The sequence below is a fragment of the Pseudoliparis swirei genome, chromosome 14, assembly GCF_029220125.1.
Source record: "Pseudoliparis swirei isolate HS2019 ecotype Mariana Trench chromosome 14, NWPU_hadal_v1, whole genome shotgun sequence".
Lineage (NCBI taxonomy): Eukaryota > Metazoa > Chordata > Actinopteri > Perciformes > Liparidae > Pseudoliparis > Pseudoliparis swirei.
Genome location: NC_079401.1, coordinates 768047 through 839592, shown reverse-complemented (window position 1 = coordinate 839592; position 71546 = coordinate 768047). Strand labels below are relative to the sequence as shown.

The following is a 71546-nucleotide window of genomic DNA, read 5'->3' as shown; positions in this document are numbered from 1 at the left end:
GTAGACCTCCACCATGTAGACCTCCTCCATGTAGACCTCCCCATGTAGACCTCCACCATGTAGACCTCCTCCATGTAGACCTCCCCATGTAGACCTCCTCCATGTAGACCTCCTCCATGTAGACCTCCATGTAGACCTCCTCCATGTAGACCTCCCCATGTAGACCTCCACCATGTAGACCTCCTCCATGTAGACCTCCCCATGTAGACCTCCTCCATGTAGACCTCCCCATGTAGACCTCCCCATGTAGACCTCCTCCATGTAGACCTCCCATGTAGACCTCCCATGTAGACCTCCTCCATGTAGACCTCCCCATGTAGACCTCCTCCATGTAGACCTCCTCCATGTAGACCTCCTCCATGTAGACCTCCACCATGTAGACCTCCTCCATGTAGACCTCCCCATGTAGACCTCCCCATGTAGACCTCCTCCATGTAGACCTCCTCCATGTAGACCTCCTCCATGTAGACCTCCACCATGTAGACCTCCTCCATGTAGACCTCCTCCATGTAGACCTCCCCATGTAGACCTCCTCCATGTAGACCTCCTCCATGTAGACCTCCCCATGTAGACCTCCTCCATGTAGACCTCCCCATGTAGACCTCCCCATGTAGACCTCCTCCATGTAGACCTCCATGTAGACCTCCCCCATGTAGACCTCCTCCATGTAGACCTCCTCCATGTAGACCTCCCCATGTAGACCTCCATGTAGACCTCCTCCATGTAGACCTCCTCCATGTAGACCTCCACCATGTAGACCTCCCCATGTAGACCTCTCCATGTAGACCTCCACCATGTAGACCTCCCCATGTAGACCTCCACCATGTAGACCTCCTCCATGTAGACCTCCCCATGTAGACCTCCATGTAGACCTCCTCCATGTAGACCTCCCCATGTAGACCTCCCATGTAGACCTCCTCCATGTAGACCTCCTCCATGTAGACCTCCCCATGTAGACCTCACCATGTAGACCTCCTCCATGTAGACCTCCATGTAGACCTCCATGTAGACCTCCTCCATGTAGACCTCCTCCATGTAGACCTCCTCCATGTAGACCTCCCCATGTAGACCTCCCCATGTAGACCTCCTCCATGTAGACCTCCCCATGTAGACCTCCCTCCCCATGTAGACCTCCTCCATGTAGACCTCCCCATGTAGACCTCCCCATGTAGACCTCCTCCATGTAGATCTCCCCATGTAGACATCCTCCATGTAGACCTCCTCCATGTAGACCTCCACCATGTAGACCTCCTCCATGTAGACCTCCCCATGTAGACCTCCATGTAGACCTCCTCCATGTAGACCTCCCCATGTAGACCTCCTCCATGTAGACCTCCCCATGTAGACCTCCTCCATGTAGACCTCCTCCATGTAGACCTCCCCATGTAGACCTCCCCATGTAGACCTCCTCCATGTAGACCTCCACCATGTAGACCTCCTCCATGTAGACCTCCTCCATGTAGACCTCCCCATGTAGACCTCCTCCATGTAGACCTCCCCATGTAGACCTCCCCATGTAGACCTCCTCCATGTAGACCTCCTCCATGTAGACCTCCCCCATGTAGACCTCCTCCATGTAGACCTCCTCCATGTAGACCTCCCCATGTAGACCTCCACCATGTAGACCTCCTCCATGTAGACCTCCCCATGTAGACCTCCTCCATGTAGACCTCCCCATGTAGACCTCCATGTAGACCTCCCCATGTAGACCTCCCCATGTAGACCTCCTCCATGTAGACCTCCTCCATGTAGACCTCCCCATGTAGACCTCCCCATGTAGACCTCCTCCATGTAGACCTCCATGTAGACCTCCACCATGTAGACCTCCCCATGTAGACCTCCTCCATGTAGACCTCCCCCATGTAGACCTCCTCCATGTAGACCTCCACCATGTAGACCTCCTCCATGTAGACCTCCTCCATGTAGACCTCCCATGTAGACCTCCCCATGTAGACCTCCTCCATGTAGACCTCCTCCATGTAGACCTCCCCATGTAGACCTCCTCCATGTAGACCTCCCCATGTAGACCTCCTCCATGTAGACCTCCTCCATGTAGACCTCCCCATGTAGACCTCCTCCATGTAGACCTCCCCATGTAGACCTCCTCCATGTAGACCTCCACCATGTAGACCTCCCATGTAGACCTCCTCCATGTAGACCTCCTCCATGTAGACCTCCACCATGTAGACCTCCATGTAGACCTCCTCCATGTAGACCTCCAGGAGGACCTCCATGTAGACCTCCTCCATGAGCCTCCCCATGTAGACCTCCCCATGTAGACCTCCTCCATGTAGACCTCCCCATGTAGACCTCCTCCATGTAGACCTCCCCATGTAGACCTCCCCCATGTAGACCTCCTCCATGTAGACCTCCTCCATGTAGACCTCCCCATGTAGACCTCCTCCATGTAGACCTCCCCATGTAGACCTCCACCATGTAGACCTCCATGTAGACCTCCTCCATGTAGACCTCCCCATGTAGACCTCCTCCATGTAGACCTCCACCATGTAGACCTCCTCCATGTAGACCTCCCCATGTAGACCTCCTCCATGTAGACCTCCTCCATGTAGACCTCCCCATGTAGACCTCCACCATGTAGACCTCCTCCATGTAGACCTCCCCATGTAGACCTCCTCCATGTAGACCTCCTCCATGTAGACCTCCCCATGTAGACCTCCCCATGTAGACCTCCTCCATGTAGACCTCCTCCATGTAGACCTCCACCATGTAGCCTCCCATGTAGACCTCCCATGTAGACCTCCATGTAGACCTCCCCCATGTAGATCTCCCCATGTAGACCTCCTCCATGTAGACCTCACCATGTAGACCTCCTCCATGTAGACCTCCTCCATGTAGACCTCCCCCATGTAGACCTCCTCCATGTAGACCTCCTCCATGTATACCTCCCCATGTAGACCTCCCCATGTAGACCTCCTCCATGTAGACCTCCACCATGTAGACCTCCTCCATGTAGACCTCCACCATGTAGACCTCCTCCATGTAAACCTCCCCATGTAGACCTCCACCATGTAGACCTCCCCATGTAGACCTCCACCATGTAGACCTCCATGTAGACCTCCCCATGTAGACCTCCTCCATGTAGACCTCCTCCATGTAGACCTCCCCATGTAGACCTCCACCATGTAGACCTCCTCCATGTAGACCTCCTCCATGTAGACCTCCTCCATGTAGACCTCCCATGTCCATGTAGACCTCCTCCATGTAGACCTCCCCATGTAGACCTCCACCATGTAGACCTCCCCATGTAGACCTCCTCCATGTAGACCTCCTCCATGTAGACCTCCCCATGTAGACCTCCACCATGTAGACCTCCATGTAGACCTCCCCATGTAGACCTCCCATGTAGACCTCCACCATGTAGACCTCCACCATGTAGACCTCACCATGTAGACCTCCTCCATGTAGACCTCCTCCATGTAGACCTCCATGTAGACCTCCCCATGTAGACCTCCCCATGTAGACCTCCTCCATGTAGACCTCCTCCATGTAGACCTCCTCCATGTAGACCTCCCCATGTAGACCTCCTCCATGTAGACCTCCCCATGTAGACCTCCCCATGTAGACCTCCTCCATGTAGACCTCCACCATGTAGACCTCCCCATGTAGACCTCCACCATGTAGACCTCCTCCATGTAGACCTCCTCCATGTAGACCTCCCCATGTAGACCTCCACCATGTAGACCTCCTCCATGTAGACCTCCTCCATGTAGACCTCCTCCATGTAGACCTCCTCCATGTAGACCTCCACCATGTAGACCTCCTCCATGTAGACCTCCCCATGTAGACCTCCCCATGTAGACCTCCTCCATGTAGACCTCCCCATGTAGACCTCCCCATGTAGACCTCCCCATGTAGACCTCCTCCATGTAGACCTCCCCATGTAGACCTCCACCATGTAGACCTCCTCCATGTAGACCTCCCCATGTAGACCTCCTCCATGTAGACCTCCCCATGTAGACCTCCCCCATGTAGACCTCCTCCATGTAGACCTCCCCATGTAGACCTCCTCCATGTAGACCTCCACCATGTAGACCTCCCCATGTAGACCTCCACCATGTAGACCTCCTCCATGTAGACCTCCTCCATGTAGACCTCCCCATGTAGACCTCCTCCATGTAGACCTCCTCCATGTAGACCTCCCATGTAGACCTCCTCCATGTAGACCTCCTCCATGTAGACCTCCCCATGTAGACCTCCCCATGTAGACCTCCCCATGTAGACCTCCCCATGTAGACCTCCATGTAGACCTCCCCATGTAGACCTCCTCCATGTAGACCTCCCCATGTAGACCTCCTCCATGTAGACCTCCTCCATGTAGACCTCCCATGTAGACCTCCTCCATGTAGACCTCCTCCATGTAGACCTCCCCATGTAGACCTCCCCATGTAGACCTCCTCCATGTAGACCTCCTCCATGTAGACCTCCCCATGTAGACCTCCCCATGTAGACCTCCTCCATGTAGACCTCCCATGTAGACCTCCTCCATGTAGACCTCCCATGTAGACCTCCCATGTAGACCTCCCCATGTAGACCTCCACCATGTAGACCTCCTCCATGTAGACCTCCATGTAGACCTCCTCCATGTAGACCTCCTCCATGTAGACCTCCTCCATGTAGACCTCCCCATGTAGACCTCCTCCATGTAGACCTCCTCCATGTAGACCTCCTCCATGTAGACCTCCCCATGTAGACCTCCCCATGTAGACCTCCCCATGTAGACCTCCATGTAGACCTCCTCCATGTAGACCTCCCCATGTAGACCTCCCATGTAGACCTCCCATGTAGACCTCCACCATGTAGACCTCACCATGTAGACCTCCTCCATGTAGACCTCCCCATGTAGACCTCCCCATGTAGACCTCCTCCATGTAGACCTCCTCCATGTAGACCTCCACCATGTAGACCTCCCCATGTAGACCTCCCCATGTAGACCTCCTCCATGTAGACCTCCACCATGTAGACCTCCCCATGTAGACCTCCTCCATGTAGACCTCCCCATGTAGACCTCCCCATGTAGACCTCCTCCATGTAGACCTCCCCATGTAGACCTCCTCCATGTAGACCTCCTCCATGTAGACCTCCTCCATGTAGACCTCCTCCATGTAGACCTCCCCATGTAGACCTCCTCCATGTAGACCTCCTCCATGTAGACCTCCCCATGTAGACCTCCATGTAGACCTCCCCCATGTAGACCTCCTCCATGTAGACCTCCTCCATGTAGACCTCCTCCATGTAGACCTCCTGGACCTCCCATGTAGACCTCCCCATGTAGACCTCCCCCATGTAGACCTCCTCCATGTAGACCTCCCCATGTAGACCTCCACCATGTAGACCTCCTCCATGTAGACCTCCTCCATGTAGACCTCCCCATGTAGACCTCCTCCATGTAGACCTCCTCCATGTAGACCTCCATGTAGACCTCCTCCATGTAGACCTCCTCCATGTAGACCTCCCCATGTAGACCTCCCCATGTAGACCTCCTCCATGTAGACCTCCTCCATGTAGACCTCCTCCATGTAGACCTCCACCATGTAGACCTCCTCCATGTAGACCTCCTCCATGTAGACCTCCCCATGTAGACCTCCTCCATGTAGACCTCCATGTAGACCTCCATGTAGACCTCCTCCATGTAGACCTCCTCCATGTAGACCTCCATGTAGACCTCCCCATGTAGACCTCCTCCATGTCCATGTAGACCTCCCCATGTAGACCTCCTCCATGTAGACCTCCTCCATGTAGACCTCCTCCATGTAGACCTCCTCCATGTAGACCTCCACCATGTAGACCTCCTCCATGTAGACCTCCTCCATGTAGACCTCCTCCATGTAGACCTCCTCCATGTAGACCTCCCCATGTAGACCTCCTCCATGTAGACCTCCCCCATGTAGACCTCCTCCATGTAGACCTCCCCCATGTAGACCTCCTCCATGTAGACCTCCTCCATGTAGACCTCCCCATGTAGACCTCCCCATGTAGACCTCCTCCATGTAGACCTCCACCATGTAGACCTCCCCATGTAGACCTCCACCATGTAGACCTCCTCCATGTAGACCTCCACCATGTAGACCTCCCCATGTAGACCTCCTCCATGTAGACCTCCTCCATGTAGACCTCCATGTAGACCTCCCCATGTAGACCTCCTCCATGTAGACCTCCCCATGTAGACCTCCTCCATGTAGACCTCCTCCATGTAGACCTCCCCATGTAGACCTCCTCCATGTAGACCTCCTCCATGTAGACCTCCATGTAGACCTCCTCCATGTAGACCTCCCCATGTAGACCTCCCATGTAGACCTCCCATGTAGACCTCCCATGTAGACCTCCACCATGTAGACCTCCTCCATGTAGACCTCCTCCCCATGTAGACCTCCTCCATGTAGACCTCCTCCATGTAGACCTCCCCATGTAGACCTCCTCCATGTAGACCTCCTCCATGTAGACCTCCCCATGTAGACCTCCTCCATGTAGACCTCCCCATGTAGACCTCCACCATGTAGACCTCCTCCATGTAGACCTCCTCCATGTAGACCTCCTCCATGTAGACCTCCCCATGTAGACCTCCCCATGTAGACCTCCACCATGTAGACCTCCCCATGTAGACCTCCTCCATGTAGACCTCCTCCATGTAGACCTCCATGTAGACCTCCCCATGTAGACCTCCTCCATGTAGACCTCCTCCATGTAGACCTCCCATGTAGACCTCCACCATGTAGACCTCCTCCATGTAGACCTCCTCCATGTAGACCTCCTCCATGTAGACCTCCACCATGTAGACCTCCTCCATGTAGACCTCCCCATGTAGACCTCCTCCATGTAGACCTCCCCATGTAGACCTCCTCCATGTAGACCTCCTCCATGTAGACCTCCCCATGTAGACCTCCTCCATGTAGACCTCCCCATGTAGACCTCCACCATGTAGACCTCCTCCATGTAGACCTCCACCATGTAGACCTCCTCCATGTAGACCTCCCCATGTAGACCTCCCATGTAGACCTCCACCATGTAGACCTCCTCCACCATGTAGACCTCCCCATGTAGACCTCCTCCATGTAGACCTCCTCCATGTAGACCTCCTCCATGTAGACCTCCCCATGTAGACCTCCTCCATGTAGACCTCCTCCATGTAGACCTCCATGTAGACCTCCCCATGTAGACCTCCTCCATGTAGACCTCCCCATGTAGACCTCCTCCATGTAGACCTCCCCATGTAGACCTCCTCCATGTAGACCTCCCCATGTAGACCTCCATGTAGACCTCCCCATGTAGACCTCCTCCATGTAGACCTCCATGTAGACCTCCCCATGTAGACCTCCTCCATGTAGACCTCCCCATGTAGACCTCCCCATGTAGACCTCCTCCATGTAGACCTCCTCCATGTAGACCTCCCCATGTAGACCTCCCATGTAGACCTCCACCATGTAGACCTCACCATGTAGACCTCCTCCATGTAGACCTCCTCCATGTAGACCTCCCCATGTAGACCTCCTCCATGTAGACCTCCTCCATGTAGACCTCCATGTAGACCTCCACCATGTAGACCTCCTCCATGTAGACCTCCTCCATGTAGACCTCCCCATGTAGACCTCCCCATGTAGACCTCCACCATGTAGACCTCACCATGTAGACCTCCCCATGTAGACCTCCTCCATGTAGACCTCCTCCATGTAGACCTCCTCCATGTAGACCTCCACCATGTAGACCTCCCCATGTAGACCTCCTCCATGTAGACCTCCTCCATGTAGACCTCCCCATGTAGACCTCCCCATGTAGACCTCCCCCATGTAGACCTCCTCCATGTAGACCTCCCCATGTAGACCTCCATGTAGACCTCCTCCATGTAGACCTCCCCATGTAGACCTCCTCCATGTAGACCTCCACCATGTAGACCTCCATGTAGACCTCCTCCATGTAGACCTCCCATGTAGACCTCCTCCATGTAGACCTCCCCATGTAGACCTCCTCCATGTAGACCTCCCCATGTAGACCTCCATGTAGACCTCCCCATGTAGACCTCCTCCATGTAGACCTCCTCCATGTAGACCTCCCCATGTAGACCTCCCCATGTAGACCTCCACCATGTAGACCTCCTCCATGTAGACCTCCTCCATGTAGACCTCCCCATGTAGACCTCCTCCATGTAGACCTCCATGTAGACCTCCACCGTGTAGACCTCCTCCATGTAGACCTCCCCATGTAGACCTCCTCCATGTAGACCTCCTCCATGTAGACCTCCTCCATGTAGACCTCCCCATGTAGACCTCCTCCTCCATGTAGACCTCCACCATGTAGACCTCCATGTAGACCTCCTCCATGTAGACCTCCCCATGTAGACCTCCCATGTAGACCTCCACCATGTAGACCTCACCATGTAGACCTCCTCCATGTAGACCTCCCCATGTAGACCTCCCCATGTAGACCTCCTCCATGTAGACCTCCCATGTAGACCTCCTCCATGTAGACCTCCCATGACCTCCTCCATGTAGACCTCCCCATGTAGACCTCTCCATGTAGACCTCCTCCATGTAGACCTCCACCATGTAGACCTCCCCATGTAGACCTCCCCATGTAGACCTCCATGTAGACCTCCCCATGTAGACCTCCTCCATGTAGACCTCCTCCATGTAGACCTCCCCATGTAGACCTCCTCCATGTAGACCTCCCCATGTAGACCTCCTCCATGTAGACCTCCACCATGTAGACCTCCTCCATGTAGACCTCCTCCATGTAGACCTCACCATGTAGACCTCCTCCATGTAGACCTCCTCCATGTAGACCTCCATGTAGACCTCCCCATGTAGACCTCCCCATGTAGACCTCCTCCATGTAGACCTCCTCCATGTAGACCTCCACCATGTAGACCTCCTCCATGTAGACCTCCCCATGTAGACCTCCTCCATGTAGACCTCCTCCATGTAGACCTCCCCATGTAGACCTCCCCATGTAGACCTCCTCCATGTAGACCTCCTCCATGTAGACCTCCCCATGTAGACCTCCTCCATGTAGACCTCCTCCATGTAGACCTCCCCATGTAGACCTCACCATGTAGACCTCCTCCATGTAGACCTCCTCCATGTAGACCTCCTCCATGTAGACCTCCACCATGTAGACCTCCACCATGTAGACCTCCCCATGTAGACCTCCACCATGTAGACCTCCTCCATGTAGACCTCCTCCATGTAGACCTCCACCATGTAGACCTCCCCATGTAGACCTCCACCATGTAGACCTCCTCCATGTAGACCTCCTCCATGTAGACCTCCCCATGTAGACCTCCACCATGTAGACCTCCCCATGTAGACCTCCTCCATGTAGACCTCCTCCATGTAGACCTCCCCATGTAGACCTCCTCCATGTAGACCTCCCCATGTAGACCTCCCCATGTAGACCTCCTCCATGTAGACCTCCCCATGTAGACCTCCTCCATGTAGACCTCCCCATGTAGACCTCCTCCATGTAGACCTCCTCCATGTAGACCTCCTCCATGTAGACCTCCCCATGTAGACCTCCTCCATGTAGACCTCCTCCATGTAGACCTCCCCATGTAGACCTCCCCATGTAGACCTCCCCATGTAGACCTCCTCCATGTAGACCTCCCCATGTAGACCTCCTCCATGTAGACCTCCTCCATGTAGACCTCCCCATGTAGACCTCCCCATGTAGACCTCCATGTAGACCTCCACCATGTAGACCTCCTCCATGTAGACCTCCCCATGTAGACCTCCTCCATGTAGACCTCCTCCATGTAGACCTCCTCCATGTAGACCTCCCCCATGTAGACCTCCTCCATGTAGACCTCCCCATGTAGACCTCCTCCATGTAGACCTCCCCATGTAGACCTCCCCATGTAGACCTCCTCCATGTAGACCTCCATGTAGACCTCCCCCATGTAGACCTCCTCCATGTAGACCTCCTCCATGTATACCTCCCCATGTAGACCTCCCCATGTAGACCTCCCATGTAGACCTCCACCATGTAGACCTCCACCATGTAGACCTCCTCCATGTAGACCTCCTCCATGTAGACCTCCACCATGTAGACCTCCTCCATGTAGACCTCCCCATGTAGACCTCCCCATGTAGACCTCCTCCATGTAGACCTCCCCATGTAGACCTCCTCCATGTAGACCTCCTCCATGTAGACCTCCACCATGTAGACCTCCTCCATGTAGACCTCCCCATGTAGACCTCCTCCATGTAGACCTCCTCCATGTAGACCTCCATGTAGACCTCCACCATGTAGACCTCCTCCATGTAGACCTCCTCCATGTAGACCTCCCCATGTAGACCTCCACCATGTAGACCTCCTCCATGTAGACCTCCCCATGTAGACCTCCTCCATGTAGACCTCCCCATGTAGACCTCCCCATGTAGACCTCCCCATGTAGACCTCCTCCATGTAGACCTCCTCCATGTAGACCTCCCCATGTAGACCTCCCCATGTAGACCTCCTCCATGTAGACCTCCCCATGTAGACCTCCTCCATGTAGACCTCCCCATGTAGACCTCCTCCATGTAGACCTCCTCCATGTAGACCTCCATGTAGACCTCCACCGTGTAGACCTCCACCGTGTAGACCTCCCCGTGTAGACCTCCACCATGTAGACCTCCTCCATGTAGACCTCCTCCATGTAGACCTCCCCATGTAGACCTCCTCCATGTAGACCTCCCCATGTAGACCTCCTCCATGTAGACCTCCTCCATGTAGACCTCCCCATGTAGACCTCCTCCATGTAGACCTCCTCCATGTAGACCTCCCCATGTAGACCTCCCCATGTAGACCTCCTCCATGTAGACCTCCTCCATGTAGACCTCCCCATGTAGACCTCCCCATGTAGACCTCCTCCATGTAGACCTCCCCATGTAGACCTCCTCCATGTAGACCTCCTCCATGTAGACCTCCCCATGTAGACCTCCACCATGTAGACCTCCTCCATGTAAACCTCCCCATGTAGACCTCCACCATGTAGACCTCCACCATGTCGACCTCCACCATGTAGACCTCCTCCATGTAGACCTCCTCCATGTAGACCTCCCCATGTAGACCTCCTCCATGTAGACCTCCCCATGTAGACCTCCCCCATGTAGACCTCCTCCATGTATACCTCCCCATGTAGACCTCCCCATGTAGACCTCCTCCATGTAGACCTCCACCATGTAGACCTCCACCATGTAGACCTCCACCATGTAGACCTCCATGTAGACCTCCATCATGTAGACCTCCCCATGTAGACCTCCTCCATGTAGACCTCCCCATGTAGACCTCCCCATGTAGACCTCCTCCATGTAGACCTCCCCATGTAGACCTCCCCATGTAGACCTCCTCCATGTAGACCTCCCCATGTAGACCTCCCCATGTAGACCTCCTCCATGTAGACCTCCCCATGTAGACCTCCTCCATGTAGACCTCCCAGACCTCCCCATGTAGACCTCCTCCATGTAGACCTCCCCATGTAGACCTCCATGTAGACCTCCCCATGTAGACCTCCTCCATGTAGACCTCCATGTAGACCTCCCCATGTAGACCTCCTCCATGTAGACCTCCCCATGTAGACCTCCCCATGTAGACCTCCTCCATGTAGACCTCCATGTAGACCTCCACCGTGTAGACCTCCACCGTGTAGACCTCCACCATGTAGACCTCCTCCATGTAGACCTCCACCATGTAGACCTCCTCCATGTAGACCTCCCCATGTAGACCTCCTCCATGTAGACCTCCTCCATGTAGACCTCCCCATGTAGACCTCCACCATGTAGACCTCCCCATGTAGACCTCCTCCATGTAGACCTCCCCATGTAGACCTCCCCATGTAGACCTCCTCCATGTAGACCTCCCCATGTAGACCTCCCATGTAGACCTCCTCCATGTAGACCTCCTCCATGTAGACCTCCCCATGTAGACCTCCTCCATGTAGACCTCCCCATGTAGACCTCCCCATGTAGACCTCCATGTAGACCTCCATGTAGACCTCCTCCATGTAGACCTCCTCCATGTAGACCTCCACCATGTAGACCTCCTCCATGTAGACCTCCACCATGTAGACCTCCTCCATGTAGACCTCCCCATGTAGACCTCCTCCATGTAGACCTCCTCCATGTAGACCTCCATGTAGACCTCCCCATGTAGACCTCCTCCATGTAGACCTCCACCATGTAGACCTCCTCCATGTAGACCTCCACCATGTAGACCTCCTCCATGTAGACCTCCCCATGTAGACCTCCACCATGTAGACCTCCTCCATGTAGACCTCCTCCATGTAGACCTCCTCCATGTAGACCTCCATGTAGACCTCCCCATGTAGACCTCCCATGTAGACCTCCTCCATGTAGACCTCCACCATGTAGACCTCCTCCATGTAGACCTCCTCCATGTAGACCTCCTCCATGTAGACCTCCCCATGTAGACCTCCTCCATGTAGACCTCCTCCATGTAGACCTCCCCATGTAGACCTCCCCATGTAGACCTCCTCCATGTAGACCTCCTCCATGTAGACCTCCACCATGTAGACCTCCCCATGTAGACCTCCACCATGTAGACCTCCCCATGTAGACCTCCTCCATGTAGACCTCCATGTAGACCTCCACCATGTAGACCTCCCCATGTAGACCTCCTCCATGTAGACCTCCTCCATGTAGACCTCCCCATGTAGACCTCCACCATGTAGACCTCCCTGTGTAGACCTCCATGTAGACCTCCCATGTAGACCTCCCATGTAGACCTCCTCCATGTAGACCTCCTCCATGTAGACCTCCCCATGTAGACCTCCTCCATGTAGACCTCCATGTAGACCTCCACCATGTAGACCTCCTCCATGTAGACCTCCTCCATGTAGACCTCCCCATGTAGACCTCCCATGTAGACCTCCTCCATGTAGACCTCCCCATGTAGACCTCCCATGTAGACCTCCTCCATGTAGACCTCCCCATGTAGACCTCCATGTAGACCTCCACCATGTAGACCTCCCCATGTAGACCTCCACCATGTAGACCTCCTCCATGTAGACCTCCCCATGTAGACCTCCCCATGTAGACCTCCCCATGTAGACCTCCCCATGTAGACCTCCCCATGTAGACCTCCTCCATGTAGACCTCCATGTAGACCTCCACCGTGTAGACCTCCACCATGTAGACCTCCCCATGTAGACCTCCTCCATGTAGACCTCCTCCATGTAGACCTCCTCCATGTAGACCTCCTCCATGTAGACCTCCTCCATGTAGACCTCCTCCATGTAGACCTCCACCATGTAGACCTCCTCCATGTAGACCTCCCCATGTAGACCTCCCCATGTAGACCTCCTCCATGTAGACCTCACCATGTAGACCTCCTCCATGTAGACCTCCTCCATGTAGACCTCCATGTAGACCTCCCCATGTAGACCTCCTCCATGTAGACCTCCTCCATGTAGACCTCCACCATGTAGACCTCCCCATGTAGACCTCCATGTAGACCTCCTCCATGTAGACCTCCCCATGTAGACCTCCCCATGTAGACCTCCTCCATGTAGACCTCCCCATGTAGACCTCCCCATGTAGACCTCCTCCATGTAGACCTCCCCATGTAGACCTCTCCATGTAGACCTCCACCATGTAGACCTCCCCATGTAGACCTCCCCATGTAGACCTCTCCATGTAGACCTCCACCATGTAGACCTCCACCATATAGACCTCCTCCATGTAGACCTCCCATGTAGACCCTCCATGTAGACCTCCTCCATGTAGACCTCCCCATGTAGACCTCCTCCATGTAGACCTCCCATGTAGACCTCCTCCATGTAGACCTCCTCCATGTAGACCTCCCATGTAGACCTCCTCCATGTAGACCTCCCAATGTAGACCTCCTCCATGTAGACCTCCCCATGTAGACCTCCCATGTAGACCTCCCATGTAGACCTCCACCATGTAGACCTCCCCATGTAGACCTCCCCATGTAGACCTCCTCCATGTAGACCTCCTCCATGTAGACCTCCCCATGACCTCCTCCACGTAGACCTCACCATGTAGACCTCCTCCATGTAGACCTCCCCCATGTGAGCCTCCCCATGTAGACCTCCTCCATGTAGACCTCCTCCATGTAGACCTCCATGTAGACCTCCCCATGTAGACCTCCTCCATGTAGACCTCCATGTAGACCTCCATGTAGACCTCCACCATGTAGACCTCCCCATGTAGACCTCCTCCATGTAGACCTCCTCCATGTAGACCTCCCCATGTAGACCTCCCCATGTAGACCTCCACCATGTAGACCTCCTCCATGTAGACCTCCCCATGTAGACCTCCTCCATGTAGACCTCCTCCATGTAGACCTCCCCATGTAGACCTCCCATGTAGACCTCCCATGTAGACCTCCACCATGTAGACCTCACCATGTAGACCTCCTCCATGTAGACCTCCTCCATGTAGACCTCCCCATGTAGACCTCCATGTAGACCTCCTCCATGTAGACCTCCACCATGTAGACCTCCATGTAGACCTCCTCCATGTAGACCTCCTCCATGTAGACCTCCTCCATGTAGACCTCCCCATGTAGACCTCCTCCATGTAGACCTCCCCATGTAGACCTCCCCATGTAGACCTCCTCCATGTAGACCTCCTCCATGTAGACCTCCCCATGTAGACCTCCCCCATGTAGACCTCCTCCATGTAGACCTCCTCCATGTAGACCTCCCCATGTAGACCTCCTCCATGTAGACCTCCCCATGTAGACCTCCTCCATGTAGACCTCCCATGTAGACCTCCACCATGTAGACCTCCTCCATGTAGACCTCCCCATGTAGACCTCCCCATGTAGACCTCCTCCATGTAGACCTCCCCATGTAGACCTCCACCATGTAGACCTCCTCCATGTAGACCTCCTCCATGTAGACCTCCCCATGTAGACCTCCCCATGTAGACCTCCTCCATGTAGACCTCCTCCATGTAGACCTCCCCATGTCCATGTAGACCTCCTCCATGTAGACCTCCACCATGTAGACCTCCACCATGTAGACCTCCCCATGTAGACCTCCCCATGTAGACCTCCTCCATGTAGACCTCCCCATGTAGACCTCCCCATGTAGACCTCCCATGTAGACCTCCCCATGTAGACCTCCCCATGTAGACCTCCTCCATGTAGACCTCCTCCATGTAGACCTCCCCATGTAGACCTCCACCATGTAGACCTCCTCCATGTAGACCTCCCCATGTAGACCTCCTCCATGTAGACCTCCCCATGTAGACCTCCCCATGTAGACCTCCCCATGTAGACCTCCACCATGTAGACCTCCTCCATGTAGACCTCCTCCATGTAGACCTCCTCCATGTAGACCTCCCCATGTAGACCTCCTCCATGTAGACCTCCCCATGTAGACCTCCCCATGTAGACCTCCTCCATGTAGACCTCCACCATGTAGACCTCCCCATGTAGACCTCCACCATGTAGACCTCCTCCATGTAGACCTCCCCATGTAGACCTCCTCCATGTAGACCTCCATGTAGACCTCCACCATGTAGACCTCCACCATGTAGACCTCCCCATGTAGACCTCCACCATGTAGACCTCCTCCATGTAGACCTCCACCATGTAGACCTCCACCATGTAGACCTCCCCATGTAGACCTCCCCATGTAGACCTCCTCCATGTAGACCTCCCCATGTAGACCTCCCCATGTAGACCTCCTCCATGTAGACCTCCCCCATGTAGACCTCCTCCATGTAGACCTCCTCCATGTAGACCTCCACCATGTAGACCTCCTCCATGTAGACCTCCCATGTAGACCTCCACCATGTAGACCTCCCATGTAGACCTCCACCATGTAGACCTCCTCCATGTAGACCTCCTCCCCATGTAGACCTCCTCCATGTAGACCTCCTCCATGTAGACCTCCCATGTAGACCTCCTCCATGTAGACCTCCCCATGTAGACCTCCTCCATGTAGACCTCCCCATGTAGACCTCCTCCATGTAGACCTCCCCATGTAGACCTCCATGTAGACCTCCTCCATGTAGACCTCCCCATGTAGACCTCCACCATGTAGACCTCCACCATGTAGACCTCCATGTAGACCTCCTCCATGTAGACCTCCCCATGTAGACCTCCTCCATGTAGACCTCCCCATGTAGACCTCCTCCATGTAGACCTCCTCCATGTAGACCTCCCCATGTAGACCTCCCCATGTAGACCTCCCCATGTAGACCTCCTCCATGTAGACCTCCACCATGTAGACCTCCTCCATGTAGACCTCCCCATGTAGACCTCCTCCATGTAGACCTCCCCATGTAGACCTCCAGGAGGACCTCCATGTAGACCTCCTCCATGTAGACCTCCCCATGTAGACCTCCCCATGTAGACCTCCCCATGTAGACCTCCCCATGTAGACCTCCTCCATGTAGACCTCCTCCATGTAGACCTCCCCATGTAGACCTCCCCATGTAGACCTCCATGTAGACCTCCCCATGTAGACCTCCCCATGTAGACCTCCTCCATGTAGACCTCCCCATGTAGACCTCCCATGTAGACCTCCTCCATGTAGACCTCCCCATGTAGACCTCCCCATGTAGACCTCCTCCAGACCTCCCCATGTAGACCTCACCATGTAGACCTCCTCCATGTAGACCTCCTCCATGTAGACCTCCTCCATGTAGACCTCCACCATGTAGACCTCCCCATGTAGACCTCCTCCATGTAGACCTCCTCCATGTAGACCTCCCCATGTAGACCTCCCCATGTAGACCTCCTCCATGTAGACCTCCCATGTAGACCTCCTCCATGTAGACCTCCCCATGTAGACCTCCCCATGTAGACCTCCTCCATGTAGACCTCCTCCATGTAGACCTCCCCATGTAGACCTCCCCATGTAGACCTCCTCCATGTAGACCTCCCCATGTAGACCTCCTCCATGTAGACCTCCCCATGTAGACCTCCCCATGTAGACCTCCTCCATGTAGACCTCCTCCATGTAGACCTCCCCATGTAGACCTCCTCCATGTAGACCTCCATGTAGACCTCCCCATGTAGACCTCCCCATGTAGACCTCCACCATGTAGACCTCCTCCATGTAGACCTCCATGTAGACCTCCTCCATGTAGACCTCCACCATGTAGACCTCCCCATGTAGACCTCCCCATGTAGACCTCCTCCATGTAGACCTCCCCATGTAGACCTCCACCATGTAGACCTCCCCATGTAGACCTCCACCATGTAGACCTCCACCATGTAGACCTCCATGTAGACCTCCTCCATGTAGACCTCCACCATGTAGACCTCCTCCATGTAGACCTCCACCATGTAGACCTCCCCATGTAGACCTCCTCTGGGGCTCCGGTAGAGGACCCGGTGTCTCTGGTCCCTCGTGGTTCTCGTGAGGCTGGAGAATGTGGCGTGAAAGTCTGCGTTGATCACGACTCGGTCACACGGGCGGCGCAACAGAGACGCTGTGTTCCTGAACACTACATCTCCCATCAGCCGGGGCACTCAGACACAGGCCTCCTGTTGCCCCAGTCTGAGTGCGCCACTTCCTCTGGGCGTGTTCTCCTGATTCTCAGAAACGATGGCGACAACGTCCTGTTGTTGCCTATCCTGGCACCACTTCCTGTTGTTGCTATCCTGGCACCACTTCCTGTGTCTGTGGTCCCTCAGGGGCCTGAAGACGAGGATCCAGCAGGAGGACAGGAAGCAGCTGGGCGCCCGCTGCCTGCTGCCCTTCAGGTTCCTGCTGACCAGCAGGCGCTCGTGTCTGGACTGCCACCTGTTCACCTGCAAGAGCTGCAGCCGCGACAAGAGGGAGCACGGCTGGGTGTGTGACACCTGCCACATGACCAGGTGAGGGGGGCAGGACTCATGAGGTACTGTGTACTACCTAGTACACAGGAGCTCATGTACTCATGAGCTACTGTGTACTACCTAGTACACAGGAGCTCATGTACTCATGAGGTACTGTGTGTACTCTGCAGGGTGCTGAAGATCGGGACCGTGGGTTGGTACCACGACGACGTCAGGAACCGCTTCCGGCAGCCAGCGCCAAGGTCATGGTCGCTGTACAGAGGCTGAGCGAGCGGTGGCGGTCACAGAGATGAGGTCATGAGGGTGATGTCGCAGGGTGAGATGAGGTCTGATGCCAAGATGAGGTCTGAGGCGATGTCGCGAGATGAGGTCATGAGGTGTGTCATAGAGATGAGGCGATGTCGCAGAGATGAGGTCATGGGGTGATGTCATGAGATGAGGTCTGAGGCAATGCCATAGAGATGAGGTCATGAGGGTGATGTCACAGAGATGAGGTCATGAGGGTGATGTCATGAGATGAGGTCATGAGGCGATGTCACCAGAGATGAGGTCATGAGGTGATGTCATGAGAGAGATGAGGTCATGAGGGTCTCCAGATGAGGTCATGAGGGTGATGTCATGAGAGATGAGGTCATGAGGGCGATGTCACAGAGATGAGGTCATGAGGGTGATGTCATAGAGATGAGGTCATGAGGGCGATGTCATAGAGATGATGTCATAGAGAGGTGATGTCATAGAGATGAGGTCATGAGGGTGATGTCATAGAGATGAGGTCATGAGGTGATGTCATGAGATGAGGTCATGAGGCGATGTCATAGAGATGAGGTCATGAGGGTGATGTCATAGAGATGAGGTCACGAGGGTGATGCCACAGAGATGAGGTCATGAGGGTGATGTCATAGAGATGAGGTCATGAGGGCGATGTCATAGAGATGAGGTCATGAGGGCGATGTCATAGAGATGAGGTCATGAGGTGATGTCATAGAGATGAGGTCATGAGGGCGTTGTCATGGTGATGAGGTCATGAGGGTGATGTCATAGAGATGAGGTCATGAGGGTGATGGCATAGAGATGAGGTCGCAGGGTTGATGCCAGAGATGAGGTCATGAGGGCGATGTCACAGAGATGAGGTCATGAGGCGATGTCACAGAGATGAGGTCATGAGGGTGATGTCACAGAGATGAGGTCATGAGGCGATGCCATAGAGATGAGGTCATGAGGCGATGTCATGGAGATGAGGTCATGAGGCGATGTCATAGAGATGAGGTCATGAGGGGCGTGCCATAGAGATGAGGTCATGAGCGTGATGTCATAGAGATGAGATCATGAGGCTCATGCCATAGAGATGAGGTCATGAGGGCGATGTCATGAGATGAGGTCATGAGGCGATGTCATAGAGATGAGGGCGATGCCAGAGAGATGAGGTCATGAGGGTGATGTCATAGAGATGAGGTCATGAGGGTGATGTCATAGAGATGAGGTCATGAGGGCGATGCCATAGAGATGAGGTCATGAGGGCGATGTCATGGAGATGAGGTCATGAGGGTGATGTCATAGAGATGAGGTCATGAGGGTGATGCCATAGAGATGAGGTCATGAGGGTGATGTCATAGAGATGAGATCATGAGGGTGATGCCATAGAGATGAGGTCATGAGGGCGATGTCATAGAGATGAGGTCATGAGGCGTCATGAGATGAGGTCATGAGGGTGATGCCATAGAGATGAGGTCATGAGGCGATGTCATAGAGATGAGGTCATGAGGCGATGTCATAGAGATGAGGTCATGAGGCGATGTCATAGAGACGAGGTCATGAGGGTGGTGTCAGCTGAGCCTCTGTGTAACTGATCAGTGTTTCATGATTCAGACTCAACAAAGAGTATTTAATATATAAATGCTTTGTGTTTCGTGTATTAATATATAAATACTTTGTGTTCACGTGAATTAATATATAAATACTTTGTGTTTACCTGTATTAATATACGAATACTTTGTGTTCGTGTATTAATATATAAATACTTTGTGTTGGCCGTGAATTAATATATGAATACTTTGTGTTTACCTGTATTAATATATGAATACTTTGTGTTTCAGCGGTCGTGACGGCGACACTCAGAGTATGCCAGGCGTCCGCAGCAGTGAGTCAGAAACTAACTTTACAAATGAACATAAAGTCTTTACTTTACCTAGTACATAAGTCGTACTTGTACCTGTAGGTGTGTATACATTGTGTGCTTGTACCTGTAGGTGTGTATAAGTCATGTACTTGTACCTGTAGGTGTGTATACATTGTACTTGTACCTGTAGGTGTGTATAAGTTGTGTACTTGTACCTGTAGGTGTGTATACATTGTGTACTTGTACCTGTAGGTGTGTATAAGTTGTGTACTTGTACCTGCAGGTGTGTATAAGTCGTGTACTTGCACCTGTGGGTGTGTATAAGTCGTATGCGTGTACCTGTAGGTGTGTATAAGTCGTGTAATAAGTCGTGTACGTGTACCTGTAGGTGTGTATAAGTCGTGTACTTGTACCTGTAGGTGTGTATAAGTCGTGTACTTGTACCTGTAGGTGTGTATAAGTCGTGTACTTGTACCTGTAGGTGTGTACAGCAGGATGGAGGAGACGACCATGTAGAAAAAGTCCAGCGCTACAAAGTGGTAGAGACAGGAAACTACAAGCTCCTCCTCCTCCTGCTCCTCCTCCTCCATCTCCTTCACCATCTCCTCCTCCTTCTTCTCCTCCTCCTCCTTCTTCTCCTCCATCTCCTTCACCATCTCCTCCTCCTTCTTCTACTCCTCCTTCTCCCTCCTCCTCCTCTCCTCCTCCTGCTTCTGCTTCAGCTCCTCCATCTCCTTCTCCTCCTGCTTCTTCTCCTCCATCTCCTTCACCATCTCCTCCTCCTTCTCCTCCTCCTTCTTCTCCTCCATCTCCTTCACCATCTCCTCCTCCTTCTTCTCCTCCATCTCCTTCACCATCTCCTCCTTCTTCTCCTCCTCCTCCTTCTTCTCCTCCATCTCCTTCACCATCTCCTCCTCCTTCTTCTCCTCCTGCTCCTCCTCCTCCATCTCCTCCTCCTTCTTCTCCTCCATCTCCTTCACCATCTCCTCCTCCTTCTTCTCCTCCATCTCCTTCACCATCTCCTCCTCCTTCTTCTCCTCCTTCTCCTTCTTCTTCTCCTCCTCCTCCTTCTCCTCTTTCTCCTTCTCCTCCTTCTCCTTCTTCACCTTCTACTTCTCCTCCTTCTCTTTCAGATGAGGAAGAACAAACGTCTTCTCTCTGTTCATCCGCTGGACTTCGACCCTGAGGAATATTTCCCGTATTCTCGCCGGCCGTCTGTACAAGTACTACGACCACTAAACACATTATATACAATATATACATACAATATAACCTAAACATGTTATATCATGTAATATAAACATGTTATATTACATAAATATATAGCATGTTATATAACATATAACATAACATGCTATATAACATGTAATCTACGTGGGTCCCCAGAATTTATGTGGGTCTCCATGTGGCCTATGTCTCCATGTGGGTCTCCATGTGGAGTGTGAGTCTCCATGTGGGTCTCAGCCGGGTCTCCATGTGGGTCCCCATGTGGGTCTCCATGGCATGTTATATCCCATGGGTCCCATGTGGGTCCCCATGTGGGTCCCCGTGTGGGTCTCCATGTGGGTCTCCATGTGGGTCTCCATGGGTCCCCATGGGTCCCCATGTGGGTCCCATGTGGGTCTGGCCATGTGGGTCCCATGTGGGTCCCATGTGGGTCTCCATGTGGGTCCCCATGTGGGTCTCCATGTGGGTCCCCATGTGGGTTATGTGGGTCTCCATGTGGGTCCCCATGGTCCCATGTGGGTCCCATCTGGGTCCCATGTGGTCTCCATGTGGGTCTCCATGTGGGTCCCATGGTCTCCATGTGGGTCCCAAGTGGTGTCTCCATGTGTCTCTCATGTGGTCCCCATGTGGGTCCGTGGGTCTCCATGTGGGTCCCCATGTGGGTCCCCATGTGGGTCTCCAGCATGTGGGTCCCATGTGGGTCTCCATGTGGGTCCCATGTGGGTCCCATGTGGGTCTCCATGTGGGTCCCATGTCCAGGTCCCCATGTGGTCCCCATGTGGGTCCCATGTAGGTCCCCCATGTGGGTCTCCATGTGGGTCCCATGTGGGTCTCCATGTGTCCATGGGTCCTGGTCTGTGTGGGTCCCCAACCCTTGGTCTCCATGTGGGTCCCATGTAGATGCTCATGTGGGTCCCCATGTGGGTCCCATGTGGGTCTCCATGTGGGTCTCCATGTGGGTCCCCATGTGGGTCCCATGGGTCTCCCATGGGTCTAAACCCATGTGGGTCCCATGGGTCCCATGTGGTCCCATGTGGGTCCCATGGGTCCCATGTGGGTCCCATGTGTCCCCATGTGGGTCTCCATGTGGGTCATGTGGGTCCCATGTGGTCTCCATGTGGGTCCCATGGGTCTCCATGGCAGGTTCCCATGTCTCTCATGTGGGTCTGTGGGTCCCATGTGGGTCCCATGTGGGTCTCCATGTGGGTCCCATGTGGGTCTCCATGTGGGTCTCCATGTGGGTCCCATGTGGTCCCATGGTCCCCATGTGGGTCCCACTGTGGGTCCCATGTGGGTCTCCATGTGGGTCCATGTCCCCATGGGTCTCCATGGGTCCCATGGTCTCCATGTGGGTCTCCATGTGGGTCCCATGTGGGTCTGTGGGTCCCATGTGGGTCCCATGTGGGTCTCCATGTGGGTCTCCATGTGGGTCCATGTGTAGGTCCCATGTGTCCCATGTGCAGGTCTCATGTGGGTCCCATGGTCTCATGTGGGTCCCCATGTGGGTCCCATGTGGGTCCCCATGGATCTCCCCCATGTGGGTCTCCATGTGGTCCCCAGGTCCATGTGGGTCTCCATGTGGGTCCCCATGTGGGTCTCCATGTGGGTCCCATGTGGGTCCCCATGTGGGTCCCATGTGGGTCTCCATGTGGGTCTCCATGTGGGTCCCATGTGGGTCCCATGTGGGTCCCATGGGTCCATGTGGGTCTCCATGGGTCCATGTGGGTCCCCATGTGGGTCTCCATGTGGGTCCCCATGTGGGTCCCATGTGGGTCTCCATGTGGGTCTCCATGTGGGTCCCCATGTGGGTCCCCATGTGGGTCTCCATGTGGGTCCCCATGTGGGTCTCCATGTGGGTCTCCATGTGGGTCCCATGTGGGTCCCATGTGGTCTCCATCGAGTCTCCATGTGGGTCCCCATGAGTCCCATGTAATCATGTCTCCCATGGGTCTCCATGTGGGTCTCCATGTGGGTCTCCATGTGGGTCCCCATGGGTCTCCCATGTGGTCCCCATGTGGGTCCCATGTGGGTCCCATGTGGGTCTCCATGTGGGTCCCCATGTGGGTCCCATGTGGGTCCCATGCAGGTCTCCATGTGTCTCCATGTGGGTCCCATGTGGTCCATGTGGGTCTCCATGTGGGTCCCATGTGGTCCTCATGGGACCTCCCCATGTAGACCTCCCATGTAGACCTCCACCATGTAGACCTCACCATGTAGACCTCCTCCATGTAGACCTCCCCATGTAGACCTCCCCATGTAGACCTCCTCCATGTAGACCTCCCCATGTAGACCTCCCCATGTAGACCTCCATGTAGACCTCCACCATGTAGACCTCACCATGTAGACCTCCTCCATGTAGACCTCCTCCATGTAGACCTCCATGTAGACCTCCCCATGTAGACCTCCTCCATGTAGACCTCCACCATGTAGACCTCCTCCATGTAGACCTCCTCCATGTAGACCTCCTCCATGTAGACCTCCACCATGTAGACCTCCCCATGTAGACCTCCCCATGTAGACCTCCTCCATGTAGACCTCCATGTAGACCTCCCCATGTAGACCTCCTCCATGTAGACCTCCTCCATGTAGACCTCCATGTAGACCTCCCCATGTAGACCTCCTCCATGTAGACCTCCACCATGTAGACCTCCACCATGTAGACCTCCTCCATGTAGACCTCCACCATGTAGACCTCCACCATGTAGACCTCCCATGTAGACCTGCCCATGTAGACCTCGCCATGTAGACCTCCACCATGTAGACCTCCCCATGTAGACCTCCACCATGTAGACCTCCTCCATGTAGACCTCCTCCATGTAGACCTCCCCATGTAGACCTCCCCATGTAGACCTCCTCCATGTAGACCTCCCCATGTAGACCTCCTCCATGTAGACCTCCCCATGTAGACCTCCTCCATGTAGACCTCCTCCATGTAGACCTCCCAGACCATTCTCCCCCATGTAGACCTCCTCCATGTAGACCTCCCCATGTAGACCTCCCCATGTAGACCTCCTCCATGTAGACCTCCCCATGTAGACCTCCCCATGTAGACCTCCTCCATGTAGACCTCCACCATGTAGACCTCCCCATGTAGACCTCTCCATGTAGACCTCCTCCATGTAGACCTCCATGTAGACCTCCCCATGTAGACCTCCTCCATGTAGACCTCCTCCATGTAGACCTCCTCCATGTAGACCTCCCCATGTAGACCTCCTCCATGTAGACCTCCACCATGTAGACCTCCCCATGTAGACCTCCTCCATGTAGACCTCCCCATGTAGACCTCCTCCATGTAGACCTCCCCATGTAGACCTCCACCATGTAGACCTCCCCATGTAGACCTCCACCATGTAGACCTCCTCCATGTAGACCTCCCCATGTAGACCTCCCATGTAGACCTCCAGACTCCCATGTAGACCTCCCATGTAGACCTCCCCATGTAGACCTCCCCATGTAGACCTCCATGTAGACCTCCTCCATGTAGACCTCCCCATGTAGACCTCCACCATGTAGACCTCCCCATGTAGACCTCCCCATGTAGACCTCCTCCATGTAGACCTCCATGTAGACCTCCACCGTGTAGACCTCCACCATGTAGACCTCCCCATGTAGACCTCCCCATGTAGACCTCCACCATGTAGACCTCCCCATGTAGACCTCCATGTAGACCTCCATGTAGACCTCCACCGTGTAGACCTCCCCATATGAACCTCCCATGTAGACCTCCCCATGTAGACCTCCTCCATGTAGACCTCAATGTAGACCTCCACCATGTAGACCTCTCCATGTAGACCTCCACCATGTAGACCTCCCCATGTAGACCTCCACCATGTAGACCTCCTCCATGTAGACCTCCACCATGTAGACCTCCCCATGTAGACCTCCCCCATGTAGACCTCCCCATGTAGACCTCCTCCATGTAGACCTCCACCATGTAGACCTCCTCCATGTAGACCTCCCCATGTAGACCTCCTCCATGTAGACCTCCCCATGTAGACCTCCCCATGTAGACCTCCTCCATGTAGACCTCCACCATGTAGACCTCCATGTAGACCTCCTCCATGTAGACCTCCTCCATGTAGACCTCCCCATGTAGACCTCCTCCATGTAGACCTCCCCATGTAGACCTCCATGTAGACCTCCCCATGTAGACCTCCCCATGTAGACCTCCCCATGTAGACCTCCTCCATGTAGACCTCCCCATGTAGACCTCCTCCATGTAGACCTCCCCATGTAGACCTCCATGTAGACCTCCCCATGTAGACCTCCACCATGTAGACCTCCTCCATGTAGACCTCCCCATGTAGACCTCCATGTAGACCTCCTCCCATGTAGACCTCCCATGTATACCTCCACCATGTAGACCTCCCCATGTAGACCTCCTCCATGTAGACCTCCCCATGTAGACCTCCCATGTAGACCTCCCCATGTAGACCTCCTCCATGTAGACCTCCCCATGTAGACCTCCACCATGTAGACCTCCCCATGTAGACCTCCATGTAGACCTCCATGTAGACCTCCACCGTGTAGACCTCCACCGTGTAGACCTCCCTGTGTAGACCTCCCCATGTAGACCTCCCATGTAGACCTCCTCCATGTAGACCTCCTCCATGTAGACCTCCCCATGTAGACCTCCACCATGTAGACCTCCCCATGTAGACCTCCTCCATGTAGACCTCCTCCACCATGTAGACCTCCCCATGTAGACCTCCACCATGTAGACCTCCATGTAGACCTCCTCCATGTAGACCTCCCCATGTAGACCTCCCATGTAGACCTCCACCATGTAGACCTCACCATGTAGACCTCCTCCATGTAGACCTCCACCATGTAGACCTCCACCATGTAGACCTCCTCCATGTAGACCTCCCCATGTAGACCTCCTCCATGTAGACCTCCCCATGTAGACCTCCTCCATGTAGACCTCCTCCATGTAGACCTCTCCATGTAGACCTCCTCCATGTAGACCTCCCCATGTAGACCTCCCCATGTAGACCTCCCCATGTAGACCTCCATGTAGACCTCCCCATGTAGACCTCCCCATGTAGACCTCCTCCATGTAGACCTCCCCATGTAGACCTCCCCATGTAGACCTCCTCCATGTAGACCTCCTCCATGTAGACCTCCATGTAGACCTCCTCCATGTAGACCTCCTCCATGTAGACCTCCCCATGTAGACCTCCTCCATGTAGACCTCCTCCATGTAGACCTCCATGTAGACCTCCCCATGTAGACCTCCCATGTAGACCTCCACCATGTAGACCTCACCATGTAGACCTCCCCATGTAGACCTCCCCATGTAGACCTCCCCATGTAGACCTCCCCATGTAGACCTCCTCCATGTAGACCTCCACCATGTAGACCTCACCATGTAGACCTCCACCATGTAGACCTCACCATGTAGACCTCCTCCATGTAGACCTCCCCATGTAGACCTCCTCCATGTAGACCTCCCCATGTAGACCTCCCATGTAGACCTCCCCATGTAGACCTCACCATGTAGACCTCCTCCATGTAGACCTCCACCATGTAGACCTCCCCATGTAGACCTCCCCATGTAGACCTCTCCATGTAGACCTCCTCCATGTAGACCTCCCCATGTAGACCTCCTCCATGTAGACCTCCCCATGTAGACCTCCTCCATGTAGACCTCCCCATGTAGACCTCCCCATGTAGACCTCCCATGTAGACCTCCACCATGTAGACCTCACCATGTAGACCTCCTCCATGTAGACCTCCCCATGTAGACCTCCCCATGTAGACCTCCTCCATGTAGACCTCCCCATGTAGACCTCCCCATGTAGACCTCCTCCATGTAGACCTCCACCATGTAGACCTCCTCCATGTAGACCTCCCCATGTAGACCTCCCCATGTAGACCTCCTCCATGTAGACCTCCACCATGTAGACCTCCCCATGTAGACCTCCTCCATGTAGACCTCCTCCATGTAGACCTCCCCATGTAGACCTCCCCATGTAGACCTCCCCATGTAGACCTCCTCCATGTAGACCTCCCCATGTAGACCTCCTCCATGTAGACCTCCACCATGTAGACCTCCCCATGTAGACCTCCACCATGTAGACCTCCATGTAGACCTCCTCCATGTAGACCTCCCCATGTAGACCTCCTCCATGTAGACCTCCTCCATGTAGACCTCCTCCATGTAGACCTCCTCCATGTAGACCTCCTCCATGTAGACCTCCACCATGTAGACCTGCCCATGTAGACCTCCCCATGTAGACCTCCTCCATGTAGACCTCCACCATGTAGACCTCCTCCATGTAGACCTCCACCATCTAGACCTCCACCATGTAGACCTCCTCCATGTAGACCTCCTCCATGTAGACCTCCCCATGTAAACCTCCCCATGTAGACCTCCACCATGTAGACCTCCACCATGTCGACCTCCACCATGTAGACCTCCTCCATGTAGACCTCCTCCATGTAGACCTCCTCCATGTAGACCTCCCCATGTAGACCTCCCCATGTAGACCTCCTCCATGTAGACCTCCACCATGTAGACCTCCTCCATGTAGACCTCCCCATGTAGACCTCCACCATGTAGACCTCCCCATGTAGACCTCCCCATGTAGACCTCCATGTAGACCTCCTCCATGTAGACCTCCCCATGTAGACCTCCTCCATGTAGACCTCCCCATGTAGACCTCCTCCATGTAGACCTCCCCATGTAGACCTCCACCATGTAGACCTCCTCCATGTAGACCTCCTCCATGTAGACCTCCTCCATGTAGACCTCCCCATGTAGACCTCCCCATGTAGACCTCCTCCATGTAGACCTCCTCCATGTAGACCTCCTCCATGTAGACCTCCCCATGTAGACCTCCCCATGTAGACCTCCACCATGTAGACCTCCTCCATGTAGACCTCCACCATGTAGACCTCCCCATGTAGACCTCCTCCATGTAGACCTCCTCCATGTAGACCTCCCCATGTAGACCTCCATGTAGACCTCCTCCATGTAGACCTCCCCATGTAGACCTCCACCATGTAGACCTCCCCATGTAGACCTCCTCCATGTAGACCTCCTCCATGTAGACCTCCTCCATGTAGACCTCCCCATGTAGACCTCCTCCATGTAGACCTCCATGTAGACCTCCCCATGTAGACCTCCTCCATGTAGACCTCCTCCATGTAGACCTCCCCATGTAGACCTCCCCATGTAGACCTCCTCCATGTAGACCTCCTCCATGTAGACCTCCCCATGTAGACCTCCCCATGTAGACCTCCTCCATGTAGACCTCCACCATGTAGACCTCCACCATGTAGACCTCCTCCATGTAGACCTCCCCATGTAGACCTCCACCATGTAGACCTCCTCCATGTAAACCTCCCCATGTAGACCTCCTCCATGTAGACCTCCCCATGTAGACCTCCACCATGTAGACCTCCTCCATGTAGACCTCCTCCATGTAGACCTCCCCATGTAGACCTCCTCCATGTAGACCTCCATGTAGACCTCCCCATGTAGACCTCCTCCATGTAGACCTCCATGTAGACCTCCACCATGTAGACCTCCTCCATGTAGACCTCCCCATGTAGACCTCCACCATGTAGACCTCCTCCATGTAGACCTCCATGTAGACCTCCCCCATGTAGACCTCCTCCATGTAGACCTCCTCCATGTAGACCTCCTCCATGTAGACCTCCCCATGTAGACCTCCTCCATGTAGACCTCCCCATGTAGACCTCCTCCATGTAGACCTCCTCCATGTAGACCTCCCCATGTAGACCTCCCCATGTAGACCTCCTCCATGTAGACCTCCTCCATGTAGACCTCCACCATGTAGACCTCCTCCATGTAGACCTCCTCCATGTAGACCTCCCCATGTAGACCTCCATGTAGACCTCCCCATGTAGACCTCCCCATGTAGACCTCCACCATGTAGACCTCCCCATGTAGACCTCCTCCATGTAGACCTCCTCCATGTAGACCTCCCCATGTAGACCTCCTCCATGTAGACCTCCCATGTAGACCTCCCCATGTAGACCTCCTCCATGTAGACCTCCCCATGTAGACCTCCTCCATGTAGACCTCCTCCATGTAGACCTCCCCATGTAGACCTCCCCCTCCATGTAGACCTCCTCCATGTAGACCTCCTCCATGTAGACCTCCCCATGTAGACCTCCTCCATGTAGACCTCCCCATGTAGACCTCCTCCATGTAGACCTCCCCATGTAGACCTCCCCATGTAGACCTCCACCATGTAGACCTCCCCATGTAGACCTCCATGTAGACCTCCTCCATGTAGACCTCCTCCATGTAGACCTCCCCATGTAGACCTCCCCATGTAGACCTCCTCCATGTAGACCTCCCCATGTAGACCTCCTCCATGTAGACCTCCTCCATGTAGACCTCCTCCATGTAGACCTCCCCATGTAGACCTCCTCCATGTAGACCTCCACCATGTAGACCTCCTCCATGTAGACCTCCCCATGTAGACCTCCCCATGTAGACCTCCTCCATGTAGACCTCCACCATGTAGACCTCCCATGTAGACCTCCACCATGTAGACCTCCACCATGTAGACCTCCTCCATGTAGACCTCCTCCATGTAGACCTCCCCATGTAGACCTCCCCATGTAGACCTCCACCATGTAGACCTCCTCCATGTAGACCTCCTCCATGTAGACCTCCCCATGTAGACCTCCCCATGTAGACCTCCCCATGTAGACCTCACCATGTAGACCTCCTCCATGTAGACCTCCTCCATGTAGACCTCCTCCATGTAGACCTCCTCCATGTAGACCTCCTCCATGTAGACCTCCCCATGTAGACCTCCTCCATGTAGACCTCCACCATGTAGACCTCCCCATGTAGACCTCCCCATGTAGACCTCCTCCATGTAGACCTCCCCATGTAGACCTCCACCATGTAGACCTCCTCCATGTAGACCTCCCCATGTAGACCTCCATGTAGACCTCCACCATGTAGACCTCCATGTAGACCTCCTCCATGTAGACCTCCCCATGTAGACCTCCCATGTAGACCTCCACCATGTAGACCTCCCCATGTAGACCTCCACCATGTAGACCTCCATGTAGACCTCCCAGACCTCCCCATGTAGACCTCCCATGTAGACCTCCCCATGTAGACCTCCTCCATGTAGACCTCCCCATGTAGACCTCCTCCATGTAGACCTCCATGTAGACCTCCACCATGTAGACCTCCCCATGTAGACCTCCTCCATGTAGACCTCCACCATGTAGACCTCCCCATGTAGACCTCCCCATGTAGACCTCCCCATGTAGACCTCCCCATGTAGACCTCCTCCATGTAGACCTCCATGTAGACCTCCATGTAGACCTCCACCATGTAGACCTCCTCCATGTAGACCTCCCCATGTAGACCTCCTCCATGTAGACCTCCCCATGTAGACCTCCACCATGTAGACCTCCCCATGTAGACCTCCTCCATGTAGACCTCCCCATGTAGACCTCCTCCATGTAGACCTCCCCATGTAGACCTCCTCCATGTAGACCTCCTCCATGTAGACCTCCCCATGTAGACCTCACCATGTAGACCTCCCCCATGTAGACCTCCTCCATGTAGACCTCCTCCATGTAGACCTCCCCATGTAGACCTCCCCATGTAGACCTCCACCATGTAGACCTCCCCATGTAGACCTCCCCATGTAGACCTCCTCCATGTAGACCTCCTCCTCCAGACCTCCCATGTAGACCTCCTCCATGTAGACCTCCTCCATGTAGACCTCCATGTAGACCTCCACCATGTAGACCTCCCCCATGTAGACCTCCCCCATGTAGACCTCCCCATGTAGACCTCCCCATGTAGACCTCCATGTAGACCTCCTCCATGTAGACCTCCCCATGTAGACCTCCCCATGTAGACCTCCTCCATGTAGACCTCCCCATGTAGACCTCCATGTAGACCTCCACCATGTAGACCTCCCCATGTAGACCTCCTCCATGTAGACCTCCTCCATGTAGACCTCCATGTAGACCTCCACCGTGTAGACCTCCCTGTGTAGACCTCCACCATGTAGACCTCCACCATGTAGACCTCCTCCATGTAGACCTCCCCATGTAGACCTCCTCCATGTAGACCTCCTCCATGTAGACCTCCCCATGTAGACCTCCTCCATGTAGACCTCAATGTAGACCTCCACCATGTAGACCTCCCCATGTAGACCTCCTCCATGTAGACCTCCTCCATGTAGACCTCCCCATGTAGACCTCCCCATGTAGACCTCCCCATGTAGACCTCCACCATGTAGACCTCCTCCATGTAGACCTCCTCCATGTAGACCTCCCCATGTAGACCTCCTCCATGTAGACCTCCCCCATGTAGACCTCCTCCATGTAGACCTCCCCATGTAGACCTCCTCCATGTAGACCTCCCCATGTAGACCTCCTCCATGTAGACCTCCTCCATGTAGCCTCCCCATGTAGACCTCCCATGTAGACCTCCTCCATGTAGACCTCCATGTAGACCTCTCCATGTAGACCTCCTCCATGTAGACCTCCATGTAGACCTCCCCATGTAGACCTCCTCCATGTAGACCTCCTCCATGTAGACCTCCCCATGACCTCCTCCATGTAGACCTCCCCATGTAGACCTCCCCATGTAGACCTCCTCCATGTAGACCTCCCCATGTAGACCTCCCATGTAGACCTCCTCCATGTAGACCTCCTCCATGTAGACCTCCCCATGTAGACCTCCACCATGTAGACCTCCATGTAGACCTCCTCCATGTAGACCTCCCCATGTAGACCTCCTCCATGTAGACCTCCTCCATGTAGACCTCCCCATGTAGACCTCCCCATGTAGACCTCCTCCATGTAGACCTCCCCATGTAGACCTCCATGTAGACCTCCTCCATGTAGACCTCCTCCATGTAGACCTCCTCCATGTAGACCTCCCCATGTAGACCTCCCCATGTAGACCTCCTCCATGTAGACCTCCCCATGTAGACCTCCCCATGTAGACCTCCTCCATGTAGACCTCCCCATGTAGACCTCCTCCATGTAGACCTCCTCCATGTAGACCTCCTCCATGTAGACCTCCCCATGTAGACCTCCATGTAGACCTCCTCCATGTAGACCTCCCCATGTAGACCTCCATGTAGACCTCCCCATGTAGACCTCCACCATGTAGACCTCCCCATGTAGACCTCCACCATGTAGACCTCCTCCATGTAGACCTCCCCATGTAGACCTCCCATGTAGACCTCCCCATGTAGACCTCCTCCATGTAGACCTCCTCCATGTAGACCTCCCCATGTAGACCTCCTCCATGTAGACCTCCCCATGTAGACCTCCCCATGTCCATGTAGACCTCCTCCATGTAGACCTCCCCATGTAGACCTCCACCATGTAGACCTCCCCATGTAGACCTCCCCATGTAGACCTCCTCCATGTAGACCTCCACCATGTAGACCTCCCCATGTAGACCTCCCATGTAGACCTCCCCATGTAGACCTCCTCCATGTAGACCTCCTCCATGTAGACCTCCTCCATGTAGACCTCCATGTAGACCTCCCCATGTAGACCTCCTCCATGTAGACCTCCCCATGTAGACCTCCTCCATGTAGACCTCCCCATGTAGACCTCCTCCATGTAGACCTCCTCCATGTAGACCTCCCCATGTAGACCTCCCCATGTAGACCTCCCCGTGTAGACCTCCACCATGTAGACCTCCTCCATGTAGACCTCCCCATGTAGACCTCCTCCATGTAGACCTCCCCATGTAGACCTCCTCCATGTAGACCTCCACCATGTAGACCTCCACCATGTAGACCTCCCCATGTAGACCTCCTCCATGTAGACCTCCTCCATGTAGACCTCCCCATGTAGACCTCCTCCATGTAGACCTCCATGTAGACCTCCACCGTGTAGACCTCCACCATGTAGACCTCCCCATGTAGACCTCCTCCATGTAGACCTCCTCCATGTAGACCTCCCCATGTAGACCTCCACCATGTAGACCTCCCCATGTAGACCTCCCCATGTAGACCTCCTCCATGTAGACCTCCCCATGTAGACCTCACCATGTAGACCTCCTCCATGTAGACCTCCCCCATGTAGACCTCCTCCATGTAGACCTCCTCCATGTAGACCTCCCCATGTAGACCTCCTCCATGTAGACCTCCATGTAGACCTCCACCATGTAGACCTCCCATGTAGACCTCCACCATGTAGACCTCCTCCATGTAGACCTCCTCCATGTAGACCTCCACCATGTAGACCTCCCCATGTAGACCTCCCCATGTAGACCTCCTCCATGTAGACCTCCTCCATGTAGACCTCCTCCATGTAGACCTCCCCATGTAGACCTCCACCATGTAGACCTCCCCATGTAGACCTCCATGTAGACCTCCCCATGTAGACCTCCTCCATGTAGACCTCCACCATGTAGACCTCCTCCATGTAGACCTCCATGTAGACCTCCTCCATGTAGACCTCCCCATGTAGACCTCCTCCATGTAGACCTCCCCATGTAGACCTCCTCCATGTAGACCTCCCCATGTAGACCTCCACCATGTAGACCTCCCCATGTAGACCTCCTCCATGTAGACCTCCTCCATGTAGACCTCCACCATGTAGACCTCCTCCATGTAGACCTCCCCATGTAGACCTCCCCATGTAGACCTCCATGTAGACCTCCCCCATGTAGACCTCCTCCATGTAGACCTCCCCATGTAGACCTCCCCATGTAGACCTCCCCATGTAGACCTCCCATGTAGACCTCCTCCATGTAGACCTCCTCCATGTAGACCTCCCCATGTAGACCTCCTCCATGTAGACCTCCCATGTAGACCTCCACCATGTAGACCTCCTCCATGTAGACCTCCCATGTAGACCTCCACCATGACCTCCCCATGTAGACCTCCACCATGTAGACCTCCCCATGTAGACCTCCCCATGTAGACCTCCCAGACCTCCTCCATGTAGACCTCCATGTAGACCTCCCCATGTAGACCTCCTCCATGTAGACCTCCTCCATGTAGACCTCCACCATGTAGACCTCCCCATGTAGACCTCCCCATGTAGACCTCTCCATGTAGACCTCCACCATGTAGACCTCCCCATGTAGACCTCCACCATGTAGACCTCCCATGTAGACCTCCTCCATGTAGACCTCCCCATGTAGACCTCCTCCATGTAGACCTCCTCCATGTAGACCTCCTCCATGTAGACCTCCCCATGTAGACCTCCCCATGTAGACCTCCTCCATGTAGACCTCCCCATGTAGACCTCCTCCATGTAGACCTCCCCATGTAGACCTCCCCATGTAGACCTCCTCCATGTAGACCTCCTCCATGTAGACCTCCACCATGTAGACCTCCTCCATGTAGACCTCCATGTAGACCTCCCCATGTAGACCTCCACCATGTAGACCTCCCCATGTAGACCTCCTCCATGTAGACCTCCCCATGTAGACCTCCTCCATGTAGACCTCCTCCATGTAGACCTCCCCATGTAGACCTCCCCATGTAGACCTCCACCATGTAGACCTCCCCATGTAGACCTCCACCATGTAGACCTCCCCATGTAGACCTCCACCATGTAGACCTCCCCATGTAGACCTCTATGTAGACCTCCTCCATGTAGACCTCCACCATGTAGACCTCCTCCATGTAGACCTCCACCATGTAGACCTCCCCATGTAGACCTCCTCTGGGGCTCCGGTAGAGGACCCGGTGTCTCTGGTCCCTCGTGGTTCTCGTGAGGCTGGAGGAATGTGAGCGTGAAAGTCTGCGTTGATCACGACTCGGTCACACGGAGCGGCGCAACAGAGACGCTGTGTTCCCTGAACACTACATCTCCCATCAGCCCCGGGGGCACTCAGACACAGGCCTCCTGTTGCCCCCAGTCTGAGGCCACTTCCCTCTGGAAGCGTGTTCTCCTGATTCTCAGAAACGATGACGACAACGTCCTGTTGTTGCCTATCCTGGCACCACTTCCTGTTGTTGCCTATCCTGGCACCACTTCCTGTGTCTGTGGTCCCTCAGGGGCCTGAAGACGAGGATCCAGCAGGAGGACAGGAAGCAGCTGGGCGCCCGCTGCCTGCTGCCCTTCAGGTTCCTGCTGACCAGCAGGCGCTCGTGTCTGGACTGCCACCTGTTCACCTGCAAGAGCTGCAGCCGCGACAAGAGGGAGCACGGCTGGGTGTGTGACACCTGCCACATGACCAGGTGAGGGGGGCAGGACTCATGAGCTCCTGTGTACTACTGTGTACTACCTAGTACACAGGAGCTCATGTACTCATGAGGTACTGTGTGTACTCTGCAGGGTGCTGAAGATCGGGACCGTGGGTTGGTACCACGACGACGTCAGGAACCGCTTCAAGCGCTTCGGCAGCGCCAAGGTCATGAGGTCGCTGTACAAGAGGCTGAACGGAGACGGTGAGGCGAGGTCACAGAGATGAGGTCATGAGGGTGATGTCATAGAGATGAGGTCATGAGGGCGATGCCATAGAGATGAGGTCATGAGGGCGATGTCATAGAGATGAGGTCATGAGGGTGATGTCATAGAGATGAGGGCGATGTCATAGAGATGAGGTCATGAGGGTGATGTCATAGAGATGAGGTCATGAGGGCAATGCCATAGAGATGAGGTCATGAGGGTGATGTCATAGAGATGAGGTCATGAGGGTGATGTCATAGAGATGAGGTCATGAGGGCGATGTCATAGAGATGAGGTCATGAGGGTGATGTCATAGAGATGAGGTCATGAGGGCGATGTCATGGAGATGAGGTCATGAGGGTGATGTCATAGAGATGAGGTCATGAGGGCGATGTCATAGAGATGAGGTCATGAGGGTGATGTCATAGAGATGAGGTCATGAGGGCGATGTCATAGAGATGAGGTCATGAGGGTGATGTCATAGAGATGAGGTCATGAGGGTGATGTCATAGAGATGAGGTCATGAGGGTGATGTCATAGAGATGAGGTCATGAGGGCGATGTCATAGAGATGAGGTCATGAGGGTGATGTCATAGAGATGAGGTCATGAGGGTGATGTCATAGAGATGAGGTCATGAGGGTGATGTCATAGAGATGAGGTCATGAGGGCGATGTCATAGAGATGAGGTCATGAGGGCGATGTCATAGAGATGAGGTCATGAGGGTGATGTCATAGAGATGAGGTCATGAGGGCGATGTCATAGAGATGAGGTCATGAGGGTGATGTCATAGAGATGAGGTCATGAGGGTGATGCCATAGAGATGAGGTCATGAGGTTGATGCCAGAGAGATGAGGTCATGAGGGCGATGTCATAGAGATGAGGTCATGAGGGCGATGTCATAGAGATGAGGTCATGAGGGTGATGTCATAGAGATGAGGTCATGAGGGCGATGCCATAGAGATGAGGTCATGAGGGCGATGTCATGGAGATGAGGTCATGAGGGCGATGTCATAGAGATGAGGTCATGAGGGCGATGCCATAGAGATGAGGTCATGAGGGTGATGTCATAGAGATGAGGTCATGAGGGTGATGCCATAGAGATGAGGTCATGAGGGCGATGTCATAGAGATGAGGTCATGAGGGCGATGTCATAGAGATGAGGGCGATGCCAGAGAGATGAGGTCATGAGGGTGATGTCATAGAGATGAGGTCATGAGGGTGATGTCATAGAGATGAGGTCATGAGGGCGATGCCATAGAGATGAGGTCATGAGGGCGATGTCATGGAGATGAGGTCATGAGGGTGATGTCATAGAGATGAGGTCATGAGGGTGATGTCATAGAGATGAGGTCATGAGGGTGATGCCATAGAGATGAGGTCATGAGGGCGATGTCATAGAGATGAGGTCATGAGGGCGATGTCATAGAGATGAGGCGATGCCAGAGATGAGGTCATGAGGGTGATGTCATAGAGATGAGGTCATGAGGGTGATGTCATAGAGATGAGGTCATGAGGGCGATGCCATAGAGATGAGGTCATGAGGGCGATGTCATGGAGATGAGGTCATGAGGGTGATGTCATAGAGATGAGGTCATGAGGGCGATGTCATAGAGATGAGGTCATGAGGGCGATGTCATAGAGATGAGGTCATGAGGGTGATGCCATAGAGATGAGGTCATGAGGGCGATGTCATAGAGATGAGGTCATGAGGGCGATGTCATAGAGATGAGGTCATGAGGGCGATGTCATAGAGATGAGGTCATGAGGGTGGTGTCAGCTGAGCCTCTGTGTAACTGATCAGTGTTTCATGATTCAGACTCAACAAGAGTATTTAATATATAAATACTTTGTGTTTACGTGTATTAATATATAAATACTTTGTGTTTACGTGAATTAATATATAAATACTTTGTGTTTACCTGTATTAATATATGAATACTTTGTGTTTACGTGTATTAATATATAAATACTTTGTGTTTACGTGAATTAATATATGAATACTTTGTGTTTACCTGTATTAATATATGAATACTTTGTGTTTCAGCCGGTCGTGATGACGACACTCAGAGTATGCCAGACGTCCGCAGCAGTGAGTCAGAAACTAACTTTACAAATATGAACATAAAGTCTTTACTTTACCTAGTACATAAGTCGTGTACTTGTACCTGTAGGTGTGTATACATTGTGTACTTGTACCTGTAGGTGTGTATAAGTCATGTACTTGTACCTGTAGGTGTGTATACATTGTGTACTTGTACCTGTAGGTGTGTATAAGTTGTGTACTTGTACCTGTAGGTGTGTATACATTGTGTACTTGTACCTGTAGGTGTGTATAAGTTGTGTACTTGTACCTGTAGGTGTGTATAAGTCGTGTACTTGTACCTGTAGGTGTGTATAAGTCGTGTACGTGTACCTGTAGGTGTGTATAAGTCGTACGGCACCTGTAGGTGTATAAGTCGTGTACGTGTACCTGTAGGTGTGTATAAGTCGTGTACTTGTACCTGTAGGTGTGTATAAGTCGTGTACTTGTACCTGTAGGTGTGTATAAGTCGTGTACTTGTACCTGTAGGTGTGTACAACGGGATGGAGGAGGACGACCATGTAGAAGAAGTCCAGCGCTACAAAGTGGTAGAGACGGAAACTACAAGCTCCTCCTCCTCCTGCTCCTCCTCCTCCATCTCCTTCACCATCTCCTCCTCCTTCTTCTCCTCCTCCTCCTTCTTCTCCTCCATCTCCTTCACCATCTCCTCCTCCTTCTTCTCCTCCTCCTTCTTCTTCACCTTCTCCTCCTCCTCCTTCTCCTCCTGCTTCTTCTTCTCCTCCATCTCCTTCTCCTCCTGCTTCTTCTCCTCCATCTCCTTCACCATCTCCTCCTCCTTCTCCTCCTCCTTCTTCTCCTCCATCTCCTTCACCATCTCCTCCTCCTTCTTCTCCTCCATCTCCTTCACCATCTCCTCCTTCTTCTCCTCCTCCTCCTTCTTCTCCTCCATCTCCTTCACCATCTCCTCCTCCTTCTTCTTCACCTTCTCCTCCTGCTCCTCCTCCTCCATCTCCTCCTCCTTCTTCTCCTCCATCTCCTTCACCATCTCCTCCTCCTTCTTCTCCTCCATCTCCTTCACCATCTCCTCCTCCTTCTTCTCCTCCTTCTCCTTCTTCTTCTCCTCCTCCTTCTCCTCTTTCTCCTTCTCCTTCTCCTCCTTCTCCTTCTTCACCTTCTCCTCCTCCTCTTCCTCCTACTTCTCCTCCTTCTCTTTCAGATGAGGAAGAACAAACGTCTTCTCTCTGTTCATCCGCTGGACTTCGACCCTGAGGAATATTTCCCGTATTCTCGCCGGCCGTCTGTACAAGTACTACGACCACTAAACACATTATATACAATATATACATACAATATAACCTAAACATGTTATATCATGTAATATAAACATGTTATATTACATGTTATATAGCATGTTATATAACATATAACATAACATGCTATATAACATGTAATCTACGTGGGTCCCCCCGGGTCTCCATGTGGGTCTCCATGTGGGTCTCCATGTGGGTCCCCCCGGGTCTCCATGTGGGTCTCCATGTGGGTCTCCATGTGGGTCCCATGTGGGTCTCCATGTGGGTCCCCATGTGGGTCTCCATGTGGGTCCCATGTGGGTCCCCATGTGGGTCCCATGTGGGTCCCATGTGGGTCCCATGTGGGTCCCATGTGGGTCCCCATGTGGGTCTCCATGTGGGTCCCATGTGGGTCCCCATGTGGGTCTCCATGTGGGTCTCCATGTGGGTCCCATGTGGGTCCCCATGTGGGTCCCATGTGGGTCCCATGTGGGTCCCATGTGGGTCTCCATGTGGGTCCCCATGTGGGTCTCCATGTGGGTCCCCATGTGGGTCCCATGTGGGTCTCCATGTGGGTCCCATGTGGGTCTCCATGTGGGTCCCATGTGGGTCCCATGTGGGTCTCCATGTGGGTCCCATGTGGGTCTCCATGTGGGTCCCATGTGGGTCCCCATGTGGGTCCCATGTGGGTCTCCATGTGGGTCCCATGTGGGTCCCATGTGGGTCCCATGTGGGTCCCATGTGGGTCTCCATGTGGGTCCCATGTGGGTCTCCATGTGGGTCCCATGTGGGTCCCATGTGGGTCTCCATGTGGGTCCCCATGTGGGTCTCCATGTGGGTCCCATGTGGGTCCCATGTGGGTCCCCATGTGGGTCCCCATGTGGGTCCCATGTGGGTCCCATGTGGGTCCCATGTGGGTCCCATGTGGGTCCCCATGTGGGTCTCCATGTGGGTCCCATGTGGGTCTCCATGTGGGTCCCATGTGGGTCCCATGTGGGTCCCATGTGGGTCCCATGTGGGTCCCCATGTGGGTCCCATGTGGGTCCCCATGTGGGTCCCATGTGGGTCTCCATGTGGGTCCCCATGTGGCTCCCCATGTGGGTCCCATGTGGGTCTCCATGTGGGTCTCCATGTGGGTCCCCATGTGGGTCCCATGTGGGTCCCATGTGGGTCCCATGTGGGTCTCCATGTGGGTCCCTTGTGGGTCCCATGTGGGTCTCCATGTGGGTCTCCATGTGGGTCCCATGTGGGTCCCATGTGGGTCCCATGTGGGTCCCATGTGGGTCCCATGTGGGTCCCATGTGGGTCTCCATGTGGGTCCCATGTGGGTCCCCATGTGGGTCCCATGTGGGTCTCCATGTGGGTCCCATGTGGGTCCCATGTGGGTCCCATGTGGGTCCCATGTGGGTCCCATGTGGGTCTCCATGTGGGTCTCCATGTGGGTCCCATGTGGGTCCCCATGTGGGTCTCCATGTGGGTCCCATGTGGGTCCCCATGTGGGTCCCATGTGGGTCTCCATGTGGGTCCCATGTGGGTCCCCATGTGGGTCTCCATGTGGGTCTCCATGTGGGTCCCCATGTGGGTCCCATGTGGGTCTCCATGTGGGTCTCCATGTGGGTCCCATGTGGGTCTCCATGTGGGTCCCCATGTGGGTCTCCATGTGGGTCTCCATGTGGGTCCCCATGTGGGTCCCATGTGGGTCTCCATGTGGGTCCCATGTGGGTCCCATGTGGGTCCCATGTGGGTCTCCATGTGGGTCCCATGTGGGTCTCCATGTGGGTCCCCATGTGGGTCCCATGTGGGTCCCATGTGGGTCTCCATGTGGGTCTCCATGTGGGTCTCCATGTGGGTCCCATGTGGGTCCCCATGTGGGTCCCCATGTGGGTCTCCATGTGGGTCCCATGTGGGTCCCATGTGGGTCTCCATGTGGGTCTCCATGTGGGTCCCATGTGGGTCCCCATGTGGGTCCCATGTGGGTCCCATGTGGGTCTCCATGTGGGTCCCCATGTGGGTCCCATGTGGGTCTCCATGTGGGTCCCATGTGGGTCCCATGTGGGTCCCCATGTGGGTCCCATGTGGGTCTCCATGTGGGTCCCCATGTGGGTCCCATGTGGGTCCCATGTGGGTCCCATGTGGGTCCCCATGTGGGTCTCCATGTGGGTCTCCATGTGGGTCTCCATGTGGGTCCCATGTGGGTCCCATGTGGGTCTCCATGTGGGTCCCCATGTGGGTCCCATGTGGGTCTCCATGTGGGTCTCCATGTGGGTCCCCATGTGGGTCCCATGTGGGTCCCCATGTGGGTCCCCATGTGGGTCCCATGTGGGTCTCCATGTGGGTCTCCATGTGGGTCCCATGTGGGTCCCATGTGGGTCCCATGTGGGTCCCATGTGGGTCTCCATGTGGGTCTCCATGTGGGTCCCCATGTGGGTCCCATGTGGGTCTCCATGTGGGTCCCATGTGGGTCCCCATGTGGGTCCCATGTGGGTCCCATGTGGGTCCCATGTGGGTCCCCATGTGGGTCCCATGTGGGTCTCCATGTGGGTCTCCATGTGGGTCTCCATGTGGGTCTCCATGTGGGTCTCCATGTGGGTCCCATGTGGGTCCCATGTGGGTCCCATGTGGGTCCCATGTGGGTCTCCATGTGGGTCTCCATGTGGGTCCCATGTGGGTCCCCATGTGGGTCCCATGTGGGTCTCCATGTGGGTCTCCATGTGGGTCCCATGTGGGTCCCCATGTGGGTCCCATGTGGGTCTCCATGTGGGTCTCCATGTGGGTCCCATGTGGGTCCCCATGTGGGTCCCATGTGGGTCTCCATGTGGGTCCCATGTGGGTGTCATGCATCTGGTCCCTCTAGACCCCGTCCGGTCCCCATGAGGAGGAGAAGCTGAGCGACAAGAACCGGTCCTCGGACGAGGAGGCGGGAAAGAAGACCTCCTCTGCAGGTCCAGGTCTGGCCCTGGACCCCCTGAAGGACCTGAAGGGGCTCAGCTCCTCCAGCGACGAGGGCCCCACGGAGGCCCAGAAGGTAGGAGGGAGTTCAGGGGGTCAAGACCTAGCTCAGAGGTTCTGGTCCTGGTGGGTCCAGCCGGGCCCACGTGAACATCCCGTCTCCTCTGCATGCGCCCGGCTTCCCCCCCGCTCACCGCTAACCGCTGCCTCCTGCGTTAGCTGGTCACCGCGTCGCAGGTTGTGGACCCGGACCTCTTCTTCTGTGGTGGCTCTGCACCAGAGACTCTGACCTCCTCCTGCTGCTCTTCCTCCTCCTCCTCTTCCTCCTCCTCATGTGTCATTGAGTTTCCTCCCAGAGGACTTTGACCCAGCAGACCTCAGTCCCTGTTGTAGCCCCGTGGTTCTGGTTCCCTGTGGCCCAGGTGTTGTGCTCCAGCTGTTGACCCAGGTGTTGTGTTCCAGCTGTTGACCCAGGTGTTGTGCTCCAGCTGTTGACCCAGGTGTTGTGCTCCAGCTGTTGACCCAGGTGTTGTGCTCCAGCTGTTGACCCAGGTGTTGTGCTCCAGCTGTTGACCCAGGTGTTGTGCTCCAACTGTTGACCCAGGTGTTGTGCTCCAGCTGTTGACCCAGGTGTTGTGCTCCAGCTGTTGACCCAGGTGTTGTGTTCCAGCTGTTGACCCAGGTGTTGTGCTCCAGCTGTTGACCCAGGTGTTGTGTTCCAGCTGTTGACCCAGGTGTTGTGCTCCAGCTGTTGACCCAGGTGTTGTGCTCCAGCTGTTGACCCAGGTGTTGTGTTCCAGCTGTTGACCCAGGTGTTGTGCTCCAGCTGTTGACCCAGGTGTTGTGCTCCAGCTGTTGACCCAGGTGTTGTGCTCCAGCTGTTGACCCAGGTGTTGTGCTCCAGCTGTTGACCCAGGTGTTGTGCTCCAGCTGTTGACCCAGGTGTTGTGCTCCAGCTGTTGACCCAGGTGTTGTGCTCCAGCTGTTGACCCAGGTGTTGTGCTCCAGCTGTTGACCCAGGTGTTGTGCTCCAGCTGTTGACCCTGACCTCCTCTCTGGTTCCAGAGGAGGAGCGCCGCCCCCTGTGACCACTGAGGTCCTGAGGACCGTGAACGCCACAGAGCACGCAATGGCCGCGCCCGGCTGCCCCCTGCAGCCGGGCGCCAGGGCCCCCTTAGTGGGGGCCGACCTTAAGCAGGCAAATGATGCGTTCAGGGAACTTGAGGAAAATGTAAGCTTCATACATGAACTACCCCCTCCGCCCCTCCCGCCTTGTCTAAAGCATGATGGAGTGTCTGGACTGGCTTTGAATGTCCCCGGCTGCTGTGTGTCAGACCAGGACCGGGTCTCTGTGGACCAGGACCGGGTCTCTGTGGACCAGGACTGGGATCTCCTGAGTGTTCTTCAAGCATGTCATTACATATGATGACACTATCATGTTCTTATAAAATATCTGAATCTCCATATATCTGATCGTGTGTGAGAACCTTCTCCAAGGTCTGTCCGTCAGTCCCGGCCCCGGCCCGTCTCAGTGGTCCCGGCCCCGGCCCCGGTCCCGGCCCGTCTCAGTGGTCCCGGCCCCGGTCCCGGTCCCGGCCCGTCTCAGTGGTCCCGTGTCCCTCCAGGTGTACATGGCGGCCGGTCAGCCCCACGCGCTGGAGGCCAAGCTGAAGTGGCTGGAGCGCAGCGCCACGGCTCGCCACGGGGGGGCGACGGACTCCGAGCTGTCGGAGCTGGAGGACGTGGTGACTCGCACGGCGGCCCGCGTCCAGAGCGCCGAGAGCAAGGTGCCCCCGCCGCCGGCTCAAGAATGATCTATTAGTATTATAATATGAATGTTTATCGTAATGTGTCTACAGGTGTCGGACATCGAGAGTAAGATCGCTGCTCTGACCTCCAAGAAGAAGGTTGGTTTGTTCCACTTTACATACATGAGGAATATATATAATTAAATTATACTTGGTTCTATAATTATAGATCTTTATTAAAAGTATAGGTTGATTTTTTAAACTTATTATATTTAATTAGTTTGAGGTTTTATTATTTTGAAGATGTTTCCTCATTTTCAGGTTTCTGGATCTCAGAGGAAGAAATCAACTCAGGATTTCTCCAGTAAATTTCACCCGTGAATTATTATAGTTTATTAAAGTTATCGTAAACATATAGGAAACAGTTCACTCTGATGTTGTTGTTGTTGACAGAGGGCAGTAACGGAGCGCAGTGGAAATCAAACCTGTTCTGATCCTGAATCCTGGAATTCAAAGATAATTTCTTCTGGTTTATTGATTATTTTCCTGCTGAATCCGATTCAACTCTTTGAGAATGTTTAAATGTTGAGTTTAACAAACATTCATTATTTTATATTATTATCTTTCTGTGAAAATCATCTGAAAACAAAATAATGTTTTAAATTCTGCTGAGATCAAAATAATCTTAATTTAATCTTTGAATATTTTCATCAGACGTTAATAAACTGAAAGTACAAATAAAAACTTGTTTTTTTGGTTTAAGATTAGAAAATCATGGATAATAAATACAAATTATATATTTAATAATATTTTACATAATATTCATTTACCTAAAATAATTTAAGCTCTATTGGAACATGACATATTTTTAATAATTACATTTAATACTTAAAATATCTCAAAATACAGAAAATGTTAAATAATTGAATTTTGAAAATCATTTTTTATAAAAATAAGTCAATTACATGTCAGTAAAATGAAGAGTTATAATTGTGATTATTGAAATGTTTATTGTTGTGTTTTTAATTTTTAAATCTTTTTCATTTTGGCCCCTTCCTGTAATAATCAGCTGATCAGTTCCTATAATCAATAACTGCATGAGAGCCAACGTGTGGTGGCTATCGATGTATTGATCGCCTCGCTGATCGTTATTATCTAATGTTCGGAAATATTGAATCAAAATGTTGTTTAGAACTGATTAAATGAAGGAATAATGTATTAAAAGCTTTATGATCAATAAACTACGAGCGTGACTCATTGATCTTACACATCACATACACCTCGTATAGTTCTGTATATTTATACATAGTTCTGTATTTTTATATATAATTCTGTATATTTATATATAGTTATGTATATTGATATAAAGTTATGTATATTTATATAAAGTTATGTATATTTATATATAGTTCTGTATATTTATAGAGTTGAAACGTGAGGAACAAGAATTTAGATATTTTAGGTTTTGGAACATCAGTTTTTATTTTGACACTCAGTTCCGGTTAGCATCTCAACGTGTGTAGCTCGGCGGCGTAACATCCGGTCCACACCCCACCACAATAAGGCTCCCCTCGCTGCTGTCACACTGCGGATTGTGTTGTCGGGATGCGTTCAGGGTCCGGTACCGGGCCCACCTTCCTGCCCTTGTTCACTTCAGGGACCACGAGTTTAAACCGGCGGCGGCGGATTACCGATTTCACCGGCCCGGTTCACCGGCCGGCTCGTGCAACGAGACCGGCGGCACCGGCCCCGACACCCGGTCTCCGGTGTGTTCGAGGCGGCTCGGCCCGCCGCCGCTCCGCGTCCTCTGACGGGTCTAATCCGGTCCTCTTCCCGCCGTGCGGGTTGCACGTCGGTTCTGTTCCCGGTAACCGGCTTCAGAACCTGCAGCTGTAATACCGAACCGGAACCGGCGTGGTTATTTTTAGTGTTTTAATTGAGTTGCATTGTAATCTTGATCCCTGAGCCGACACGAGACCTGGACGAGCTCCTGGACCCGGTAGCGACCTGCCCGCTCAGTCGGGTACGGACTGGAACCCGAACCGAGAGACGCCGCCGCAGCGTCAGGAAAGCCCGTTTCTTGAGTTCGGGTCCGGTGCTGGGTCCCGGTCCGCATGTGGTGGACTAGAGGAGACCTGCATGGAAGACTCGGCTGCAGGTAGAACCGCCATGGGGCCCCAGGGCCCGGGGGGCCGGAAGAGGGTCCCGAACCAGGAGAAGCGGACCGCCGAGGACGAGACTCTGAACCAGGTCGCACGAGAGGTGAACAATAACAACAATAATAAACATGATATCATAATAATAATAATAATAATAACAATAGATTAATACAACAACACATTCATGGTTTTCTGAAAGTTCTTTGTTTTATTTATTTGTTTTATTTTGAAAATATATCAATGAAAGAATATGTATTGTATATATTATTATATCTCCTTGATGTTGGAACAAAAGCCTTTGCTCATTGTGTTGTTGTTTTTGTCCTACTTCTCTTCTTCTGTGGTGCTTCAGTTACATCATTATGACGCTTTTAATTGGTCCAAAGCGGCTTTTATTGTGAAGGTCAGGCAGGAAGTGGAAACCACACTTTATTACACCTCCCCCCCCCCTCTCTCTGTGTGTGTGTGTGTCTCTGTGTGTGTGTGTGTGTGTCTCTGTGTCTGTGTGTGTGTCTCTGTGTCTGTGTGTGTGTCTCTGTGTGTGTGTGTCTCTGTGTGTGTGTGTGTGTGTGACCTCAATTCTTTAATCCTCAACAGCACAAACAAACATTAATCTGCATCTCAACATGAGACTCATCCTCCTCCTCTCTTCATTGATCTTCCTTTATGAGTCATCAGTAACTGGTTGATCCATAACCAATAATCAGAGTATTGATCCGTGCAGGCGGAGGCCCGGCTGGCGGCGAGGAGAGCGGCGAGGGCTGAGGCCCGAGAGATCCGGATGAAGGAGCTGGAGAGGCAACACAGAGAGGTGGGCTCTTATTGTGAAAAGCACCAGAGACAGGTGGGCTCTTATTGTGAAAAGCACCGAAGACAGGTGGGCTCTTATTGTGAAAAGCACCGAAGATATGTGGGCTCTTATTGTGAAAAGCACCGGAGGCAGGTGGGCTCTTATTGTGAAAAGCACCGAGACGGATGGGCTCTTATTGTGAAAAGCACCGGAGACAGGTGGGCTCTTATTGTGAAAAGAGGGGTCAGGACCGTCAGGTGACCCAGGTCTTCATGAGGGTCAGATAACTTTATTGATCCGTGTCACATGATCAGACATGAGGTTAGAGGTCAAAGGTCAGACTGCCTTCAGCAGGAGGCCTCGTGCTTCTCTCTGGTGAGTCTGCTGCTTTATATATATATATATACATATATATACATAGGTTATACATATATATATATATATATGTGTGTATATACAGGACTGTCTCAGAAAATTAGAATATTGTGATAAAGTTCTTTATTTTCTGTAATGCTATTAAAAAAACAAAAATGTCATGCATTCTGGATTCATTACAAATCAACTGAAATATTGCAAGCCTTTTATTCTTTTAATATTGCTGATTATGGCTTACAGCTTAAGAAAACTCAAATATCCTATCTCTAAATATTAGAAAATCATGAAAAAGTATACTAGTAGGGTATTAAACAAATCACTTGAATCGTCTAATTAACTCGAAACACCTGCAAGGGTTTCCTGAGCCTTGCAAAACACTCAGCTTGGTTCAGTAAACTAAATCACAAGTATGGGGAAGACTGCTGATCTGACTGCTGTCCAGAGGACCATCATTGACACCCTCCATCAGGAGGGTAAGACACAAAAAGAAGTTTCTCAAAGAGCAAGCTGTTCACAGAGTGCAGTTTCAAAGCACATCCACAAAAAGTCTGTTGAAGGGGAAATGTGGCAGGAAACGCTGCACAACCAAGAGAGATGACCGCAGCCTTAACAGCATTGTGAAGAAGAGTCGCCCAGAATTTGGGGAGCTTCAAAGACAGTGGACTGAAGCTGGAGTCCAGTTATAAAAAGCCACTGCTCACAGACGTGCCCGCCTAAGGGGATACAATAGCCGTATTCCCGTGGTCAAGCCACTTCTGAACTCAAGACAACGGAAGAAGCGCCTGACTTGGGCTATGGAAAAGAAGCACTGGACAGTTGCAGAGTGGTCCAAAGTCCTCTTTTCAGACGAAAGCAAGTGTTGTATTTCATTTGGAAGTCAAGGCGCCAGAGTCTGGAGAAAGGCTGGAGAGGCGCAAAATCCAAGTTGCTTGAAATCCAGTGTGAAGTTCCCACAGTCAGTGATGGTTTGGGGAGCCATGTCAGCTGCTGGTGTTGGTCCACTGTGTTTCATCAAGTCCAGAGTAAATGCAGCTGTGTACCAAGAGATTTTAGAGCACTACATGCTTCCGCCTGCTGAAAAGCTCTATGGAGATGAGGATTTCATTTTCCAGCATGATCTGGCACCTGCCCACAGTGCCAAAACCACCAGTAACTGGTGTACTGACCATGGCATTACTGTCCTCGATTGGCCTGCCAATTCCCCTGACCTGAACCCCATAGAGAATTTGTGGGGTATTATGAAGAAGAAGCTGAAAGACACCAGACCCAACAATGCAAATGAGCTAAAGGCCGCTATTGAAGCATCCTGGGCATCCATAAACCCTCAGCAATGCCACAGGCTGATTGCCTCCATGCCACGCCGCATTGATGCAGTAATCCGTGCAAAAGGATTCCCAACCAAGTACTGAGTGCATTAATGGACATTTTCAAATGTTTGATTTTGTTTTGCTGTTATAAATCTTTTTTTTACTTGGTCTGAGGAAATATTCAAATTTTATGAGATAGGATTTTAGAGTTTTCTTAAGCCGTAAGCCATAATCAGCAATATTAAAAGAATAAAAGGCTTGCAATATTTCAGTTGATTTGTAATGAATCCAGAATGCATGACATTTTTGTTTTTTTAATTGCATTACAGAAAATAAAGAACTTTATCACAATATTCTAATTTTCTGAGACAGTCCTGTATATATATTGCTGCTACTTTATTTATATTTATTTGTCTTCAATCTAAAATGTTGTATTCAACATGAATATTAGTTAAAGCTTTATGTATAATGTAGTATTTACTGTAGTATCTACTGTAGTATTTACTGTGGTCTACTGCTTCAGTGTAGTATTGCGTAAGGTATTTCTATCCCTGTAGTGATGTGTGTACTGTCCCTTTAAGAGCCACTGAGTGCTCTCTGACCTCTGACCTCTGCCCTCTGTCTCCTCCCTGCTGCAGCTGTCTCTCAGCCACCAGGTACAGCTCCTCACACAGGCCCCGCCCACAAAACCACCACACCTCTTCATCTCCTTCTCTCGTCACTTCTGATGTTTTCTCTTCCTCCTCTTCCTCCTGCTTCCAGAAGCATTATGGTCTGGATAATAAGTGGGGTCACATTGAACAGTGGATGGTAGGATTCTTCTTCTTCTTCTTTTCATGTGTCTGTGATCGTAGCTGTTGTTGTTGTTGTTGTTTGTTCTGCATGCGCTCAGACTCTCATGTTGATGACCGGCCTGTTCAACCCACTAGAGAAGAAGATGAAGATGCTCGTTGTCCATGGTCTGAGCCGTGTCCCTCAGCTCGTCTTCAGGCGCTTTGCCCTGGTTCTGGTCTGCCAGGCAGAGCTTTACCTTCTTCTTCGTGTCTTTCAGGAGGACAGTGAGCGGTATGCTCGGCCCCCACGGAGACACACCTCGGTCTGTACGCCCTCCTCTTCTTCTTCTTCTTCCTCTTCCTCGGTGGTTCACTGTTGTCTTGTGTCTGTAGATGTCTGACGATGAAGAGAGGATGTCAGTGGGGAGCCGGAGCAGCCTGAGGGTGAGTACTATGAGAGTACTACGAGTACTAGTACACCATGAGAGTACTACGAGTACTAGTACACTACGAGAGTACTACGAGTACACCATGAGAGTACTACGAGTACTAGTACACCATGAGAGTACTACGAGTACACCATGAGAGTACTACGAGTACTAGTACACCATGAGAGTACTACGAGTACGAGTACACCATGAGAGTACTACGAGTACACCATGAGAGTACTACGAGCACACCACGAGAGTACTACTTAGTGCACCATGAGAGTACTACTTAGCACACCATGAGAGTACCACGAGCACACACACCATGAGTACCACGAGCACACCATGAGAGCACCACGAGCACTAGCACACCATGAGAGCACCACGAGCACTAGCACACCATGAGAGTACCACGAGCACACCATGAGAGCACCACGAGCACTAGCACACCATGAGAGTACCACGAGCACACCATGAGAGTACCACGAGCACTAGCACACATGAGAGTACCACCAGTACTTAGCACACCATGAGAGTACCACGAGCACACCATGAGAGCACCACGAGCACTAGCACACCATGAGAGTACCACCAGCACACCATGAGCACACTAGAGCACCATGAGAGTACTACAGCACCATGAGAGTACCACGAGCAGCACCATGAGAGTACTCACTGAGCACCACGAGTACACCATGAGTACCACGAGTACCAGCACAACCACTGAGAGTACTACCAGCACCATGAGAGCACCACGAGTACACCACGAGTCACGAGCACCACTGAGGTACCACGAGCACTAGCACCACCAGAGTAGCACACTGAGCCACTAGGCACACCATGAGAGCACCACGAGCACACCATGAGAGCACCACTTAGCACACCATGAGAGTACCACGAGCTAGCACACCATGAGAGCACCACGAGCACACCATGAGAGTACCACGAGCAGCACACCATGAGAGTACCACGAGCACACCATGAGAGCACCTTAGCACCAGCACACCATGAGAGCACCACTTAGCACACCATGAGAGTACCACGAGCACTAGCACACCATGAGAGCCACTACTAGCACACCATGAGAGCACGAGCACGAGCACACCATGAGAGCACCATCACGAGCACCATGAGCACCACGCAGCACCATGAGCACAGCAGTGCACACCGAGAGCACCAGCACACCATGAGAGCACCACGAGCACCAGCATCACATGAGAGTACCACAGCACTACACCACGAGAGCACCACGAGCACCAGCACACCACCATGAGAGCACCACGAGCACCATTGAGAGCACCATGAGAGCACCATGAGCACCACGAGCACCATGAGTACCACGAGAGCACCATGCTAGCACCATGAGAGCACCGAGCACGAGCACCATGAGAGTACCACTTACAGCACACCACGAGCACCACCACGAGCACACCATGAGAGCACGAGCACGACACCACGAGAGCACCACAGTAGCACCACGAGAGCACCACGAGCACACCATGAGACTGACGAGCACACCATGAGCACACCACGAGAGCACCATGAGCACCACAGAGCACCACGAGCACCATGAGAGTACCACAGAGCACCAGCACACCCAGAGCACACCACGAGCACTAGCACCATGAGAACTACCACCAGCACCACTTAGAGCACCACGAGCACTAGCACACCACGAGAGCACCACAGCAGCACACCACAGAGTACCATGAGCACTAGCACAACCACAAGAGTACCACGAGCACCAGTACACCATGAGAGCACCACGAGCACCACCAGCACGAGCACACCACGAGAGCACCACGAGCACCACTGAGAGCACCACGAGCACCACAGTGCATACACCACGAGTACCACGGTGAGCACACCACCCAGCACCATGAGCACCAGCACCACGAGAGCACTATGAGCACTAGCACAACCACCAGAGCACCACGAGTACTACGAGTACTAGTACACCACGAGAGTACTACGAGTACTAGTACACCACGAGAGTACTACGAGTACTAGTACACCACGAGAGTACTACGAGTACTAGTACACCACGAGAGTACTACGAGTACACCATAGAGGTACTATGAGAGTGTTAATACCTCCCTCTTTCCTTCCTTCCTATCCTCCTTTCCTTCTCTCTCTCCTTCCTTTTCACTCCCCTTCTTCCTTCCTTCTCTCACTCTCGTTCCTCATTCCTCCCTCCCTCCCTCCCTCCCTCCCTCTCCTCAGCCCTCAGACTACAGTGGTTTCCTAGGCTCCTCCTCCAGAGCGTCCTCCAGGGCCGGCTCAGCTCGTGCGAGCCCAGTGGTGAGCTCTCTTCTCTGGGTGTCTGTCTGACCTCGCCCCCCTGTCTGCTGGTTCTTCTCTCTAGTCAACAACAACAACAACATTAACATGGGTTTGTGTGTTCAGGTGGAGGAGCGACCCGACAGAGACTTTATGGACAAAGTGAGTCACTTTAAAGATGTTATAGATTATAAAGATGTTATAACGATGTTATAAAGATGTTATAAAGCCGTTACCGGGCTGGAGACCCTCCTCAGCTGGTGATGATGATGATGGTGTGTTCTTCCTCAGGGTTCCAGGACCGCCTTCACGCTGTCCGCCGCCACGCTGGCGTCTCTGGGCGGAGCTTCATCTCGCAGAGGAAGCTGTGACACGTCGTTGTCCGTGGAGACGGAGGCGTCCATCAGAGGCATGAAGGTGACAGGACCCTTCCATTTATTTCATAATGGGATGAGATTATTAACAACAACAACAACAATAATAACATTAATAATAACAACATTAATCACATTAATAATAACAACATTAACAGCATTAGTCACACGCCTGCAGGACTCCCTGGCCCAGGCCGAGGACCGGTTCCGGAAGGCCATGGTCTCCAGCGCTCAGCTCCACAACCAGAAGTCCACTCTGATGTATCAGGTGGAGAACCTGAAGGAGGAGCTGGGCGACATGGAGGAGCTGCTGTGGGAGTCACGGAGGCTCTGGGAGGACCGCACCAAGGTACCCCGTTCCCTTTATTCTGTCCATCGATCAATAACTCCTGTGTGACCGGATCAATAACTGATGTGACCGGATCAATAACTCTCATGTGACCGGATCAATAACTCTCATGTGACCTGATCAATAACTCTCATGTGACCTGATCAACAACTCCTGTGTGACCGGATCAATAACTCTCATGTGACCTGATCAATAACTCCCGTATGACCTGATCAATAACTCCCATGTGACCTGATCAATAACTCATGTGACCGGATCAATAACTCTCATGTGACCGGATCAATAACTCTCATGTGACCTGATCAATAACTCCCATGTGACCTGATCAATAACTCTCATGTGACCTGATCAATAACTCTCATGTGACCCTGATCAATAACTCCCATGTGACCCTGATCAATAACTCCCATGTGACCCTGATCATTAACTCCCATGTGACCTGATCAATAACTCTCATGTGACCTGATCAATAACTCCTGTATGACCGGATCAATAACTCCCGTGTGACCCCAGGAGCTGGAGCGTGAGCGTCAGGCGCGCCTCCTTCTGCAGCTCCAGTTCACTGAGATGGAGGAGACGGTGAGGCGCTGTGAGGAGGGGCTGAAGGTCAGTTCACCATCAATCAATACATCAATACATCGATCAATACATCAAAACATCAATACATCAATCAAGACATCAATACATCAATAATTGATTCCTCCAGATCAATAATCTCATCTCACATGTTATGAGATATGCGGCTGTAGCTCAGTGGGTCAGGGGTCAAGGTCGTGGGTTCGATCCCCGCTCTCCCCATTAGTAGCAAGTGGAAGTGTCCTTGAGCAAGGCACTGAAGCCCCAGCTGCTTCACTGCAGCCGCTGCTCCTTCATGACGGAGGAGGGGTCCATGCAGAGAACTAACTTCCCCTTGGGGATCAATAAAGTATATGAAATAAAAAAATAAAAAAAATGAATTAAAAAAATGAGCTGAACCTCTATATGCTCTCCCTGCTCCTCCTCCTCTCCTCCTCCTGCTCCTCCTCCTCTCCCTCCTCCTCCTCTCCCTCCTCCTGCTCATCCCCCTGCTCCTCCTCCTGCTCCTCCTCTCCCTCCTCCTGCTCATCCTCCTGCTCCTCCTCCTCTCCCTGCTGCTCCTCCTGCTCCTCTCCTCCTCCTGCTCCTCCTCTCCCTCCTCCTGCTCATCCTCCTGCTCCTCCTCCTCTCCCTGCTGCTCCTCCTGCTCCTCCAGGAGGTGTCTGACCTCCGCTTGAGGAGCAGTAGTTACTCCCAGGAGGTGTCTGAACTGCAGGAGGTTCTTCAGTGGAAGGAAAAGAAGATGGAGGTACGATGAAGATGAAACCATGATGATCCACTTCCTGTTTAACTTCCGGTTTGACTTCCTGTTTCACTTCCTGTTTCCCCTAACTAATATTTCAAATAGTCTTTTCTTTCGCCTCTCTTTTTTCTCTTCTTCCTCTTCCTCCTCCTCCTCCTCCTCCTCCTCCTCCTCTTCCTCTCTCAGGCGTTAGAGAGACAGAGGGAAATCTCTGACATCGTTCAAATCGAACGCGACCGGCTCAGAAACGATGTCGTCAGACTGAGAGACTTACTGAAGGTAAAGAGTGATGTCACCCGAGTGATGTCACCCGAGTGATGTCAGCGCCTTCACCTGAGTGATGTCACCTGAGTGATGTCACCTGAGTGATGTCACCCGAGTGATGTCACCCGAGTGATGTCAGCGCCTTCACCTGAGTGATGTCACCCGAGTGATGTCACCCGAGTGATGTCAGCGCCTTCACCCGAGTGATGTCACCCGAGTGATGTCACCCGAGTGATGTCACCCGAGTGACGTCACCCGAGTGATAATTGATAAATTGATTCATTGATTTCCTCCCTGACAGAAACACGGAGTCACCGTCTCTCCTGAGTTCTCCTCCAATGGGGAGGCGGCACCAGGCGAGGCCGTGGATGATGATGTCAGCGCAGAATCTGCCCCCCGATTGGCCGAGAGCACACTGGGTAAGAACCAATGAGAAGCTGTCCTCCTCCCCGTGGTCCTGACCTGTCCCCCTGCAGGACTGAAGACGCTGTGCGAGGACAGAGAGACGCTGACGGCCCGGCGGGACCAGAACCCAGGGGGGCGGGACCAGAACCCAGGGGGGCGGGACCAGAACCCAGGGGGGCGGGACCACAGGCCGGACCTCCAGAGTGAGTCCTCTTCATCAGTCTCCTCTGGTCTTCTTGTCCCTCTGGAGATGTCTCCTTGTCTCCTCTGGTCTTCTTGTCCCTCTGGAGATGTCTCCTTGTCTCCTCTGGTCTTCTTGTCCCTCTGGAGATGTCTCCTTGTCTCCTCTGGTCTTCTTGTCCCTCTGGAGATGTCTCCTTGTCTCCTCTGGTCTTCTTGTCCCTCTGGAGATGTCTCCTTGTCTCCTCTGGTCTTCTTGTCCCTCTGGAGATGTCTCCTTGTCTCCTCTGGTCTTCTTGTCCCTCTGTAGATGTCTCCTTGTCTCCTCTGGTCTTCTTGTCCCTCTGGAGATGTCTCCTTGTCTCCTCTGGTCTTCTTGTCCCTCTGTAGATGTCTCCTTGTCTCCTCTGGTCTTCTTGTCCCTCTGTAGATGTCTCCTTGTCTCCTCTGGTCTTCTTGTCCCTCTGGAGATGTCTCCTTGTCTCCTCTGGTCTTCTTGTCCCTCTGGAGATGTCTCCTTGTCTCCTCTGGTCTTCTTGTCCCTCTGTAGATGTCTCCTTGTCTCCTCTGGTCTTCTTGTCCCTCTGGAGATGTCTCCTTGTCTCCTCTGGTCTTCTTGTCCCTCTGTAGATGTCTCCTGGGTCTTCTTGTCCCTCTGTAGATGTCTCCTTGTCTCCTCTGGTCTTCTTGTCCCTCTGAGATGTCTCCTTGTCTCCTCTGGTCTTCTTGTCCCTCTGTAGATGTCTCCTTGTCTCCTCTGGTCTTCTTGTCCCTCTGGAGATGTCTCCTTCTGTCTTCTTGTCCCTCTGTAGATGTCTCCTTGTCTCCTCTGGTCTTCTTGTCCCTCTGGAGATGTCTCCTTGTCTCCTCTGGTCTTCTTGTCCCTCTGGAGATGTCTCCTTGTCTCCTCTGGTCTTCTTGTCCCTCTGGAGATGTCTCCTTGTCTCCTCTGGTCTTCTTGTCCCTCTGTAGATGTCTCCTTGTCTCCTCTGGTCTTCTTGTCCCTCTGTAGATGTCTCCTTGTCTCCTTCTGTCTTCTTGTCCCTCTGTAGATGTCTCCTTGTCTCCTCTGGTCTTCTTGTCCCTCTGGAGATGTCTCCTTGTCTCCTCTGGTCTTCTTGTCCCTCTGGAGATGTCTCCTTGTCTCCTCTGGTCTTCTTGTCCCTCTGGAGATGTCTCCTTGTCTCCTCTGGTCTTCTTGTCCCTCTGTAGATGTCTCCTTGTCTCCTCTGGTCTTCTTGTCCCTCTGTAGATGTCTCCTTGTCTCCTCTGGTCTTCTTGTCCCTCTGTAGATGTCTCCTTGTCTCCTTCTGTCTTCTTGTCCCTCTGTAGATGTCTCCTTGTCTCCTCTGGTCTTCTTGTCCCTCTGGAGATGTCTCCTTGTCTCCTCTGGTCTTCTTGTCCCTCTGGAGATGTCTCCTTGTCTCCTCTGGTCTTCTTGTCCCTCTGAGATGTCTCCTTGTCTCCTCTGGTCTTCTTGTCCCTCTGAGATGTCTCCTTGTCTCCTCTGGTCTTCTTGTCCCTCTGTAGATGTCTCCTTGTCTCCTCTGGTCTTCTTGTCCCTCTGTAGATGTCTCCTTGTCTCCTTCTGTCTTCTTGTCCCTCTGGAGATGTCTCCTTGTCTCCTCTGGTCTTCTTGTCCCTCTGTAGATGTCTCCTTGTCTCCTCTGGTCTTCTTGTCCCTCTGGAGATGTCTCCTTCTGTCTTCTTGTCCCTCTGGAGATGTCTCCTTGTCTCCTCTGGTCTTCTTGTCCCTCTGGAGATGTCTCCTTGTCTCCTCTGGTCTTCTTGTCCCTCTGGAGATGTCTCCTTGTCTCCTCTGGTCTTCTTGTCCTCTGGAGATGTCCTTGTCTTCAGTGTCCTCTGGAGATGTCTCCTTGTCTCCTCTGGTCTCTTGTCCCTCTGGAGATGTCTCCTTGTGTCCTCTTGTCCTGTGATGTCCTTGTCCTCATCTTGTGTCAAGTTGCCGTGTCTCGTGTCCTCGTCTTGTGTCCTCATCTGGTGACCTTGTCTGGTGTCCTCATGTCCTCGTCTGGTGTCCTCATCTGGTGTCCTTGTCTGGTGTCCTCATGTCTCTTGTCCGTGTCCTCGTGGAGGTCAGGTGACTCTGTTTCAGGTGGTGTGTGAGGCCGAGAAGACCTGGCAGGGTGATGGACTCGAAGAAGCTCCACAGAGAGGTAGGAGAGGTCCTGATGTCCACTTGTCCTGATGTCCACTTGTCCTCTTGTCCTGATGTCCACTTGTCCAGATGTCCACTTGTCCTGATGTCCTGATGTCCACTTGTCCAGATGTCCTCTTGTCCTCTTGTCCTGATGTCCTGATGTCCTCTTGTCCTGATGTCCTCTCGTCCACTTGTCCTGATGTCCACTTGTCTACTTGTCCTGATGTCCACTTGTCCTGCTGTCCTCTTGTCCTCTTGTCCACTTGTCCTGATGTCCTCTTGTCCTGATGTCCACTTGTCCTGATGTCCTCTTGTCCACTTGTCCTGATGTCCTCTTGTCCTGATGTCCACTTGTCCTGATGTCCTCTTGTCCACTTGTCCTGATGTCCACTTGTCCACTTGTCCTGATGTCCACTTGTCCACTTGTCCTGATGTCCTCTTGTCCACTTGTCCTGATGTCCACTTGTCCTGATGTCCTCTTGTCCACTTGTCCTGATGTCCTCTTGTCCACTTGTCCTGATGTCCTTGCCTCCTTGTCTCCTCAGCTGCGCTCGGCTCTGGACCGGATCGGGGAGCTGGAGTTGAGCAACGTCCGTCTGTCCAGGCGTCTGGACAAGCTGAAGGCCAGCCGCAGCGCCCTGCTGGCGCCGCCCTGAGCTGCAGAGGGGCGGGGCCTCCTCCGAGGGGCGGGGCCTCCTCCTAGTCTGAACTTCACACCACAAACTGCAGTTTGAAGTATTTAAATAAACTCTTCTATTTAATGAGGAGCTGCATGTCGCCGTTAACTCCACCCGCCTGGTCCTCCATCTGTATGAAGCATGGCATTACCTCCCTCTGTCGGTCCGGACCAGATGAACAGGACCAGATGAACAGGACCAGATGAACAGGACCAGATGAACAGGACCAGATGAACAGGACCAGATGAACAGGACCACGTCGTTCATCTTTAGGACGTTTACTCAATACTTCCATCTGTTGATCTATTGATGTATTGATCAGGCTCTGTTGATCTATTGATGTATTGATCAGGCTCTGTTGATCTATTGATGTATTGATCAGGCTCTGTTGATCTATTGATGTATTGATCAGGGTGATGGAGAATAAGAACTCAAGACGCAGCTCTCTGCTTGTCAAGTTCCGTTTAATATTAATTTATTTGTCTGCAATGTTCTAGTTTTTCATTGTTTCATTTAACTGCTTTGTATTATATATTTGTTCATATTTCACATGTTTATTGAATGTTTCCAGTCAGTTTTACATAAAAGCAAAAAAAATATGAAATGTTAGTTGATTAATATTCCCGTTTTATCACTATTTGATTATTTTCTGTATTTCATTTTATTATTCTTTTATTATTTATCACATACAGATGAACATCTTTTACAATTATGTTCTAATTGTATACTTTTTTCAAATATATATATATAGATAATTTCTTTTAAATATATATATTTATATATATATATTTTATGTATATATATATTTTTTACGATGTTTTTATTGTAATATTCAAGCCCTGAGTGTGACGTGTCAGAGTCTCGTGGTTCTGGTTCCGGTCCTGAGGTCCGGGGACCAGGGGGCCGACCCGCTCCGGGCCCCTCGCTCTCAGCCCGGCCAGCAGCAGCAGCAGCAGCCGGCTTCACGGTACTTTCTCTGTATACTCAGCATGAAGCTGTACAGGAATTCAATTCAATTCAATTCAATTCAATTCAGTTTATTTGTATAGCCCAATTTCACAAATTACAAATTTGTCTCGGAGTGCTTTACAATCTGTACACATAGACATCCCTGCCCCAAAACCTCACATCGGACCAGGAAAAACTCCCAAATAACCCTTCAGGGGGAAAAAAAGGGAAGAAACCTGCAGGAGAGCAACAGAGGAGGATCCCTCTCCAGGATGGACAGATGCAATAGATGTCATGTGACCAGAAGGACAGATTTAGAGTTAAAATACATTCAATGAATGTGACAGAGTGTATGAATAGTTCATAGTAGGCATATTCCACGATGGAGACCTCCACGATCCATCAGACAGATGGCGGTGGGGAGGAGGAGTGGGCGGAGTCTCAACAGTGGGCGGAGTCTCAACAGGACAGTGGCGTAGTCAGGAGCAGGAATTCCACGACCCAGACCTCGATGATCCATCAGGCAGATAGGAAGGAAGTGGCTGCTGCTCTGGCTCCTCCTCTTCCTGTCCCTGAGCCTTCACTTCCTGGACCTCGGACCCTTCTGGCTGTGGCCCTTCTGGCCCGGCCCAGGAACCAGTTCTCCAGCAGCGAGCGGTACCAGGACGTGACCCTGCTGGTCTGGGGTCCGGCTCAGTACTCCGGACCCAGGTGAGCCGCGTCCTGCTGGGGCCTCACCAGCTGCTGCTGCTGCTGCTGCTGCTGTTGTTGTTGTTGTTGTTGTTGTTGTGGTGCAGTGGTTCCTGAAGCCGGACTTCGACCTGTTCTCTCCGACCCGAGCAGCCGCTCTACGAGCGTCACCCCCAGTCCACCTGGACCCTGTGGGACCTGATCCAGGACCACCCCCTCCTCCGGCTTCATAGGTACAGTACACAGAGTACACAGAGTACACACAGAGTACTGAGACTGTGTTCTGATCGATGAGTCAGAGCCGTGACCTGAGGGTGAATCATGTGTTCTTGGTGTCGGAGCAGCTGATTCCCAGCAGGAGGTCGTCGGGGTCAAACTCTCCCTCCAGACAAACGGATCAGCTGTCGCCTCTGAAGAGAAATACTATTTAATATTTGACCTTCAGAGTCACAAGTTCCCTCATGAAGGCCTGAATTAAACCAGGAACTAAAAGTATTATGTAAAGGCAGAGATCCACTGGAACATCCCACCCCCTGATCCATTGGTACATACCACCCCCTGATCCATTGGTACATACCACCCCCAGTCGATTGGCATTTCAGGCACGGCACTAATTTGGTTTAAATCCTATTTATCAGATCGATCTCAGTTTGTATTTGTAAACGATGACGCCTCGATAACCACCAACGTTAGTCACGGAGTTCCACAAGGTTCTGTGCTTGGACCAATTTTATTTACCTTATACATGCTTCCTTTGGGCAATATTATCAGGAAACACTCCATAAACTTTCATTGTTATGCAGATGACACTCAACTATATTTATCGATAAAACCAGAGGAGAGCAACCAACTCTGTAAAATTCAAGCATGTCTTAAAGACATAAAACATGGATGACCTGCAACTTCTTGATGTTAAACTCAGACAAAACCGAAGTAATTTTAATCGGCCCTGAGCACCTCAGAGATCAATTATCTGGTGATGTGGATTCTGTAGACGGCATTGCCCTGGCATCCAACACCACTGTAAAGAATCTTGGCGTTATCTTTGATCGGGACTTGTCCTTTAACTCCCACGTAAAGCAAATCTCAAGGACTGCATTCTTTCATCTACGTAATATTTCAAAAATCAGGCACATCTTGTCTCAAAAAGATGCAGAAAAATTGGTTCACACGTTCGTTACTTCGAGACTGGATTACTGCAACTCCTTATTATCAGGCTGCTCTAATAAATCTCTTAGGTCCCTCCAGTTGATCCAGAATGCTGCAGCTCGTGTTCTCACTAAAACTAAGAAAAGAGATCACATCACTCCTGCACTAGCTGCTCTGCACTGGCTCCCAGTAAAATCAAGAATCACTTTTAAAATTCTTCTCTTAACCTACAAAGCCTTGATTGGTGATGCTCCATCATATCTTAAGGAGCTTGTCGTACCATATTGCCCCACTAGAGAGCTACGCCACTAAATGCGGGACTACTTGTAGTTCCTAGAGTCTTAAAAGTAGAATGGGAGCCAGAGCCTTTAGTTATCAAGCTCCTCTTTATGGAACCAGCTTCCAATTTCAGTCCGGGAGGCAGACACAGTCACCTCGTTTAAGAGTAGACTTAAGACCTTCCTCTTTGACAGAGTTTATAGTTAGGGCTGAATCAGGTTTGCCCTGGTCCAGCCCCTTGATATGCTGCTATAGGCTTATAGCTGCCGGGGACGTTTTAGGATGCACTGAGTACCTATCTCCTCTTTTTCTCTCCTTAAGGATGAATTTTCATCTCTCAATCACACGCTACTAACTCTGCTTTCTCCCGAGTCCTTGACTTTACGTCTCATGGGGTCATCGGACCCTATGAGACGGCATAGATCCTATCTGCCTGATGGATCGTCTGGGTCGTGGAATTCCTGCTCATGACTACGCCACTGTCCTGTTGAGACTCCGCCCACTGTTGAGACTCCGCCCACTCCTCCTCCCCACCGCCATCTGCCTGATGGATCGTGGAGGTCTCCATCGTGGAATATGCCTACTATGAACTATTAATACACTCTGTCATATTCATTGAATGTATTTTAACTCTAAATCTGTCCTTCTGTACACATTACATCTGTTGCATCTGTCCATCCTGGAGAGGGATCCTCCTCTGTTGCTCTCCTGCAGGTTTCTTCCCTTTTTTTTCCCCCTGAAGGGTTATTTGGGAGTTTTTCCTGGTCCGATGTGAGGTTTTGGGGCAGGGATGTCTATGTGTACAGATTGTAAAGCACTCCGAGACAAATTTGTAATTTGTGAAATTGGGCTATACAAATAAACTGAATTGAATTGAATTGATCCATTGGTACATACCACCCCCTGATCCATTGGTACATACCACCCCCTGATCCATTGGTACATACCACCCCCTGATCCACTGGTACATACCACCCCCTGATCCACTGGTACATACCACCCCCTGATCCACTGGTACATACCACCCCCTGATCCACTGGTCCATACCACCCCCTGATCCACTGGTACATACCACCCCCTGATCCATTGGTACATACCACCCCCTGATCCACTGGTCCATCCCACATAGCAAACTGACTCTGTTCCAGATCCGCCCCAAATCCGCCGTAGACTCCGGGAAGGCTCCGCAAAACGGGTCCGGATCGGCGGCTAAATGCACACCGCGCCGGATCCGGAACAGATGCGCGCTGCGTAATATTGGCGGATACGGGGCGGATCCGCCCCGTATCCGCCAATATTACGCAGATATTCATAAAATATTGACCCTTCCATAAAGCGGCTCATTTGGCCCAGATCAAGCTAACAAATATGCATCAATGCAACAACAACAAAATGCAAAAGTAAATAATGTCAAACAGTTTTTTATTTGAAAGGACAAAATTATATACACACACATTTAAAAGATATATTTTAAGTCTGTTCAGTGTGGGGGACGTCTACAGTAGCACGCCTCCTGGAGCTACCGGTCTGCTGCCAGGTTGAACCACCGAATGGCGTGCTTAAGAACCTGGTCGTCAGTGGACGCATGTGTTGAGTGATTCTTTCTGACAGCATCTGTAATCACACAAGCAGATACAAAATCACATGAATACTCAGTGCAACATAAATCAGACATGCAGTCTAAAATCTAGTGGCTGTCTGGCACTTAAAGTGTGCTATGCTAAATATAGTCAAGTCAAGTCAAGTCAAGTCTTTTATTGTCAGATACACAGAATGACACAGGGTCAGACTGGGCACTGAAATTCTTAGGACAAGGCACCACACAACAACTATCAATAGCCGAACATAATATAACATAACATAACATGACATACACACTGTACAAGAACTCTGAACATAATACTAACATATATACATATAATACACATAATAACTAAACTACAGACAAATGGGAGTAGCAGGTAGTGAAAGCAGGTAGTGCAATATAAAGTGTAAGTGTAAGTACAAGGCTGAAAGTGACAGTGTATGTAAAGTGACGAGTGTAAAGTGTCGAGTGCAAAAGTGTAGATCGTGTGTCAGTGTCCATTGAGCAGCCTGATGGCTCTCGGGAAGAAACTGTTCTCCAGTCTCTGTGTGCGAGACCGGATCCTACGGTACCGCCTTCCAGAAGGCAGCGGAGAGAACAGACTGAAGGCTGGATGATGGCAGTCCTTTAGGATCCTGCCAGTCTTCCTGAGGCATCGTGTGGTCTGTGTCCTGCAGGGCTGGGAGCTCCCTACCGATGATGAACTCCGCAGTCCTGACCACACGTCGTAGGGCCTTGCGGTCCTTGGCTGTGCAGCTCCCACACTGTGATGCACCCAGTCAGGATGCTTTCTATTGTGCATCTGTAGAAATTGGTGAGGATGACTGAATCCATGCCAAACTTCTTCAGTCTCCTCAGGAAGAAGAGGCGCTTCGGTCGCTTTGACCACCTTGTCTGTGTGAGCAGACCAGGTGAGGTCGTTGCTGATGTTGACCCCGAGGAACCTGAAGCAGCTGACCATCTCCACTCCATAGAGCTAATATATCATATAACTATTATGTAAAGGTATAGTTGAGTAACATTCACCTAAATAGAGAATAAAGTTGCAATTCAAACATTTTATTTAGAAACATGGTTATTCGTAAGTTTGAACACAAAGACCTCCGGGTGAAATCAAATTGTTTTCATTATATATGAGTTACTTACGAGGAGCAAAGTCTTGGACGTCATTAGATTGAAAGATTTTTTCCATTAATCCCTTTCCAATTTATGGATTTGCTAACATCATCAGTGAACATGCATGCGAGGATGTTCCACGTTGCACGTTTTACATCATGTCCTCCGATTGTTCCCAGGAGGAAATCTAAAATGGATAGAAAAGTACTATTAATATTTGATATTGTTTAAAAAAACATTACCATCAAACAGGGTATTATCTAGTGTTAATGACATACAATAGATTTTAATGAGCTTTGCGTGAGATTCTTAAAAAAAAAAAAAACTCACCACTCTTCTTCATTATAGCGTTGGCTGGATCTTTGAGCTGTTGCTCGTAAAAAAGGTAAGAAGGTAACGATTAAGAGATTTTACATCAAATATGGAAACATCAAGTGTTATACAACGCCATTAATCCAATCGTAATAATCATATTCACTTGGATTCAATGTGACAGTGTGTATTGCATGTCTCGTATCCAATTTACCATCGTTAACATTGTAAAAAGTGAAATGATTAAAAAGGTTCAATTTGAATCCCATAGCCGTTTGAGTTGTTGCTCACCACAGCAGGCAATGGTGTCTGAACCACACCTCGCCAGGTTGGTGTGTACCCTGCATGGCTTGTTCGCTGTCCTGCTGGTGATGAAGTCTGTGGTGAGATGGGACAATAGTTGGAGGAGGGCAACTGTTCCGCTAGTAGATTCTTAAAAAAAAAAAAAACTCACCACACTCTTCTTCATTATAGCGTTGGCTGGATCTTTGAGCTGTTGCTCAAACAGGTCCACTTCCTCCATTGTGGTCAACGGAAACGGGTCTCTCCACTCCACTTCTTGACCAGACATTTGTATCACACTGGGGCGAACAAAGCTGTCAACTTTGCCAGTTAATTGATGGACCTGCTGTGTAAGCATCTCCAGCATGGCCAGGATTTAAACTTGAGCAGCTATAAAAAACATTAGAATAACATTTAAAAAAGGTAACGATTAAGAGATTTGACATCACCACAGCAGGCAATGGCGTCTGAACCACACCTCGCCCCTCGCCAGGTTGGTGTGTACCCTTGGCTTGTTCGCTGTCCTGCTGGTGATGAAGTCCGTGGTGGAGGAGGGCAATAGTTGGAAGAGGGCAAATATTATTTGTCATACTATAACATTGAATGACAGACACTTTATTTTATTAAGGTAAAAAGTTCTAAAGAATAAAATGTATACACATTTACTCACACAGGCATTGGCTTTCTCCTTTTAGGAATTGCCTCCTCTTCTGAATGGAGATCGGATGTGTCACAGGACATACTTTTTTAACCATCGCCTTGCCACCAAGTAATCATCTAAAAATTAAGTCAAAACACAATGAAAAAGTACAGAATTATGACCAGAACAATGTGATTAAAATGTTGTTTTCCCCCCCATATGTAACATAAGGTAAATGATTTTTTATATTTGTTTAATCTGCTAATTATTAGAATATTAATATAATTAGCATACCACATGATCTAATTATTCTTACATCATGTGTCTGCCAGTCAGGTTGAGGTTCTTCGGCACCTCGGACAGCCTTGTCCACCCTTTCGTCCCTCGGGTAATTTGGCCAAACGCAGAAACTACCACCGTACCAGCTTTGTGGCACGACTGCTACTGTAAAAATGTGTGCTTACCTGAATTGTAGAGATCGATCCTGATGAACACTTCTGTAAAACTGAGGATGACATTGCAAATTGTAAATTAAGTGCTGAGAATTCAATACATGGCGAATTAAATAAAAACAGGTTTGTGCTGGCCATCTTTATTAGCTCGAGAGCTAGCGCCTCGTTTTAGCTCATGAGCTAGCACTCCTCGTTATTAGCTTGTGAGCTAGAGCTCCACGTTATTAGCACGCGAGCTAGCGCTCCTCGTTTTAGCTCATGAGCTAGCGCTCCTCGTTATTAGCTCATGAGCCAGCACTCCTCGTTATTAGCTTGTGAGCCAGAGCTTCGTTATTAGCTCATGAGCTAGCGCCTCGTTTTTAGCTCATGAGCTAGCGCCTCGTTATTAGCTCATGAGCTAGCACTCGTTATTAGCTTGTGAGCAGAGCTTCCATTATTAGCTACAGCCTGGCTCCAACAGCTGCGCGCTGCGCTGAATTTTCAGTGGTTATAACCACACTTGCTGCAGAAGATAGCTAACCCTAACCGAGATAGTTCAAAACAGCCATAATTCGTAGCAACACAATTCAACACTTACCTAAGTAGTCTGGCCAGAGCTGCAGGTTTGAAAATACCAGTTTGGAAAGTCGAGGCGCAGAAGGAGGAGCACGATTTGGAACATCCGCCTGGGGCAAAGTTAACACCGCGTGATCCAGATGCTGTTTGATCCGGATCCGGGGCGGATCCGGATCACATGAGCAAACCGAGTGCGACAGTAGGGCGGATCTAGCGACCTGAGGGCGGATCCGCCCCGGAATCAGCTGCTATCTGGGATACCACCCCCTGATCCACTGGAACATACCACCCCCTGATCCACTGGTACATACCACCCCCTGATCCATTGGTACATACCACCCCCTGATCCACTGGTCCATACCACCCCCTGATCCACTGGAACATCCCACCCCCTGATCCACTGGTACATACCACCCCCTGATCCACTGGTACATACCACCCCCTGATCCACTGGAACATCCCACCCCCTGATCCACTGGTACATACCACCCCCTGATCCACTGGTACATACCACCCCCTGATCCACTGGAACATACCACCCCCTGATCCATTGGTACATACCACCCCCTGATCCATTGGTACATACCACCCCCTGATCCACTGGAACATACCACCCCCTGATCCATTGGTACATACCACCCCCTGATCCACTGGAACATACCACCCCCTGATCCACTGGTACATACCACCCCCTGATCCACTGGAACATACCACCCCCTGATCCATTGGTACATACCACCCCCTGATCCACTGGAACATACCACCCCCTGATCCACTGGTACATACCACCCCCTGATCCACTGGAACATCCCACCCCCTGATCCATTGGTACATACCACCGACCTGATCCACTAGAACATACCACCCCCTGATCCATTGGTACATACCACCCCCTGATCCACTGGAACATACCACCCCCTGATCCATTGGTACATACCACCCCCTGATCCACTGGAACATACCACCCCCTGATCCACTGGAACATACCACCCCCTGATCCACTGGTACATACCACCCCCTGATCCACTGGAACATACCACCCCCTGATCCACTGGTACATACCACCCCCTGATCCACTGGAACATACCACCCCCTGATCCACTGGGTGGGTTTAGGGTTTGTGTGATTTATTGTGAAGGCACATTTAGTTTATCTGTGGCTCTTTTCCCACCTCATACTCTGAGATGGAAACAGCTACAGGTCGACCTCTTCGTCCTTCTCACGTCCACAAAAAGCTGATAACGGCTTCAGTGCGTCTCCCAGCATGCCTCAGTCCAACTGGGTCACAGTCAGAAACATGACCGCCCCCCCCCCCCCCCCCCCAGCCAGAGACACAAAACCCCCTCTTGAACTATTCCTGTCCCGCACCGCAGATTATTGCCTCTATTAACACGAGCAGACGCCTAAGTAAGGCCAGGAGGCGTTCACTGACCCCGGTAAATATAGGACAACACGTGTGCCGCTAAATACGGTCTCTCAGGCCGGGAGAGTCCCGAGAAATGCCAAGGACGAAGTTAACAATCAAATAAAACTTTATTCACACCGTCAAAAGAGACATTTCAACATTGAATCGGTCTGAATGAATCTTCAAGTTTTCAGTTTCTACAAAGAGACGAACACGAAAAATAAAACTTGAGTGACGAGAAAAATAGAAAAGTATAAAAAGTCAAGTGCAAAAACGTTCCAGAACGATGCACGACTCCTCGAGTACCTGAAGTCTCTGATAACAGCAGCAAAAACCTTCTGGTCCGTACGTCCTGGTCTTGTCCTACTGGTCTTCCTCGCCATGAACCGGTCTTGTCCTAAAGTCCATGCTGGCGAGCAGCCCCTCCGCCTCCTGGGTGTCCACCCTCAGGTGCTCCATGTTCTCGTAGCCCGGTCCGGGCCCCTGCAGCGGGGCCTCCGCGGCGGCCTGCCGGGCCTCCTCCTGCAGCTGCTTGGCGGTGAGCAGGAACTCCGCGGCGCCGCCGGTCTGCAGGTTCTGCTCCAGCTTCTCCCGCAGCCGGCTGCCGAGCTGCAGCCGCTGCCGGTGCTGCTCCGCCAGGCTCTGGAGCCAGGCCACCCTGCGCTGCGCCTCCTGGTCCACGCGCTGCAGGAGGTGGCCTTTGCGCTCCTCCAGGGTGGCGTACAGCAGGTCGAAGCTCTCGCCGAGCCGCCTCCGCCGCAGCTCGCCGTTCTCCCGGATCCGCTCGCAGGCGGCGTCCGTCTGCGCCACGAGCGCCCGCACCGGGCCGTCGGCGGCAGCGAGCCGCTCCACGGCGGCGCGCAGCTCGGCCTTCTGGCTCTGGTAGACGGCGTGCAGCGGCGACACCTCGCAGTCCCGGTGCTGGCCGAACACCTTGCACAGGGAGCAGGTGGGCGCCTGGCAGCTCACGCAGTAGATGTTGATGCGCTCGCCCTCGTGCTCCGGGCACGCCGGCTCCTCGGCGTCCCGGTCCTTCGGCGGCGGGTCCTCGGCGACGCCCCTTTTGCTCTCCTGCTGCTGCTTGTACATGTCGATGATGTTCTCCACCAGCAGGTTCCTCTGCAGCCCGTACACGCCGTGTCGGTCCAGCACCACCTCGAAGCGGCAGGTGGGGCAGCGGAAGCTGCCCCCGGAGTAGTGGTAGGGGTTCTTGGACTCGTAGAGGTCGTTGGCGCAGCCGCGGCACAAGTTGTGCTGGCAGGGCAGGATGACCACGGGCTTGCTGAACATGTCCAGGCAGATGGGGCAGCCGAGCTGCTGCTCCAGGCTCTCCATGGCGCCCAGACCTCGGCCCGCCGGACCCGTCTGGATGTCCATGGTGTTCTGGTCCGGAGGTCTCTGGGGCTCCGGGGCTGTTTCTGTCTGCCGGCTGCACCGGCCCCCGGTCTTTATAGCCGCCGCCCCCCCGCCGGCTGTGTGTCACACCGGCTCTAAAATAGACCCTGCTGCACATACCTCCCCCAAGACCCCCAAGACCACCTGCAGCAACACGACTCCAACAGCATGCCACTTTATTGATCTAGATAAATACTAAGATATTTTTCTTCCTTTAAACGCAAATAATTCCACAAAACGTTACGCTTCGTCCAGACTGTCTGCTCGACCTTTGACCCTGTCTGTGTGTGTGTGTGAGTGTGTGTGTCTGTGTTACGCAACAGCAGCAGTGTGTAAACATCATGAGGGGCTGGAGCAACAAACAGCTGCAACAAGAGATCAACAGAGCAACACACACACACACACACACACACACACACACACACACACACACACACACACACACACACACACACACACACACTAAACTCATTAACTAATTGGACTTTTCTACCTGATGTTCCCTCTTCAGCCACCAGGTGTCTCCCTTCAGCTGTTACCACTTAGACGAATGTAGAGGTACTAATACCTCACTGAGTACTCTGACAGTAGAGGTACTAATACCTCACTGACTCCTCTGACAGTAGAGGTACTAATACCTCACTGAGTACTCTGACAGTAGAGGTACTAATACCTCACTGAGTACTCTGACAGTAGAGGTACTAATACCTCACTGACTCCTCTGACAGTAGAGGTACTAATACCTCACTGAGTACTCTGACAGTAGAGGTACTAATACCTCACTAAGTACTCTGACAGTAGAGGTACTAATACCTCACTGAGTACTCTGACAGTAGAGGTACTAATACCTCACTGAGTACTCTGACAGTAGAGGTACTAATACCTCACTGAGTACTCTGACAGTAGAGGTACTAATACCTCACTGAGTACTCTGACAGTAGAGGTACTAATACCTCACTGACTCCTCTGACAGTAGAGGTACTAATACCTCACTGAGTACTCTGACAGTAGAGGTACTAATACCTCACTGAGTACTCTGACAGTAGAGGTACTAATACCTCACTGAGTACTCTGACAGTAGAGGTACTAATACCTCACTGAGTACTCTGACAGTAGAGGTACTAATACCTCACTGAGTACTCTGACAGTAGAGGTACTAATACCTCACTAAGTACTCTGACAGTAGAGGTACTAATACCTCACTGAGTACTCTGACAGTAGAGGTACTAATGCCTCACTGGTACTCTGACAGTAGAGGTACTACCTCACTGAGTACTCTGACAGTAGAGGTACTAATACCTCACTGAGTACTCTGACAGTAGAGGTACTAATACCTCACTGAGTACTCTGACAGTAGAGGTACTAATACCTCACTGAGTACTCTGACAGTAGAGGTACTAATACCTCACTGGCTCCTCTGACAGTGACAGTAGAGGTACTAATACCTCACTAAGTACTCTGACAGTAGAGGTACTAATACCTCACTAAGTACTCCAGTATTCTCTCACCCTTTGAACTTTAATTAGTTTTCAGCCAATTGGAGGGCCGGGCCCGAGGAATGTGCCGCCTCCCCCCCCCCCTCCCCGGGGTCAAAGGTCAGCGGAGGCATTCGGTTTGTCCCTCTGTGCCCCCCCCCTACATGGCGGGGTCAAAGGTCACACCAACACATACGCGACATACCACATATTCAGGTTCTGACGGGACCAGGTCCTGACGGGACCTTGAGAAGCTCTGCTGCCAGGCGTCTCTGGTCCAGCACCAGGACCCGGACCACCAGGGTGTTGGTCCATGAAGGACCAGCAGCTGAACTGGTCCAGCTGGTCCCCCTGAAAGGACCCGAGCAGGCAGCAGAACCGTTGGTAAAGCACTCAGAAGTGTTCCGGAGTCCATTTGGGACCGTGGTCCATCCCCCGGGGGGTCCGCCGGGCCGGTTCCGGTCGAGGTTCCCGTCGGGGGCAAAGAGCTCCGCGGGGAGTCCCTGTCGGGCCGCCTCCGCCTCCTCCTCCTCCTCCTCCTCCGCCTCCTCCTCCTCCTCCGAAGCCAGCGAGCCGCCGTGAGCCGGGCCCCGCCGGTCCGGGCGCAGTACTTGAGGACCAAGGCCTTCCCGCGGCGCGGGCCCGGCGGGCCGAGCAGCAGCGGGTCCAGCGGGCGGCGGCCTGCGCCAGGTGCAGCGCGGCGTCCAGGAAGCCCTCCGGCCGGCAGCCGCAGCAGCGCCAGCGAGTCCAGCGGCAGGCGGCCGGCCGGAGGGGCGGAGGAGACGGCAAAGCCCAGAACAACGAAGCTCTGCGGCACGCCGGCCGCTCAGGCCCGGGGCCGCGGAGGCCGCTGGCGCCACGAGCCACACCGGGACGCAGATCGGCCGGCGCGTCGCCTCCCTCCCGCGGCCACCGGGGGGCGCTCCACGCTCAGGCAGGCCAGGAAGAAGGCGCCGCCAGCAGCCCCACGCTGACCGCCAGGTGGCTCAGGCGGCCGCCGCCAGGTGCAGGGCGTACAGCGGCGCCGCAGCTTGAGCCACAGCAGCAGGCCGCTGCCCGAGGCCCGCCACCAAGACGTAGAGGACGCACAGCGCCGGCAGGAAGGAGGCGTGGCCGGCGGCGCCGAGCACCTCAGGTTGAGCTCCTCCCACATCTCCAGGAGCTGCTGAGGTCGTTGATGTTCAGGCTCATGATGACGTCACACTGGAACAAGAAAACAACGTCAGTGGCTTCTTCTTCTTCTTCTTCTTCTTCTTCTTCTTCTTCTTCTTCTTCTTCTTCAATAAGTGCAGGTAATATAATAATGAAACCTGCCCGTCTGTTTATTTATTTTAAATGACCTCACACAAGTTATACCTCGTTATGTACCTTTAATAAGTATGTAAGTACTACCTCGGTGGTCCATCGAGTTCTGCTGTTTAACACTTACAGGTCTCCGTGAGGCGTTCAGGTGCAGCTCCGCGGTGGAGTCCGGGTCCCGGTGCGGGTTAAAGTCCTCCGGCGGAGCGCTTGAGGCGGACTGGACTCTGAGAGACCCCCTTCTTCCCTTTGCATTTAAAGAAGAAGAAGAAGAAGGAGAAGCCACGCCCAATGGGTGATTGATGCTCCTTTAGACCGCAGACAATACCGCCACTTAGTGTGACGTCACAGGAATGTAGAGCAGAGAGCATGTTTAAGTTTATACGTTTAAAGAGTTTAAATGTTGATGTTGATACACTTAACTTCATTAAAAGTATAAACAGAAACATTTAAACTCTTTAAATGTGTAAACATTAAAAGAGTTTAAAGAACATGTTGTATACTGAAATAAATATCAACAAGAACGTGTTTTTTTATTATTTACGTTCATTTTGTTGAATTTGTTATTTTAACTAATTCAATTAAATTC

At 52.2% G+C, this 71546-nt stretch overlaps 4 protein-coding genes and 1 long non-coding RNA gene across 6 annotated transcripts in view; 3 read left to right on the top strand and 2 right to left on the bottom strand.

The window, feature by feature from the left end:
• The window catches only part of LOC130204780 (melanophilin-like), a 48159-nt gene extending 30117 nt beyond the window's left edge, over nt 1-18042 (top strand). The window contains exons 3-4 of the mRNA XM_056431749.1: nt 17632-17814; nt 17946-18042. Of these exons, the coding sequence (XP_056287724.1) occupies nt 17632-17814; nt 17946-18042 (280 nt within the window). The remainder of the gene's footprint in view (nt 1-17631; nt 17815-17945) is intronic.
• Nucleotides 18043-34701: 16659 nt separating this feature from the next.
• Nucleotides 34702-44777, top strand: LOC130204500 (melanophilin-like). Its single transcript, XM_056431267.1, has 10 exons — nt 34702-35295; nt 35393-35505; nt 37553-37597; nt 38078-38136; nt 38766-38855; nt 41693-41863; nt 43413-43574; nt 43647-43694; nt 43857-43899; nt 43989-44777. The coding sequence occupies exons 1-10, from the start codon at nt 35288-35290 to the stop codon at nt 44027-44029; spliced, it is 780 nt and encodes a 259-aa protein (XP_056287242.1). The 5' UTR covers nt 34702-35287; the 3' UTR covers nt 44030-44777.
• A 275-nt stretch (nt 44778-45052) lies between these two features.
• On the top strand, nt 45053-57979 carry LOC130204775 (leucine-rich repeat flightless-interacting protein 2-like). The gene is made up of 17 exons (XM_056431744.1): nt 45053-45797; nt 46419-46538; nt 48805-48822; nt 48929-48976; nt 49218-49262; nt 49333-49383; nt 51591-51668; nt 51774-51809; nt 51939-52064; nt 52200-52370; nt 52884-52976; nt 53602-53694; nt 53875-53967; nt 54254-54371; nt 54429-54507; nt 56654-56714; nt 57244-57979. Exons 1-17 carry the CDS (start codon nt 45675-45677, stop codon nt 57352-57354), a joined length of 1464 nt encoding a protein of 487 aa, XP_056287719.1. The 5' UTR covers nt 45053-45674; the 3' UTR covers nt 57355-57979.
• A 5493-nt stretch (nt 57980-63472) lies between these two features.
• On the bottom strand, nt 63473-64243 carry LOC130204520 (uncharacterized). Of its 2 annotated transcripts, XR_008833697.1 has the most exons (4): nt 64215-64243; nt 63909-64126; nt 63746-63832; nt 63473-63509 (listed from the first exon to the last, which is right to left on the bottom strand). It is a non-coding gene; the product is annotated as an uncharacterized LOC130204520 (long non-coding RNA). The 2 variants fall into 2 exon arrangements; XR_008833696.1 differs by lacking the exon at nt 64215-64243 and having other exon boundaries at nt 63909-64174.
• A 2654-nt stretch (nt 64244-66897) lies between these two features.
• On the bottom strand, nt 66898-68256 carry LOC130204517 (E3 ubiquitin-protein ligase TRIM63-like). Its single transcript, XM_056431299.1, has one exon. The coding sequence runs from the start codon at nt 68163-68165 to the stop codon at nt 67152-67154; it is 1014 nt and encodes a 337-aa protein (XP_056287274.1). The 5' UTR covers nt 68166-68256; the 3' UTR covers nt 66898-67151.
• Between the last annotated feature and the right edge of the window lie 3290 nt (nt 68257-71546).

Bases quoted from the DNA above. Each gene is read 5' to 3' on its own strand.
- LOC130204517 (XM_056431299.1), bottom strand. From the start codon at position 68,165: ATGGACATCCAGACGGGTCCGGCGGGCCGAGGTCTGGGCGCCATGGAG.
- LOC130204775 (XM_056431744.1), top strand. From the start codon at position 45,675: ATGGAAGACTCGGCTGCAGGTAGAACCGCCATGGGGCCCCAGGGCCCG. The intron at 51,669-51,773 runs GTGAGCTCTCTT...TTGTGTGTTCAG, and splicing joins CAGCTCGTGCGAGCCCAGTG to GTGGAGGAGCGACCCGACAG. The intron at 51,810-51,938 runs GTGAGTCACTTT...GTTCTTCCTCAG, and splicing joins ACAGAGACTTTATGGACAAA to GGTTCCAGGACCGCCTTCAC.
- LOC130204500 (XM_056431267.1), top strand. The intron at 37,598-38,077 runs GTGAGTCAGAAA...TTGTACCTGTAG, and splicing joins TATGCCAGACGTCCGCAGCA to GTGTGTACAACGGGATGGAG. The intron at 41,864-43,412 runs GTAGGAGGGAGT...GTGTCCCTCCAG, and splicing joins GCCCCACGGAGGCCCAGAAG to GTGTACATGGCGGCCGGTCA.